A 72089-nucleotide genomic window follows, 5' to 3' on the forward strand; every position below is an offset into this window, starting at 1 on the left:
AAAATGTGAAGCTAGACATCTGGTACATGAAAATGTGAAGCTAGACATCTATATATCAAAATGTGAAGCTAGACATCTGGTACATCAAAATGTGAAGCTAGACATCTATATATCAAATGTGAGGCTAGATACAACACCATATGTGTTTACTTAACGACTTATCAGCACGCGATAAAGCCAGTGGTCAGTTTTCTTGATACATTTTTGTAGATTTGTCGATTATCGATACTCTCGGATTTGATTTGCTGGTTATCGATACTTTCGGACTTGCTTTGCCCAGCTTATGCCGCCCACCATTACCCTTAATTCGACCAGTAAAAAAACAATATATATAAACCCCCATAAAACATATTTCTTATGCTTTAATTCTAGAATATTAATTATTCCTTTCAATCGGCCCTGCAAACGGTTTCAGTAATTTTACACGTGTAGTATCGCATACAATATGTCTCTGTTGTTACCGAGTAAACAATCTGTTAGAAAATCTATTATGTAGCATATACCATCTATAAACCAAGCTAAAAAGTATTAAGTAGGCCTACACCAAAAATATTTTTAAAATATTAATTGAGCTAACCTAAATAGTTAGACCGGAGTTGTAAAGCGGATACCTGGTGCTTAGCCACCACAAAAACCTGACAACGCCACCATTAAGAAATTCCCCCCCCCTCATATTCCCCCCCCCCCCCATTATGTTTGTATGGGATTAACCTGCAGGTTTAGTTAAATTTTTTGTTTTTCAAATTTGTCGTAATGTCTACATATGAGGGGAGGTAACAGGACCAAAGACAGATTTTACATTTTATTCTCCCCTGTGACCCTTAAATCTAGATTTTAGTTATGACTTACAAAAAAAACACATATTTTTCTCCACGGAAAACTGTTTTCTGAGAATCAGTTAATTTATGCGCAGTGTTTCACCAACATTTACTACACTTTGAGCGGCTATACACGAGCAATATCAAAAGCACGTGAAGTCGGCGTGTGAGTCGAATTTAGCCCATCGTTTATTATATATATATATATATATATATATATATATATATATATATATATATATATATATATATATATATATATATATATATATATATATATATATATATATACTGACTAGGCATACTGCCTAACTTCGCATAGGTATTCGAAAAAACCAAAGCCGAATATATAGCCCTATAAATAACCCCTATACTAATACTAACCTATTCTAAATGTAACACTATTTCTAATTAAAAGCGAACGTTTCAATTGAAGATTGTCATTCCACTTGTTTGCTTACTTTGTTTTCCTAACCGATGTGTACTATTTTAAGTGCAAAGGCGTGGATCGGGAGGAGTGGAAGGGGTTAGCTGTCCCAAAAATATCGAGTTCGAATACCGAACCGAGACCTGTAGGATGTACCTCAACCCATTCAGCCGTGACGGGTTTATATCGTTAGGGAAAGCAAAGGTGGCTGAGCATGGATCTTAACAGACTATATCTTATATGCCGAGGACAATATAGAAAGATGAGATCTACTTCACCTACCACGTGAATTGCAAGTTCTGAAATCCAACAAAAACATATTATAATTTAAATAACCACTTAGAAGAAAATTGTTTTCTGATGGGAAAGGCTGATTATTTTGTTTCTCTTTGCTAGTAACTGAATGAATTGGTCGGAAAATTGTTACTTAAATCACCAATGTTGAAAGATTTGTTTAATCACTCATCTAAATGATACATAACTAAATAAGTAAGTTTTACACCTCCCTGATAAATTATAACAAATCGTCCCCAACCAACTGCGCAATTATTTCGTCTGAATCGCATCCTGAAATCAATAATTTCCCGGAACTAAAGCCTGATGAAATGAAACAGCAAAGCCTGAAAAAGCCAGTATAGTTCGAAGTCGTGGCTACGAGCATCTCCCAATGTAGCACTGTTTTTAGTGTTTATATCTTATTGGATAACGCAACTTACATCTTGTTTACACGCGGTAAGCTACATTTTTTTAAACAAAATTTAAACACAAGCTAAAAATAGAATATGTCGATGTGGTCAATATTGTAAAGGCGCCAGCACGCCGCTGGTGTGCGGATGAGCGCGCCATGGCACGTTTAAACAAAACAGTAAACAGGTAACAAACACAACACTAACACCAAGGCTCGTCTATTGTAACAACGATTAGGTTAGGTTTGCCTGTCGTACCTACCGGGACATAGGCCGCTAACAACGTTTACGATCTTTAATAAGCAATTTACACTTCACAGAACAGAGAAACACAGTCTGTTGTAACTAGCACACACCTTGACACACCGTGATTCCTTTACACTAGGATGTCTCCTACTGGTGTTTAGTCTACCTACTAAAATTCAGTGGCGTCGACTAGATAACCTATTATCTAGCATAAATCTAGGGTGGGTTTAACAGGCTCCAACAGTGGAGTGAGGCCCCGACTCAAACACTTTCACCCATCCTCCTAAACTTGAACTGTCTACCTGAACAAACTGGGGGACAATATGACGACTGACATCTCATAGCAAGGGAAGTGAACAGTAGTGATAGCGAGGTTAACCAGTTCACATTAACCCAATCACACTTAGTCTATCTTTCTCTACAGAATGTTTTTAAGTGACTGGTATCTTATGAAAAACAATGTGAACAAAAAATCTCTGCAAGAAATTAAAACATTTTGACCACACATAAAAAACCACAACAAAATAATAAAACAAACAAACAAACAAACAAAAAAGAACTTTTGAATTTTTGAATATAATATATTTAAAAAAATAAAACTTTTAATATTTCTTGGTAAACAATACGCAAAGCTCACACTATTCTTATTGGTTTCAGGTCTTTTAACACCCACAAGTTGTCTCTGTTTTGTTAGCCACATCGCCATGAATGGGCTTATTCTACCCGGCACTGTGATAGCTGTAGACGTCTTCACCATAAAAGCACGGAGAGAAAACTTCGTCCATTTTTTGACTCATCTTCACGGCGACCACACCGTCGGGCTGACCTCCACGTGGAGTAAAACCATCTACTGTTCTGAAATCACCGCTCTACTCCTGGTCAACAAATTCCATCTTCCATCTCACCTGATATCAGTTCTCTACCTGAACCAGGAGACCACGGTCCAGCTTGGTCGCCATGGCAACATGACTGTCACAGCACTAGACGCTAACCACTGTCCAGGAGCTGTCATGTTTTACTTTCAGGGCAGCTTCGGCCGTATCTTGTACACAGGAGACTTCAGAGTCTCCGAACATCTTCTCCAAGACTGTGGCTATTTGTCTGGAAAGATAGACCGGCTCTATATTGACAATACGTTTTGCAATCCAAAGTGTAATTTCCCAAGCCGGGAAGAGAGCATGGATGAAATGGTTCGGATAATCAAAGAACACCCCAGTCATCATGTTTACATTGGTGTATATAACTTGGGGAAAGAAGACATGTTGGCCAAACTTTCTGATATTTTCTCAGAGCGGATACACGTTTTACCCGAGAGGTATAAAATCTGTGAGATACTTTTCCCCAGAGATTATCTGTCGCAAACTTTCACAACAAGCAACATGTCCCTGTGGTCTCGAATATTTGCAGTACCCAGATATCAAATCAATACTAAAATGATAAGAGAACGAAATACCTATTCGCCAACAATTGCAATAATTCCGACTGCCATTTTTACAGGTAAAATTGAAGAGTAACTTCTTTGAATACACAAATCTAATATATAAAGTTGAAAATTCTGTATGTATGTAATTATGTTTGTCGTGGATTAAAAAGGAAAATAAGAAAATACGATACTTCAATGGATTCAAAAGTTAGATAATTAAAGTATTCATGGTCTAAATGCATGGTTTAAAAAAATAATACTGAAAGTGTTGTGAAATAATTTCATTTTTCAAACTGATAGTAATTATTGTCGACATGTTCATTTAACAACATTTAAAAAAAATATCATCTTTTACAAAAATTCTAATTATGTCTGAAAATTATTTATATTTAGTCCTTTAGCACTTATTTCCCTTTGATCAATTAGGAAAACACAATTACTTCCCTTTAAAAGCATTAAATCGGGTGGAAAAGAATTTACTTTTTATTACTTTGGTTTGGTGTTGGGGAAAAAAAATTACATAATTAGCACAGATTAATCAAGTGCATATGGTAGGTATTTTTAATTCTGCATTTTATTTATTTCATACACTGAACGTAATGTTTACTAATTATTTTTTTAATCAAAGACATTTGACGTAAAAAAAGACATCTTTATTCGGGAACAGGAATTTGTGCTTTTTTGCGCTTCGTTTTTGTCTGTCTTTTTTTGCGCACGAAGGGGAATTCGTTTTGGTCGGTCGCACCAGAAAGCTCTTTTATAGAGACCTGCTCCAAACTACAAGAAGATATACACTTTTATATAATAACTAGGCATGCTGCCCAGCTTCGCTTAGGCTTTCGAAAACATTGAGAATTTGAATGCTTAATTAATTCGCCCGAAGGTCGGTCTACGACCTCAAGAGTTATGAAGAGGTTCCTCCGTGGACATTTTTTTTCGATTTATAGCTCATATAAGGTACCGGTCAGTCGAGGTCAGTTTTGACCCCCACATCGTAGACTTTTCGGCCAACCGGCCCCCGTGTTCTGTCGCACCAAGGCAAGATCATGCCAAATTTGAAGTGCCTGCGGCGCCGGGAAGTGCCCTATCGGACACCCGACAATCTAGAATCTAGATCTAGATCTAGATTCCTAAAAGAATTTTTTTTTTAAGTTTAGCCCGAGCATAATAAAAAAGAATACATTAACCAAGTTGACTTGCTGTGTCTCGAACCCGCACCACCTGCGTGGTTTAATGTACACTAACATCTCCGCTATTTAGGCACCTTATAAAATACGGAGAATGAAACACGTATTTTAAAATCTTAACTTACACGAATATGCCTATTCTTTCAAATTATTTTTTTATCCCAAATTAGCCAGTTCATAACAAAGATTTTGTATAAAATAAATAAGTCTTGAAATAGTTTAGTCCTAATATAGAAATTTATTTTTGGAATAGATTTTAGAGAAGTTAGAGTCTAAATCTAGATCTTAGCGTCTACGTCTAGATTATAGATCTAGTTATTGCGTAGATTTAGATTTAGTCTAGATCTAGAATCTCTAGATCTAGAATCCAAATAAATAAAATAAATTTTATGAGTTTAGGCCGGAAAAACTGTATTGTATACATTTCATAGTGTACGTAGATCTAAATCAAATTTGAATGAAATAGTTCATTTCTTTTTATTCAAAACACAGCAGATGACGTCATTAGTTAATGTATAAGCAATAGCGACGTCACAGTTTTATGCGTTCTTTTTCACATGTATTAATGCTTTTCCGGTTGCATAAATAATACTGTTTCTCTACATTCGAATACGCCTTTAATTTTTATTTTTCTTCTTTAAGTAAAATTGTGGTTATACATTTAAAACATCTAACATATTATTTTCAACAAAAGTCCGTAAAAAGTTCTCGATATATCGCTGCCGATTCTGACGTGATGTCCGGCGAAAATTTTTTGCGGACAGAGAAAGAGAGAGAGAGAGAGAAGAGCGCACATGGCCTTTTATAAATTAGGATAGCCATTAAGGTTTCTGTTGTGTTGTGTTTATGTTGTGTTTGTGTTGTGTTTAAGTTGTGTTTGTTTTGTGTTGTGTTTGTGTTGTGTTGTGTTGGTATTGTGATGGTGTTATGTTTGTGTTGTGTTTGTGCTGTGTTGTGTTGTGTTTATGTTGTGTTTGTGTTGTGTTTAAGTTGTGTTTGTTTTGTGTTGTGTTTGTGTTGTGTTGTGTTGGTGTTGTGTTGGTGTTGTGATGGTGTTATGTTTGTGTTGTGTTAGTGTTGTGCTGTGTTGTGTTGTGTTTGTGTTATGTTTGTGTTGTGTTTGTGTTGTGTTTGTGTTGTGTTTGTGTTGTGGTTGGGTTTGCGTTTGGAATTGGTTTGTTTTCGTTTGCTTTTTTTTTTTTTTTTCTTGGTATTTATGTTTGTGGTTGTGGTTGGGTTTGTTGTTAGGTTTTTGTTTTCGTTTGTGTTTGTATTTGTAATTGTGTTTGCGTTATGTTTGCGTTTTTTTTTTTTTTTGGTTGGTTGTGGTTAGGATGGGCAATGCCGGGTATATGATGATTACTAAACACACAGGTTATGGTCCTTAACAGATAGGTTTTTCACAGAGGCCAGAGCAGGGCCTGGCCCGGACGGCTAGTCTAATATATAAAGATCAATTCTGTATGAATGATGTATGTATGTAGCGGACAGCGGATTCCAAAGAAATATGAGAAAATAATAGAATTCATCGTCATGGTGATATACGTCTAAAGTTCTCATCGTCTTAATTCATAATTTAAAAAAATAATATTGAAGGTGTTGTAAAACTATTTTCATTTTTCAAACTTAGAGGGATAATTGTCGGCATGTCTATTAAACAAAATAAAAAAAAAAACTGTATCACCTTTCACAAAATTTCGAATTGTTTCTGAAAATTGTTTACTTCTAGTTCTTTAGCACTCCTTGCAATGTTGTAGGTATTTTAAATACTGCCTTTTAATTATTCTATACACTAAACGTGCTGTTTACTAATTAATTTTTAAAATCAATAACAGTTAGGAAGCCAGCCCCTAAATGTTCTCTATGTTTACTTCTTTCCATTGTCGGATAAGCTTGTGGTTTTATAATTGATGACTAAATTAAAATAGGCGCGTACACCGGCGCCCCGCCACTGTTAATTTGGCGCCCTGAGCTATCCTGTGAGCGTTGTGCTGCATAATTTCACTTTAAATAGTGCGATAGAATATGGATAAGAAAGGTTACTATAGTCTTTAAGTGAATCACATCCGGGCGTCCCCCCGGTTCCCTGACAGGGTGCTATTTGGCGCCACGGGCCTTCTCGTGTTCGCTATGGCGCCTAAGTTCGTTAAGTTGCGTGCAAAAGACTATGAATAAGTTGGGGTACTATAATCCTTTACTGAGCTGAAACAGGCGGTTCCGCCGGCGCCCCAGCATGGTGCGATTTGGCGCACCGGGCTAGACTGTGAGCACTTTGCGTTTATGTTTATGTTAATGTTTGAGTTTGGGTTGGGTTTGCATCTGTGGTTGGGTTTGTGTTTGCGATTGGATTTTGTTTGCTTTTTTTTGCGTTTGTGTTTTCTTTGTGTTTGTGTTTACGTTTGTCGTTGGGTTTGTGTTTGCGTTTGTTTTTGTGTTTTCGTTTGTGTCTGTATTTTTGCTATCGTTTGTGTTATGTTTGCGTTTTTTGTGTGTGTTTTGGTTTGGGTTGGTTGTGGTTAGGGTGGGCAATGACGGGTATATGCTGATTATTAAACACACATGTCATGGTCCTTTACAGATAGGTTTTTCACAGAGGCCAGTGCATGGCCTGGCCGGGACGGCTAGTAATTCTTATTTTGTAAAACTTAAGAAACAAAAATTGAAATAATCTTTTATTTTCAGGCTGTTCCATGCGCAATGCACACAAAAACCTAATCTACGTAGTCCCATACTCTGACCACTCCTCCTACCCAGAACTGATGAAGTTTGTTGCCATGCTAAGGCCTGTCGTGGTATATCCTATTGTTAACACACGTCGAGGTCCAAATGGGGAAGATTTTTCTGATAGGATTGATATGCAATGTTTTAACAAATTTCTCTCCCCCAAGCCTGTAAACAGTGTGGCCATCACAGGTTGGGACCCTAGCACGGTATGTGGTGTACAATACCCAGCTCCTAACAATGTTGTGACTTCTGGATTGTCACTAGACTACATTGTATGGAAAAATGCAAGACGTCGTCGTAAGTTAAGGTATCAAGAACTCGGAAGAAAAAGGAGAAAGAAAGGAATATATTATACTGACGAGATATTGTCAGATAATGCACGCAGCGACAATGGCCAAAGTATGCAACAGATGGCCCATATAATCAACACTGGTAGTGGCCAAAGTATGCAACAGATGGCCCATATAATCAACACTGGTAGTGGCCAAAGTATGCAACAGATGGCCCATATAATCAACACCGGTAGTGGCCAAAGTATGCAACAGATGGCCCATATAATCAACACTGGTAGTGGCCAAAGTATGCAACAGATGGCCTGTACAGACTACATTGTGATTGACTAAAGATTCATTTACCATGAGATGAAGTTTGTCTTTAGAATTTTTAGTAATAATTCAAAAGATGGCCCTCCGTCTGCTCAACGCTGCCGTCTTTACTAGCCCTGATACAATAAAAGTAATGGTAGTGATAAACAATCTAATTAATCTAATTTAATTGTACCCTACCTTGATTGAAAGATAAAACCCATTTTGCGGTTAGATGAAGAAGTAAGTGTTTTCCTATACGCACACCAGACTTACAGACAACCAGGAACAAAAGAACAACTAAGTAAGCAGTCTTTAACACTTACATTCGACCATATCATTTTATTATTTTTGATAATCGGAGCAATTAAGCGCAAGTGGGCGTCTTCATAATTTATGACAAGGCTATATATATATATATATATATATATATATATATATATATATATATATATATATATATATATATATATATATATATATATATATATATATAGTTTTTTTTTTTACACACGTACGTTTTTTTAAATATTTTTTTTTCAACTTATTGTTTAAAACACCGGCATTAACATATATGTCACGGCATTTTATAACATGTTATAACTTTACATAATAATAATAAAACATAATTTTATAAGCAAACTGCAATTTGTTGGTTGTTCATTAGCTTTATCACTTATAACTTTTAAAATAGGTGTATGCTAATGGTAGGCCTACATTTGAATGACTGATACGTGTGCATATGAGTGTCTGTACACGTGTGTCTGAATACGTGCAGGAGGTGACACCCATCCTTACTGTACTCGGCGACACTGGACCTAGTGACGCCACTGCCTTTAGGCATCTTTCTGTTGGTGTGGAAAAGCTTGAGCTGCGATCAGCTTGGGTGAGTTTGTGTTTCTGTGTATTTATTTAGTAGCTCTATGTAACTTCGTCGGTGTGTCTCTGCATGGTGTGTATCTGAGTAGGTGTGTATCTGTCTCCAACATATACTCAATTTACTCAACTTTAAGGTGTAACCACCGACTTCTCGACCTGGAGATAACCTCATGAGGTAAACAGACGTGATGTAGGTCACGTGTTGCTATACCAATGTCAACTCACACATCCAGTATATCAAAATGTGAAGCTAGACATCTAGTATATCAAAAAGTGTAGCTAGACATCTGGTATATCAAAATGTGAAGCTAGACGTCTGGTATATCAAAATGTGAAGCTAGACATCTAGTATATCAAAAAGTGTAGCTAGACATCTGGTATATCAAAAAGTGTAGCTAGACATCTAGTATATCAAAATGTGAAGCTAGACATCTAGTATATCAAAAAGTGTAGCTAGACATCTGGTATATCAAAAAGTGTAGCTAGACATCTAGTATATCAAAATGTGAAGCTAGACATCTAGTATATCAAAAAGTGTAGCTAGACATCTAGTATATCAAAAAGTGTAGCTAGACATCTAGTATATCAAAAAGTGTAGCTAGACATCTGGTATATCAAAATGTGAAGCTAGACATCTGGTATATCAATATGTGAAGCTAGACATCTAGTATATCAAAATGTGAAGCTAGACATCTGGTATATCAATATGTGAAGCTAGACATCTATATATAAAAAAAAGTGAAGCTAGACATCTGGTATATCAATATGTGAAGCTAGACATCTGGTATATCAAAATGTGAAGCTAGACATCTATATATCAAAATGTGAAGCTAGACATCTATATATCAAAATGTGAGGCTAGACATCTGGTATATCAATATGTGAAGCTAGACATCTATATATCAAAATGTGAAGCTAGACATCTGGTACATGAAAATGTGAAGCTAGACATCTGGTACATCAAAATGTGAAGCTAGACATCTATATATCAAAATGTGGGGTTAGATACAACACCAAATGTGTTTACTTAACGACTTATCAGCACGCGATAAAGCCAGTGGCCATTTTCTTGATACATTTTTGTTGATTTGTCGATTATCGATACTTTCGGGTGTGATTTGCTGGGTACTAATACTTTAAAATATAATTTGCCGTGTATCGATACTTTCGGACTTGCTTTGCCCAACTTATGCCGCCCACCATTACCCTGAATGCCAAAAATAAAATAAACCGGGAGTGATCTCCCCTAAACTTTCTCGAATATTTTTATATAAAATAACAGGGGATGGGAACTCGGGCTATAGACATGATTTTTAATCCACTTTAAATACTTAAAGTTTTAAAAATAGAATAAAATCTCGTAGACAAAAGAATTGCACTCCAAGTGAACGCTAAATAAAAAAGCGCATAATAGTGCGCAATATTATTAGTACTTTAAAAATTTACATTAGTTTTTTGAGAAATCGGAAGTAGCGTAAATTACTACTTCCGTTCAACGGAAATGACTCAAAATTTAACAGAAGGTAGAGAATTAGATCTTTTACTTACATGTGAAATTTTGTTTATCTATCTGAAATAGTACTCAAGTTATAGGCTTTTGAAAATTTCAAAGTAGGAAAAGTACCACTTCCGGTTATCAGAAATCGCTCAAAAGTTGATACGGATTTACGATTTTGATAAAATACTTATATATGAAATTTCATCAACCTAGCTGTAACGGTACTCAAGTTATCGTGTTTACACACGGACAGACAGACAGACACACAGACAGACACACAGACAGACACACAGACATACGGACAAGATTGCAAAATTATGTTTTTCCGTATCAGTGAGATGTAAAACGTCGAGATTTGTAAAAATCTCGATTTTTGTTTTTTGCACGATTACAATACTTTCTCTATACTTCGTATATACGAGAAAGTAAATATAAAAACAAATTTATTATGCTTTGATTCTAGAATATTAATGATTCCTTTCAATCGCCCTTGCAAACGGTTTCAGTAATTTTACACGTGTAGTATCGCAATATGTCTCTGCTGTTATCGAGTAAAGAATCAATTAGAAAAATCTATTATGTAGCATATACCATCTATAAACCAAGCTAAAAAGTATTAAGTAGGCCAAAAATATTTTTAAAATATTAATTGAGCTAACCAAAAACAGACCGAAGTTGTAAAGCGGACAACTGGTGCTCAGCCACCACAAAAAACCTGACAACGCCACCATAAAGATATCCCCTCATATTCCCCTCCCCCCCCCCCATTATGTTTGTATGGGATTAACCTGCAGGTTTAGTAAAATATTCGTTATTCAACTTTGTCTTAATGTCGTTGGTCTACATAAGAGGGGAGGTAACAGGGCCATTGACAGATTTTACATTTTATTCTCCCCTGTGACCCTCCAGTGTAGATTCTAGTTACGACTTACAAAGTAAACACATATTTTTCCCCACGGAAAACTGTTTTCTGAGAATCAGTTAAGTTATGCGCGGTGTTTGACCTACATTTACCACACTTTGAGCAGCTATACACGAGCATTATCAACAGCACGTGAGGTTGGCGTGTGAGTCGAATTTAGCCCATCGTTTATTGTATATATATAAATATATATATATATATATATATATATATATATATATATATATATATATATATATATATATATATATATATATATATATATATATATACTGACTAGGCATACTGCCTAACTTCGCATAGGTATTCGAAAAAACCAAAACCGAATATGTAGCCCTATAAATAACCCCTATACTAATACTAACCTATTCTTAATGTAACACTATTTCTAATTAAAAGCGAACGGTTCAATTTAAGATTGTCATCCCACTTGTTTGCTTACTTTGTTTTCCTAACCGATGTGTACTATTTTAAGAACAAAGGCGTGGATCGGGAGGAGGGGAAGGGGTTAGCTGTTCCAAAAATATCGAGTTCGAATACCGAACCGAGACCTGTAGGATGTACCTCAACCCATTCAGCCGTGACGGGTTTATATTGTTAGGGAAAGCAAGGGTGGCTGAGCATGGATCTTAACACACTAAATCTCATATGCCGAGGACAATATAAAAAGATGAGCTCTACTTCACCTACCACGTGAATTGCCAGTTTTGAAATCCAATAAAAACATATTATAATTTAAATAACAACTTAGAAGAAAAAATTATTTTCTGCTGGGAAAGGCTGCTTATTTTGTTTCTCGTTGCTAATAACTTATGAATTGGTCGGAAAATTGTTACTTAAATCACCGATGTTGAAAGATTTGTTTAATCACTCATCTAAATGATACATAACTAAATAAGTAAGTTTTACACCTCCCTGATAAATTATAACAAATCGTCCCCAAACCAACTGCGCAATTATTTCGTCTGAATCACACGCATCCTGAAATCAATAATTTCCCGGAACTAAAGCCTGATGAAATGAAACAGCTCAACTAGAAAAAGCCACTATAGTTCGAAGTCGTGGCTACAAGCATCTCCCAATGTAGCACTGTTTTAGGCTGTTTATATCTTATTGGATAACGCAACTTACATCTTGTTTACACGCGGTAAGCTACATTTTTACTTTCTCGTATATACGTAGTATAGAGAAAGTATTGTAATCGTGCAAAAAAAAAAAATCGAGATTTTTACAAATCTCGACGTTTTACACCTCACTGATACGGAAAAACATAATTTTGCAATCTTGTCCGTATGTCTGTGTGTGTGTGTGTCTGTCTGTCTGTCTGTCTGTCCGTGTGTAAACACGATAACTTGAGTACCGTTACAGCTAGGTTGATGAAATTTCATATATAAGTATTTTATCAAAATCGTAGATCCGTATCAACTTTTGAGCGATTTCCGATAACCGGAAGTGGTACTTTTCCTACTTTGAATTTTTCAAAAGCCTATAACTTGAGTACTATTTCAGATAGATAAATGAAATTTCACATGTAAGTAAAAGATCTAATTCTCTACCTTCTGTTAAATTTTGAGTAATTTCCGTTGACTGGAAGTAGTAATTTACGCTACTTCCGATTTCTCAAAAAACTAATGTAAATTTTTAAAGTACTAATAATATTGCGCACTATTATACGCGTTTTTATTCGGCGTTTGCTTGGTGCGCAATGTTTTTTTTATGAGATTCTATTCTATTTTTAAAAGTTTAAGTATTTAAAATGGATTAAAAATCACAACTATATCCCCAGTTACCACCCCCTGTTGTTTTATATAAGAATATTCGAGAAAGTTTAGGGGAGATCACTACCGGTTTATTTTAAACAAAATTTAAACACAAGCTAAAAATAGAATATGTCGATGTGGTCAATGTTGTGAAGGCGCCAGCACGCAAGTGGTGTGCGGATGAGCGCGCCATGGGATGTTTAAACACAACAGTAAACAGGTTACAAACACAACACTAACACCAAGGCTTGTCTATTGTATGAACGATTACTATCTTTAATAAACAATCTACACTTCACAGAACAGAGAAACACAGTCTGTTGTAACTAGCACACCTTGACACACTAGCACCGTGGTTCCCTTACACTAGGATGTCTTCTACTGATGAGGAGCCCCCCCCCCCCCTACTCCCCTCGATCCTTATTGTTATTGACAGGGATAAGAAACGTGTTTTTATAATTTTTGCCTTCATATCGACAGTAGAAAAACCTAAACCTGAAACAAATTTATTATTTTAAGAATCAATGTTATAAAGTATACAACAACATAATACTTGGACATATTTTTTTGTTCATTTAAAGCTACATTTCTTTTTAAATCAACCCAACATTCTCACCTTGAAATTTCACTTTTAGTAATAAAAATTTTAATTGGCTATATTATTGGTCCGTGGATTTCATGTCAGCAGAAAATAAGAAAAAACTTTAATAAAAATTTCTACCTTTTTAAAATAAAATGAAATGTGCTCATTTAGTAATCTGGTATCATCAAAGCGAAAAATTTCAGCCCTAAAAATATTAGAATCTTTAGTTTTTGAAACAACAATATTTAAAAAAGATGTGCTTGGGTTGTTTGAAGAAATCTGTTTAGCCTACCTACTAAAATTCAGTGGCGTCGACTAGATAACCTATTGTCCAGCACAAATCTAGGGTGGGTTTAACAGGCTACAATAGTGGAGTGAGGCCCCGACTCAAACACTTTCACCCATCCTCCTAAACTTGAACTGATTACCTGAACAAACTGGGGGACAACATGAGAACTGATATCTCATAGCAAGGGGAGTGAACAGTAGTGATAGCGAGGTTAACCAGTTCACATTAACCCAATCACACTTAGTCTACCTTTCTCTACAGAATGTTTTAAGTGACTGGTATCTTATGAAAAACAATGTGAACAAAAAATCTCTGCAAGAAATTAAAACATTTTGACCACACATAAAAAAATCACAACCAAATAATAAAAAAAAAAAAAAAACAATCAAACAAAAAAGAACTTTTGAATTTTTGAATATACGATATTTAAAAAAATATGTTTTTAAATATTTCTTGGTAAACAATAAGCAAAGCTCACACTATTCTTATTGGTTTCAGGTCTTTTAAAACCCACAAGTAGACTCTGTTTTGTTAGCCACATCGCCATGAATGGGCTTATTCTACCCGGCACTGTGATAGCTGTAGACGTCTTCACCATAAAAGCAAGGAGAGAAAACTTCGTCCATTTTTTGACTCATCTTCACGGCGACCATACAGTCGGGCTGACATCGACTTGGAGTAAAACCATCTACTGCTCTGAAATCACCGCTCTGCTCCTGGTCAACAAATTCCAGCTTCCATCCCACCTGATATCAGTTCTCTACCTGAACCAGGAGACCACGGTCCAGCTTGGTCGCCATGGCAACATGACTGTTACAGCACTAGACGCTAACCACTGTCCAGGAGCTGTCATGTTTTACTTCCAGGGCAGCTTCGGCCGTATCTTGTACACAGGAGACTTCAGAGTCTCCGAACATCTTCTCCAAGACTGTGGCTATTTGTCTGGAAAGATAGACCGGCTCTATATTGACAACACGTTTTGCAATCCAAAGTGTAATTTCCCAAGCCGGGAAGAGAGCATGAATGAAATGGTTCGGATAATCAAAGACCACCCCAATCATGATGTTTACATTGGTGTGTATAACTTGGGGAAAGAAGACATGTTGGCCAAACTTTCTGATATTTTCTCGGAGCGGATCAACGTTTTACCCCAGAGGTATAAAATCTGTGAGATACTTTTCCCCAGAGATTATCTTTGGGAAACTTTCACAACAAGCAACATGTCCCTTTGGTCTCGAATATTTGCAGTACCCAGATATCAAATCAATACTAAAATGATAAGAGAACGAAATACCTATTCGCCAACAATTGCAATAATTCCAACTGCTATTTTTACAGGTAAAATTAAACAATAACTTCTTCTTTGAATACACAAAAAAATTCTTGTTTTGTAAAATTTAAAAAACGAAAATTAAAATAATCTTTTAATTTCAGGTTGTTCCAAGCCCTATGCACACAAAAACCTAATCTACGTAGTCCCATACTCTGACCACTCCTCCTACCCAGAACTGATGAAGTTTGTTGCCATGCTAAGGCCTGTCGTGGTATATCCCATTGTTAACACAAGTGGAGGTCCAAGCGGTGAAGATTTTTCTGATAGGATTGATATGCAATGTTTTACCAAATTTCTCTCCCCCAAGCCTGTAAACAGTGTAGCCATCACAGGTTGGGACCCTAGCATGGCGTGTGGTGTAACATACCAAGCACCTAACAATGTTGTCACCGCTAGAATGTCAGTAAACTACATTGTAAGGAGAAACGCAAGGCTTCGTTGTAAGTTAAGGTATCAAGAACTCGAAAGAAAAAGGAGAAAGAAAGGAATATATTATACTGACGAAATGTCAGATGATGAAAGCAGTGACAGTGGCCAAAGTATGCAGCAGATGGCCCCTAGTGACCACCCTAGTTGTGGCCAAAGTATGCAACAGATGGACCCTAGTGACCACCCTAGTTGTGGCCAAAGTATGCAGCAGATGGCCCCTAGTGACCACCCTAGTTGTGGCCAAAGTATGCAACAGATGGCCCCTAGTGACCACACTAGTTGTGGCCAAAGTATGCAGCAGATGGCCCCTAGTGACCACACTAGTTATGGCCAAAGTATGCAGCAGATGGCCCCTAGTGACCACACTAGTTATGGCCAAAGTATGCAGCAGATGGCCCCTAGTGACCACACTAGTTATGGCCAAAGTATTCAGCAGATGGCCCCTAGTGACCACCCTAGTTGTGGCCAAAGTATGCAACAGATGGCACCTAGTGACCACCCTAGTTGTGGCCAAAGTATGCAACAGATGGACCCTAGTGACCACCCTAGTTGTGGCCAAAGTATGCAACAGATGGCCCCTAGTGACCACCCTAGTTATGGCCAAAGTATGCAGCAGATGGCCCCTACTGACCACCCTAGTTGTGGCCAAAGTATGCAGCAGATGGACCCTAGTGACCACCCTAGTTGTGGTCAAAGTATGCAGCAGATGGCCCCTAGTGAGCACACTGGCCAAATTATGCAGCAGTTGGACCCTAGTGACCACACTAGTTGTAGCCAAAGTATTCAGCAGATAGCCCCTAGTGACCACACTGGCCAAATTATGGAGCAGATGGCCCTTATAATCCATACCAATGTTGGCCAAAATATTCAACAGATGGCCTGTACAGATTACATTGTGATTGACTAAAGATTCATACACCATGAGATGAAGTTTGTCTTGAAAATTATAGGGGCAATTCAGCGCCAGTAGGCGCTTTTATAATTTATGACAACGCTATACATTTAAGGCATTTTTACTTTCTCGTATATACGAAGTATAGAGAAAGCATTGTAATCGTGCACAAAAATCACTTGAAATTTTAACAATTTTCACCGTATTACCCCTCAGTCCTTCATCACATCCGAAGTATAGAGGACTTATTTTAATCGGGCAAATATTATCAATCCAGATTTATCCAAATGAAGAGGTTTTGTGGGTAATCCAGTCTGAAAAACGCGGCCTTGCAATTCTGTCCGTATGTCTGTGTGTCTGTCTGTGTGTGTGTGTGTGTCTGTCTGTGTGTAAACACGATCACTTGAGTACTGTTACAGCTAGGTTGATGAAATTTCATATATGAGTATTTTATCAAAATCGTAGATCCGTATCAACTTTTGAGCGATTTCCGATAACCGGAAGTGGTACTTTTTCTACTTTGAAATTTTCAAAAGCCTATAACTTGAGTACTATTTCAGATAGATAAACGAAATTTCACATGTAAGTAAAAGATCTAATTCTCTACCTTCTGTTAAATTTTGAGTAATTTCCGTTGACAGAAAGTAGTAATTTACGTTACTTCCGATTTCTCAAAAAACAAATGTAAATTTTTAAAGTACTAATAATATTGCGCACTATTATGCACTTTTTTATTTAGCGTTCACTTGGTGTGCAATTCTTTTGTCTACGAGATTTTATTCAATTTTTAAAACTTTAAGTATTTAAAATGGATTAAAAATCATGACTATAGCCCGAGTTCCCATCCCCTGTTGTTTTATATAAGAATATTCGAGAAAGTTTAGGGGAGATCACTCCCGGTTTATTTTTACACACAGCACGTAATTTTAGAAGAGTATTTTTAAAAAAATATTATTACGTAAAACACTGGCATTAACATATTTATCATGGCATTTTGTAACATATTATAACTTTATATAATAATAATACATAATTTTATAATCAAACTGCAATTTGTTGGTTGTTCATTAGCTTTATCAATTAAAACATTTTTAAAAAGGTGAATGCTAATGGTACATATTTTGAATGACTGATACGTGTGTATACGTGTGTCTGTATGTATCTGCGTGCAGGGGGTGACACCCTCACTTACTGTACTGGGTGATACTGGACCTAGTGACGCCACTGCCTGTAGGCATCTTAATTTTTGTGTGCAGTTTGATAAGTATGAGCTGCAGTGAGTTTGGGTGCATTTGTATATCTGTGTGTTTATTTACTAGTTGTATGTAACTGCGTCGGTGTCTCTGCTTGGTGTGTATTTTTATGCATGTATCTGTGTAGGTGTGTATTAGTACCTGTATCTATCATATACTCAAGTTACTCTACATCAAAGTGTAACCACCGACTGCTTTGACCTGGAGATGACCTCATGAGGTAAGCAGACGTGATGCAGGTCACGTAATGTCATAGCAAAGTCAACTCATACATCTGGTATATCAAAATGTGAAGCTAGACATCTATATATCAAAATGTGAAGCTAGACATCTATATATCAAAATGTGAAGCTTGACATCTATATATCAAAATGTGAAGCTAAGCATCTATATATCAAAATGTGAAGCTAGACATCTATATATCACAATGTAAAGCTAGACATCTATATATCACAATGAGAAGCTAGACATCTATGTATCACAATGTGAAGCTAGACATCTATATATAAAAATGTGAAGCTAGACATCTATATATAAAAATGTGAGGTTAGATACAACACCATATGCGTTTACTTAACGACTTATCAGCACGCGATAAAGCCAGTGGCCAGTTTTCTTGTTACATTTTTGTTGATTTGTCGATTATCGATACTCTCGGATGTGATTTGCAGGTTATCGATACATTTTGGACTTGCTTTGCCCAGCTTATGCCGCCCACCATTACCCTTAATTCAACCAGTAAAACAAAAAAAATATAAACCCCCATAAAGCATATTTCTTATGCTTTAAATCTAGAATATTAATTATTCCATTCAATCGGCCCTACAAACGGTTTCAGTAATTTTACACGTGTAGTATCGCATACAATATGTCTCTGCTGTTATCGAGTAAATCAGTTAGAAATTCGATTATGTAGCATGTACCATCTATAAACCAAGCTAAAAAGTATTAAGTAGGCCAAAAATATTTTAAAAATATGAATTGAGCTAACCAAAAACAGACCGGAGTTGTAAAGTGGATACCTGGTGCTCAGCCACCACAAAAACCTGACAACGCCACCATAAAGATATCCCCTCATATTCACACCCCCCCCCTTATGTTTGTATGGGATTAACCTGCAGGTTTAGTTAAATATTTTGTTTTTCAAATCTGTCGTAACGTCGTTGGTCTACATAAGAGGGGAGTAACAGGACCATTGACAGATTTTACATAATATTCTCCCATGTAACCCTTAAGTTAAATCTAGATTCTAGTTCCGACTTACAAAACAAATATTTTTCCCCACGGAAAACTGTTTTCTGAGAATCAGTTAATTGATGCGCTGTGTTTGACCTACATTTACCTTACAGTAGTGAGCGGCTATATGTGAGCATTATCAACAGCACGTGAGGGAGACGTGTGAGTAAAATTTGGACGATCGATATCTGTATATATATATATATATATATATATATATATATATATATATATATATATATGTTAGGGGTTCGTCGAGAAATAGATATCTTATCTCTTACTTCTGACACCAAATGTTAGGGGGGTTTAAACCGAAGAGGTGTTCTTATTCACTCATCCGTGCACCTTTGTGTGGTGGCAAAGGGGTCTAATAAGACCTGAGCAAAACTAATTAACATCTATACAACACCAATATTAAACTAAAAATAAAACATAGTAAACACACATAATATGCATTTATTTATCTTTGTTTGACGTCACAAAGATTTATATCTTAAAAGCAAAGACACAATACAAATAAGACCTGGCCAGTCTTTCTTATTCAAGAAAACATCACTTGAATTTCTAATACAAGTCAAAAAGACAAAAATAATCAAACTTACATTTCAATGCAGAATTAGTCACCGTGGTAACTGACATTAATTCATAGAAAACACATATATAAGTGTGAATAGCAAATCTACATTTACACAACTCAGAATTCACACATGTCATATCCTCTAGTCCTAACTTAAATACTTGCACTGCTTATGTAATCTCAGAATCACACTTGTCAAAGTTATTCTTTCTAGTCCTAATTTCACTGGTACTGCTATGTAATCTCAAAATCAAAAACGTAAAAGACATCGTCTCTAGTTCTAACTTTACTACTTGCACTGTTATGTAATCCCAGAATCACACGGGTAAATGTTATCATCACTAATTCTGATTCCACTAATCAAACACGGTTAAAGTTCATCTATGAATACTCATCAGTACTCACAACAATCTAGCTCGACACTAAAGCGGCAGGAAGTTTTCCAGCCACTGGAATACAACATTGGGCCACAAAGATAATGGCCACTGGACGAAGAACATATTTACACGGCAGGAAGATTTCCAGCCACTGGAATAGAACATTTGGCCACTGGTACAAACATCGGGCCACAAAGATAATGGCCACTGGAACGAAGAACATATCTACACGGCAGACGTTTGGCCACTGGTACAACATAGGCCACATGTATAAACATAGGTCACATATGTAAATATCTGGAACGAAACACATATGTACAGCAACAAAACATCGGCTGGGCCAATAATCCAGCCTTAGTGGCCAGCCATAAGGCTGCCACCATCCGAGGCCTAGACCATCGTGTCTAGCCTATGTGTCTGTCAGAGAAAGAGACCTCAACATAGTTGCCCTTCCTCATATATAGGTTAGTCTCACCCCCCTTATCATCTCCCTAGAGCTATAGAACCCGAGTTGGGCTCCGTCCCATCTCTCGACGTTCGAGATAACACCGGTCACTATGCACCCATGCGTTGAACACCCGATAACTGACCGCTATAGATCTTCCCGTAGTCTCAGGGCTAACTATCGTGTCATACACCGCTCGAGCTAACGTATGGCCACACGGCACTCCCGCCGCGTTTCACACCTAACAACTGACCACAACAGAGATCATGAGTAATGATTCTACCGGGACGTCCAGCGGCATGCCCGGACTCAACTTTAGACATAAATCACCTCGGGTGTCTTCCCATCATTACGTGCCACTCATGCACCTGCATAGAGCTCGTAGCCCTTAACGATCAGAGTGAGCCGATAACATTTTAATTAAAATTTAGATTTCCCTGGCCTGCTCATCCCCAATATCTTAGATTAACCCCTTGGGTTTCCGTAACTAGTCCTAGTCACCTTAGCCCCTTTAATAAGCACCCAAGTTACCATTTTACTTAAAAATAAACAATATAGTACCAGCCAACATGCTTACTTAAGAATCAACAATTTGGTACCAGCCAACATGCTTCCCCCGCAAAAATGATTGCGTCCCCGCAATCAACTTAACAAGGACAACTAATTGAGATAAACATTCTACTTTACTGTTCACCTACTGACACAACACACACCTCTAATTTACAGTAAAGGCCACTGAAGGCAAAAACATTAATGAGCATACTGAAATGTCTCAAAAATGAACATCTACTGAAACCAGGCATAAACACATACTTATCTTTAAAGGGTAGTTAACCAAAATGGACAAATCACGCCTTTAGGCTACAAATAAATGGCCATCAATAAAGATAAATACCAGTCAGTCACACATAATTTTATACCACAAGGCCTGATAATGTACGTCCAGTACCAATATCAGCCAAGTCTTCCCAGTCATAAAATTACGTAACAGCATGTTTCATCTACAATAATTACTATTCAACGAATACCATAGTTGCCAGTAATACGTTCAACACCATTAAAACTTACAAAGGTTGCATGTCAACTGGCTACCCAAATTCTTATAAAAAATGGTCTAAAAATAATTCCGTAAGTGCTAATAAAATGTGTTACATTAGCACAATGTGTTCATCAGGAACACACAAAAATTAACAGTCATCACACAAAAATTATTACAGTAAATTAAACGTATTCTACACGTTCCAAAAGTTAACACTGCAAATAAAAAAGGCAATAATATAAAAAATTATGCTGAGGTAAACCATTATATACTCAACATATTTAAAAACCAATTTAAAAATTTTTAATTTAGTTTGCTCAAGCACGGATCCCACTCGTTGCTACCAAATGTTAGGGGTTCGTCGAGAAATAGATATCTTATCTCTTACTTCTGACACCAAATGTTAGGGGGGTTTAAACCGAAGAGGTGTTCTTATTCACTCATCCGTGCACCTTTGTGTGGTGGCAAAGGGGTCTAATAAGACCTGAGCAAAACTAATTAACATCTATACAACACCAATATTAAACTAAAAATAAAACATAGTAAACACACATAATATGCATTTATTTATCTTTGTTTGACGTCACAAAGATTTATATCTTAAAAGCAAAGACACAATACAAATAAGACCTGGCCAGTCTTTCTTATTCAAGAAAACATCACTTGAATTTCTAATACAAGTCAAAAAGACAAAAATAATCAAACTTACATTTCAATGCAGAATTAGTCACCGTGGTAACTGACATTAATTCATAGAAAACACATATATAAGTGTGAATAGCAAATCTACATTTACACAACTCAGAATTCACACATGTCATATCCTCTAGTCCTAACTTAAATACTTGCACTGCTTATGTAATCTCAGAATCACACTTGTCAAAGTTATTCTTTCTAGTCCTAATTTCACTTGTACTGCTATGTAATCTCAAAATCAAAAACGTAAAAGACATCGTCTCTAGTTCTAACTTTACTACTTGCACTGTTATGTAATCCCAGAATCACACGGGTAAATGTTATCATCACTAATTCTGATTCCACTAATCAAACACGGTTAAAGTTCATCTATGAATACTCATCAGTACTCACAACAATCTAGCTCGACACTAAAGCGGCAGGAAGTTTTCCAGCCACTGGAATACAACATTGGGCCACAAAGATAATGGCCACTGGACGAAGAACATATTTACACGGCAGGAAGATTTCCAGCCACTGGAATAGAACATTTGGCCACTGGTACAAACATCGGGCCACAAAGATAATGGCCACTGGAACGAAGAACATATCTACACGGCAGACGTTTGGCCACTGGTACAACATAGGCCACATGTATGAACATAGGTCACATATGTAAATATCTGGAACGAAACACATATGTACAGCAACAAAACATCGGCTGGGCCAATAATCCAGCCTTAGTGGCCAGCCATAAGGCTGCCACCATCCGAGGCCTAGACCATCGTGTCTAGCCTATGTGTCTGTCAGAGAAAGAGACCTCAACATAGTTGCCCTTCCTCATATATAGGTTAGTCTCACCCCCCTTATCATCTCCCTAGAGCTATAGAACCCGAGTTGGGCTCCGTCCCATCTCTCGACGTTCGAGATAACACCGGTCACTATGCACCCATGCGTTGAACACCCGATAACTGACCGCTATAGATCTTCCCGTAGTCTCAGGGCTAACTATCGTGTCATACACCGCTCGAGCTAACGTATGGCCACACGGCACTCCCGCCGCGTTTCACACCTAACAACTGACCACAACAGAGATCATGAGTAATGATTCTACCGGGACGTCCAGCGGCATGCCCGGACTCAACTTTAGACATAAATCACCTCGGGTGTCTTCCCATCATTACGTGCCACTCATGCACCTGCATAGAGCTCGTAGCCCTTAACGATCAGAGTGAGCCGATAACATTTTAATTAAAATTTAGATTTCCCTGGCCTGCTCATCCCCAATATCTTAGATTAACCCCTTGGGTTTCCGTAACTAGTCCTAGTCACCTTAGCCCCTTTAATAAGCACCCAAGTTACCATTTTACTTAAAAATAAACAATATAGTACCAGCCAACATGCTTACTTAAGAATCAACAATTTGGTACCAGCCAACATGCTTCCCCCGCAAAAATGATTGCGTCCCCGCAATCAACTTAACAAGGACAACTAATTGAGATAAACATTCTACTTTACTGTTCACCTACTGACACAACACACACCTCTAATTTACAGTAAAGGCCACTGAAGGCAAAAACATTAATGAGCATACTGAAATGTCTCAAAAATGAACATCTACTGAAACCAGGTATAAACACATACTTATCTTTAAAGGGTAGTTAACCAAAATGGACAAATCACGCCTTTAGGCTACAAATAAATGGCCATCAATAAAGATAAATACCAGTCAGTCACACATAATTTTATACCACAAGGCCTGATAATGTACGTCCAGTACCAATATCAGCCAAGTCTTCCCAGTCATAAAATTACGTAACAGCATGTTTCATCTACAATAATTACTATTCAACGAATACCATAGTTGCCAGTAATACGTTCAACACCATTAAAACTTACAAAGGTTGCATGTCAACTGGCTACCCAAATTCTTATAAAAAATGGTCTAAAAATAATTCCGTAAGTGCTAATAAAATGTGTTACATTAGCACAATGTGTTCATCAGGAACACACAAAAATTAACAGTCATCACACAAAAATTATTACAGTAAATTAAACGTATTCTACACGTTCCAAAAGTTAACACTGCAAATAAAAAAGGCAATAATATAAAAAATTATGCTGAGGTAAACCATTATATACTCAACATATTTAAAAACCAATTTAAAATTTTTTAATTTAGTTTGCTCAAGCACGGATCCCACTCGTTGCTACCAAATGTTAGGGGTTCGTCGAGAAATAGATATCTTATCTCTTACTTCTGACACCAAATGTTAGGGGGGTTTAAACCGAAGAGGTGTTCTTATTCACTCATCCGTGCACCTTTGTGTGGTGGCAAAGGGGTCTAATAAGACCTGAGCAAAACTAATTAACATCTATACAACACCAATATTAAACTAAAAATAAAACATAGTAAACACACATAATATGCATTTATTTATCTTTGTTTGACGTCACAAAGATTTATATCTTAAAAGCAAAGACACAATACAAATAAGACCTGGCCAGTCTTTCTTATTCAAGAAAACATCACTTGAATTTCTAATACAAGTCAAAAAGACAAAAATAATCAAACTTACATTTCAATGCAGAATTAGTCACCGTGGTAACTGACATTAATTCATAGAAAACACATATATAAGTGTGAATAGCAAATCTACATTTACACAACTCAGAATTCACACATGTCATATCCTCTAGTCCTAACTTAAATACTTGCACTGCTTATGTAATCTCAGAATCACACTTGTCAAAGTTATTCTTTCTAGTCCTAATTTCACTTGTACTGCTATGTAATCTCAAAATCAAAAACGTAAAAGACATCGTCTCTAGTTCTAACTTTACTACTTGCACTGTTATGTAATCCCAGAATCACACGGGTAAATGTTATCATCACTAATTCTGATTCCACTAATCAAACACGGTTAAAGTTCATCTATGAATACTCATCAGTACTCACAACAATCTAGCTCGACACTAAAGCGGCAGGAAGTTTTCCAGCCACTGGAATACAACATTGGGCCACAAAGATAATGGCCACTGGACGAAGAACATATTTACACGGCAGGAAGATTTCCAGCCACTGGAATAGAACATTTGGCCACTGGTACAAACATCGGGCCACAAAGATAATGGCCACTGGAACGAAGAACATATCTACACGGCAGACGTTTGGCCACTGGTACAACATAGGCCACATGTATAAACATAGGTCACATATGTAAATATCTGGAACGAAACACATATGTACAGCAACAAAACATCGGCTGGGCCAATAATCCAGCCTTAGTGGCCAGCCATAAGGCTGCCACCATCCGAGGCCTAGACCATCGTGTCTAGCCTATGTGTCTGTCAGAGAAAGAGACCTCAACATAGTTGCCCTTCCTCATATATAGGTTAGTCTCACCCCCCTTATCATCTCCCTAGAGCTATAGAACCCGAGTTGGGCTCCGTCCCATCTCTCGACGTTCGAGATAACACCGGTCACTATGCACCCATGCGTTGAACACCCGATAACTGACCGCTATAGATCTTCCCGTAGTCTCAGGGCTAACTATCGTGTCATACACCGCTCGAGCTAACGTATGGCCACACGGCACTCCCGCCGCGTTTCACACCTAACAACTGACCACAACAGAGATCATGAGTAATGATTCTACCGGGACGTCCAGCGGCATGCCCGGACTCAACTTTAGACATAAATCACCTCGGGTGTCTTCCCATCATTACGTGCCACTCATGCACCTGCATAGAGCTCGTAGCCCTTAACGATCAGAGTGAGCCGATAACATTTTAATTAAAATTTAGATTTCCCTGGCCTGCTCATCCCCAATATCTTAGATTAACCCCTTGGGTTTCCGTAACTAGTCCTAGTCACCTTAGCCCCTTTAATAAGCACCCAAGTTACCATTTTACTTAAAAATAAACAATATAGTACCAGCCAACATGCTTACTTAAGAATCAACAATTTGGTACCAGCCAACATATATATATATATATATATATATATATATATATATATATATATATATATACATATAGGCCTATATATATTTATATGTTTCTTAATGCATATATATGTATATATATATGTATTTATAAATTATCTATCTGTCTGTCTACCTGTCTGGACCGAATGGACACTTGCCTGATTGCGACAAATGCGCGAAAGCCACTTCCACCTTACTGAAATAAAAATGTAAATACATTTCTTTGAACTAGATTTTGTGTGGCATTTTAACTCGAGCTGTCTTTGTTTTTGTGTGTATCTGTATCTGCGTGTATCTGTAGCCTGAATTGTCTGTGTTTTACTGGATATGTGCGTGTCACTGACTATCAGTATGGATGCGCTGGTGTATCTGTTTAACTACATAAGTACGTGTAACTACACGAACAATATGTATCTCTGCTTGTGTGTACCTCTGCATATTTATCTATTGTACACTTATGTTTTATGTATATCCCTGCATATGTAGGCTTATCTGTCGTATACTTATGTTTCATGTTAATATTGTTTATCTCTGCTTGCGTCTATAAGCATATAGTGTATTAAAAAAAAATAATTTTATTTACAAAAAAGAAAATTAATGTAGCTATCCTGAAGAATGTTGTCTAATCAAATATGTTAATATGATGAATGTTTAAAAGTCTTAAAACACCAGTCGCTTAGTCAGCTGAAAAACACGACAAGGTCCCTGCTAAATATCCCCCCCCCCCCTCCCTGTGTTTTATCGCGTCATCCTACAGTTTACTGTAAATTTTGGATACTGGTCGTGGAATACAGTCAATCTTTTAACATTAGTTTTCTCTCCCGTGTACTATTGATACATTGATAAATTCATCAATCTACAAGCATTTTCTCTTAAGCTATATTTAGTTCTACTTAATGCCTGTACAGTTTAAAAACAAACAAAAAATGTTTCCGCGGAAAACAGTTTTCTGAGAATCTGCTAATTTATCCGCGGTGTTTGACCTAGATTAGTCACACCGTGAGCGGCTACTGGTGAGCACTATCAACAGCCCGTGATCCCAGACCGTGAGTCAAGTTTGGGCCATCGATTTCTGTCTGGCTGTCTCTCCCTAGCTCAGGATATAACTGCATGACTAAACCGTACTCAATAAACTAAACCATAATGCCACACAAGAAAAACAAAAAGGGTGAGCAATTCTTATATTATAAAATATTTTACACTTCAAGAGCTTGACACATATAGATTTATCTAGTTAAAGCTGTTTTTTAAATAACCTGACTATCTCATAAAAAAAAAATACTTTTTTTTTGCCCACTCCTTGTAATCAAACGTACATTCACATTGTTTTTTCATCGGACCGATAGATATGTGATAAGTGTTATTGTTCACATTGACTTTTCTACAGTATCTGAGTGAACAGAGCTTTAAGTATAGAATCTGAATCTTCCACAATAAAATGCCGAGCTATCAAATTTCGATTTTAGACTGCTGGCACTGTCGGCAGCACGTCCGCCATTTTGTCCTCCATATAAAAACAATGCATACCTTGACCCAGTGACCTACTTTGCCGCTGTTTAGTTCCAAGAAAATGTGAGAAAAGTGGAACCGCACCGGGTGACACCATTTAGGGGGGTGATACCAAGGCAAACAAATAGCAAAATATATAGAGAAAAACTTGAGGGGAGGGGGGGGGTGCAAATCGAAAATGTGAAAGTTTGTCCCAGGGAAGGGTCGCTACGCCTCTGGGAGGGGGGGTGGGTGACACCGGGTGACACCCGACCTCGCTACGCCACTGGGTTATACACATCGGTTTTAAAACTAAAGAGGGTTATACACATCGGTTTTAAAACTAAAGAGGGTTATATACATCGGTTTTAAATTCGTGTCGTCATGTATGGATGACACCTAGTGAAAAAAAAACTTTTTAAAAACATACTAATTATTGCTTCTCTTGGGGTAATTTTTAAAGCGATCAATCATTGAGTAAACGGAAATATTGACAAATGTGTGTGGAGCGTCAATATGAAACTGATCTGTGCCATAATTCAAGGAAAACTGTATGTAAAAGGTCAAGATGAAGTTTAGCTATACCATGATTCGGGGCATATGGTTTCACATAATGAGAACCCTTGATTTTAAATTACAAATTACGTAATTAATGTGTTTTGGTTGAATAAAAAGTCGTTACAACATTTATAATTTTTTTAGATTTTTTCAGTTAAAATTTTTCTTTTGAAAAAAAAAAACTCAATAAGAAAAGAAGGAGGAAATAAAACCAAAATTTCCCCAAAGTTTGTCGCGGACTTCCTGTTACCAGTGTTACTGCTTTGTCAGGTAGAGGAGGATTTGGGGTGGGGAGGGAGGGATATATGACCAGGTCTCCGATTTATCTGTGTTAGAGATTGTGGTGCAAGCCCACGATTAAGAAAGAGACCATAAATTTGACGCAAGTTTTAACTGACAACTGCACCATTCCAGTTGTGGTTCAGGTTAGGCTTAGGTAGGTCCCAGATAAACAGTTAATCAAGTTGTTTGTTTCATAATTCGTTTCAGGTAATTTTAGTTATTAAGTCAATCTGGATTTGTATAAATAATGTATATCAATAATGACGTAACTCAAACACACCTATCCGTCTGCAGGATCGGTAATGTCGCCATTAATTAATATTGGATAAATTATCATAACCGCGTGCTTAGTGACTCATCCCTTATTAATAAATCAATACATCAACACACGTTTTTAAATAACGCTTTAAATACTGCACACTTCTTGAATTCACAATTTAGGCATCTTTTCTATCATTTATTTATGCGCTTACTACTGATTATGTCACCTTTAATTTAATGCACCACGGAAATATTTCTGAGTTTTTATTAATGTAGCCTCCAGCATTAAATTGTACCCCCTTCAACGTGTACCTCTCCCAAAGCTGATTAATCCCCATTCATTAATTTAGTTTATTAGCATGTTCTCGCCCAGTTGATGACAGCTGTGTAGCATATCACGTGACATCTGCTGACATTTTCCTGTCCTCAGGCTAGGGTGCAGTTGTGTAGGCAACTGAACAAAGTCTTATGTTAGGCGAAAATTCTATGAAACCAGGTGTTGGCTGTTGTTTTCATTGAATAGGTTAGAGAAAGAGTAGTTTCTTGTTAAAAAAGAGTCAGGGAGAAAATCGATTCGTTCATAAAAAAGGTAGAATCGATCCTACCAGGCTCGCGAAAAAAAGCTGCAGGAGTTGAGTGAATGTAGGTCGATTGTTTAACCTGACGGGGAGGGCTGGGGTGGAGCGCTTCTGGGAAACAGCATTCTTTCTTGTGAAACTCACAGAGTGCTGCACTTTCTGTTTAGCTGAGATATTAGCTGTGTAGGTCTGCAGAGGAGAATGTCAGGAGTTTACATGACAAGTAAGTGTTGATGCTGTTGTTTTATCTAGTTGTAAGAAGTTTAAAATGTAGTGACATTACACGTGAATACTACTCTGGCGGTTATGTTACTTTTATTAAATACGTGACTACTATACTTACAGTCAACATTGTCTATGGTCAATATGTTGTCTGGACAGTCCAGCGCATGATCTGGATCTAACCCCCTACCCCACCCCCCGTACATGTCAGGGATGTGGGATGTTATTCACCTGTTATTTAGTGTACATTTTAGTTGCTGTGCATTTTGTGATGTGTAGTGTGTGATGTGGAAAGGGGGGGGGGGGTGATTCAGCTAATTAATGGAGGATGACATGTCACTCTCGGTTTTGATATAGAGACTGTTAAGTTCTAACCAGTTCAAGGTTGAACAAACCAGCAGATGTTGTAAGGTTGAACTTACCAGCAAATGTTGTGAGGTTGAACAAACCAGCACATGTGAGGTTGAACTTACCAGCAGATGTTGTGAGGTTGAACTTACCAGCAGATGTGAGGTTGAACTTACCAGCAGATGTTGTGAGGTTGAACTTACCAGCAGGTTGTAAGCCACCAAACACGAGGCAGATCATCTGCTGCTCACCTGGTAAAGTTGACACTGTTGGTGAAACACACTAACCAAAACTATAAGCATTAAAGAAGAGATGTGTGGTGGTTGTGGAGATGGAGAGAAGTTGTACTATAGATTTGTTGTAGTAAAACTAAGTTTCACCTTATAACAACGTCTTTTTTTCTGGCAACCTGTAACGTTCTGGGTAAAAACCAAGACCCATATGGGCCGTATCGTATTCAGTCCAATATCGATTAAAAGGAATGGCCGGCCACGGCAAAGTGAAAGAAACCCGGAACTTAAAAGTGTCAGGTTAAAGAATTCCCCTTGTTTTTCTACATTAAGGGCCTACTCCACCTGACAATGTACCACTGTTTCACCTGTCAGACCTATTCCTACATCAACACACCACCTCAACACACCAACATCAACACACCACACCAGCATCAACACACCACACCACCACACCCCACCAAAACAACATCAACAGACCACCACACTACTCGAACATCGACACACCACCACAACACAACACACCAACATCAACACACCACCAACATCAACACACCACAACACCAACATCGACACACCACCACAACACACCAACATCAACACACCACCAATATCAACACACCACAACACCAACATCGACACACCACCACAACACACCAACATCAACACAACACCAACATCGACACACCACCACACCAACATCGACACACCACCACAACACACCAACATCAACACAACACCAACATCGACACACCACCACAACACACCAACATCAACACACCACCAACATCAACACAACACCAACATCAACACACCACAACACCAACATCGACACACCACCACAACACACCAACATCAACACACCACCAACATCAATACACCACCACACCAACCTTGACACACCACCACAACACACCAACATCAACACACCACCACACCAACATCGACACACCACCACAACACACCAACATCAACACACCACCACACCAACATCAACACACCACCACATTAACATCGACACACCACCACAACACACCAACATCAACACAACACCAACATCAACACACCACCACACCAACATCGACACACCACCAATCAGACCTATTGCTACATCAACACACCAACACACCACACCAACATACCACACATCAACACACTACCACCCGACACCAACATCAACACACTACCACACGACACCAACGTCGACACATTACAATTCAGACCTATTGCTACACCAATACACCACAACACCACACCAAGCCCATAGCTTTGTATGTTGGGCTTCGTATTGTAGCTTTAACTAGACCATTAACCCATAGCTTGACTTGCTAACTCGAAACGTATTATGTTTAGTTAATACCACGTATCTTTAAATGTACGACGTCATAAAATCCACTATCCCTATCAGAGGGTACATAGCCTACACAGTGCACGGGATTCTTCACCAACTGTAGGTCAGGGAGCCTAGACTTAATGGGGCTGAATGACGCCAGTATCCTGTGTTTCAGCGAGATACTTGATACGTCTGTCATTGTTATAGGGACGCTTGTTTTGCCTGAATTATCTTCTATCAGGATATACAAGATAGACGGGCAATGTCTGAAACACATCGTCAAGTTTAAACAAAGTGCAGTCACGTCTGTGAAAGATTTAAAATGTTCAGTTGATAAGGCTCTATTAATTAAAATGCCAATGTGTAATTACTGTGTACAATTGTTATGTCAATTTTGATAAGTACACGTGTTTGTGGGTACTAATGTATGTAGGTGACAGAGTCCCCGTATACATGAAACATGCATGTGGTGCTGTCTGTGTGTGTTGTTGTCTGTGTGTGGTGCTGTCTGTGTATGTTGCTGTCTGTGTGTGTTGTTGTCTGTGTGTGTTGCTGTCTGTGTGTGTTGCTGTCGTGTGTGTTGCTGTCTGTGTGTGTTGCTGTCTGTGTGTGTTGCTGTCGTGTGTGTTGCTGTCTGTGTGTGTTGCTGTTGTGTGTGTTGTTGTCCGTGTGTGTTGCTGTCTGTGTGTGTTGCTGTCCGTGTGTGTTGCTGTCTGTGTGTGTTGCTGTCTGTGTGTGTTGCTGTCTGTGTGTGTTGCTGTCTCTGTGTTGCTGTCTGTGTGTGTTGCTGTCTGTGTGTGTTGCTGTCTGTGTTGCTGTCTGTGTGTGTTGCTGTCTGTGTGTGTTGCTGTCTGTGTATGTTGCTGTCTGTGTGTGTTGCTGTCTGTGTTGCTGTCTGTGTGTGTTGCTGTCTGTGTGTGTTGCTGTCCGTGTGTGTTGCTGTCTGTGTGTGTTGCTGTCTGTGTGTGTTGCTGTCTGTGTGTGTTGCTGTCTCTGTGTTGCTGTCTGTGTGTGTTGCTGTCTGTGTGTGTTGCTGTCTGTGTTGCTGTCTGTGTGTGTTGCTGTCTGTGTGTGTTGCTGTCTGTGTATGTTGCTGTCTGTGTGTGTTGCTGTCTGTGTTGCTGTCTGTGTATGTTGCTGTCTGTGTGTGTTGCTGTCTGTGTTGCTGTCTGTGTGTGTTGCTGTCTGTGTGTGTTGCTGTCTCTGTGTTGCTGTCTGTGTGTGTTGCTGTCTGTGTGTGTTGCTGTCTGTGTTGCTGTCTGTGTGTGTTGCTGTCTGTGTGTGTTGCTGTCTGTGTATGTTGCTGTCTGTGTGTGTTGCTGTCTGTGTGTGTTGCTGTCGTGTGTGTTGCTGTCTGTGTGTGGTGCTGTCTGTGTATGTTGCTGTCTGTGTGTGTTGCTGTCTGTGTTGCTGTCTGTGTGTGTTGCTGTCTGTGTGTGTTGCTGTCTGTGTTGCTGTCTGTGTGTGTTGCTGTCTGTGTGTGTTGCTGTCTGTGTATGTTGCTGTATGTGTGTGTTGCTGTCTCTGTGTGTTGCTGTCCGTGTGTGTTGCTGTCTGTGTGTGTTGCTGTCTGTGTGTGTTGCTGTCTGTGTGTGTTGCTGTCGTGTGTGTTGCTGTCTGTGTGTGTTGCTGTCTGTGTGTGTTGCTGTCTGTGTATGTTGCTGTCTGTGTGTGTTGCTGTCTGTGTTGCTGTCTGTGTGTGTTGCTGTCTGTGTGTGTTGCTGTCTGTGTATGTTGCTGTCTGTGTGTGTTGCTGTCTGTGTTGCTGTCTGTGTGTGTTGCTGTCTGTGTGTGGTGCTGTCTGTGTATGTTGCTGTCTGTGTGTGTTGCTGTCTGTGTTGCTGTCTGTGTGTGTTGCTGTCTGTGTGTGTTGCTGTCTGTGTTGCTGTCTGTGTGTGTTGCTGTCTGTGTGTGTTGCTGTCTGTGTATGTTGCTGTCTGTGTGTGTTGCTGTCTGTGTTGCTGTCTGTGTGTGTTGCTGTCTGTGTGTGTTCCTGTCTGTGTGTTGCTGTCCGTGTGTGTTGCTGTCCGTGTGTGTTGCTGTCTGTGTATGTTGCTGTATGTGTGTGTTGCTGTCTCTGTGTGTTGCTGTCTCTGTGTGTTGATAGCCCTATGACCATCAGCACGTCCTTGCTTAAGACTTATATTTATAGATTTCTACATCTAGTTAGGTAATGGTGCCACAACCTAGGGTGCAGCAGTATATGGTAGCCAATCACGCGATCAAGCTACGGTGACACCATCCGTTGTGTGTGGTGTTAAGGGGGGGGGGGGAGATTACAACTTCCTGTGTGTTGCTCCCTGAGATAGCAGTCAGTGTTTCTTCCAGGCACCTCTTCATGGGGGGGGGGGGGAAGAGAGGGAGTCTACCGCCCACCCTCCCCCGTACGAAATGGATTTTATACAGAAAATATATACTTTTAAAATGTCAAGTGCACCCCCACCCCCGGAGAAAAAATCTGGAAGAAACACTGATAGTACTTCCGGTGTCGCCCTACCCACTGACGCTAATGTAAATAAAACTATTGTATAAGATCATGGAAGTATAGCAGTGAAATACTGATGAGTGGACTCTAGCGTTAGACAATATTAGGGATTAGGGTCTGTGGCAGGGGTTTTTGTAGACATAAATGGAAATGATAAATGTTCTAGCCCCCTTCCACAAATTCAGCTCTTTCGTAATTGTTTTCTCCAATCCCATCCCATTGTTATCCCATCTTTATAATCCACCGTCGCATGATAACACAACATGGACATTGCCCAACAGTGTTGTGACTAGATTGCTAAAAATAGCTCACATAGTTGCCGATGAGTGTATAAATGTAATACGACTAGCTTTAATTAAAGGTCAAAGTTCACAGACACTTAAAAGATAAATAATAGAAGATCCTGTTTGTTGAGATCATTCATTACAGAGAAAACATTCGTGAATGTAAGTAGGATATTTTGTAAAGTTTAAACTGGTCAACACATTTAGAACTTTATTTAACATTAAATTTCTGTGCGACATTCAATCGTGTGATTATCAGTAGGGCCTACGCTAAAACATGGGTTCAACGGTTAAAACAATTAAAATTAAATCACGCGTTTAACAGCTAAACTATTTATTCACGTGTTTAACAGTTAAAACTTTATAGTCGTTTAATGACCAAAACAATCAGAGGTAAGTCATAAGTCAACAAGACATAAGTCACAGATAAAACAGCAGAGGGGCTAGGCCCTAACTCTAAAAACAATAGGAACGTGTGTACGGCGATGTAGGTCAAGGGTTGTGTCAACACAGTGCACACATGTGTGTTCTTTGCGGACATTTTTGGCTCGCTCTGACATCCCGACACGGTTAATTATGGTTGATTTTATTCTCAGAGTTAATAAGTTATAGACCTAAACTGAAATGGATTTAGGTCTTTATGCCTACATCCATCAAAACACTAAAAAGTAATTGTTGTAGCAATTTTGTGTTTTAGATGGTGTCTGCTCTAACTCATACATAAACCTGTATGCCTGTATGGCAGTGTCTGATCTATCTATTTATCATTAAAGTGAGGCTGGAATAGTTTGATATTTTGTCAGTGTTGAGTAACCAAAATGTATTATTTTTAGACTTTGTCCGCCCACCGGTTGTTAGATTGGTAAGAGATAACGTTGTCATGGAGACTCAAGCACACTAACACACTAATTCACGAACACAGCAAACATTTTACACGTTTATATCATCTTATCTCTAAGTCAATAATCAAAACACACTACCGTTTATTGTTACCCTATCTTATTTTTAGTGAAGGGCTAGTAGTACTAGTATGATTGTTTTAACTGTAACCTCGTTTTTTTTTCCATTTGGAAGGATACTTTCAATTCATTGAACTACGTTATATATCACAACCACTTATGTTATCTACAGCCTGATAACATATAGATCTACGTTATCTAAAAACATTTTGTAAGACAGTCTCTAATCTTATTCGTCAACAGCTCTGGTACAGAAGGGTCCGGGACTGTATGAAGCTATGGGTAACAACGTAAGTAGAGAAAATATTTTAACTCTAAGATGCAAAAAGTCTGGCATTTTTGATCTGCTATTTGGTGCGGTATTTAGAGAAAAAAAAAGTGCTAACTAACATACTAACAGAAACAAAAATCACTTTACTAAAAAAGTAATATACTAAAGTATTTGACGTTAGTAATAATTAGATCTAGATATATAGATCTAATACCTAGATCTAAATATTATTTAGTAGGCCCCCTAATATTTAAATGGACACCAGCGAGTTGACGAGATTCCTTCCGTAATGTTGTTGACATGGAATAAAAATGTGCTTTTTTAGATTTATGACCATAAAACTAATAAAAGATAAAATTTTATTAAAAACTAAAGCCTAAAATTAATTCAGAAATATAATATTTTTAGAATTTAGAATCAAGTTGCAGATCCAGAGAACTTGAAAATAATTTGTTGAGTTTAAGGCTACATTTCTATTTATTTTCATCAAGCCTAAGTTATAACCCGATGTTTCACTTTCGTAAGACAAACATTGATTGGCTGTAAAGGAACTCCGTGATCGATTTCTGACAGCCCCACTTTATAGTTATTTTGTTTACAAAACTTTGCAGATCAAGTTTTTAAATAACTATGCAAATTTAAACACCATGACCTATTTTTTCTATTTTTAGCTTACATGTGTACAATAAAATTTATGGCGGCCATTGTTTATGTCGTCATTACACGTGAAAACCATCAAATTGTTTTTGCTTTTTTTTTTAAATTTTTATTTAGTTACCGAAAATATTAAAAACATCAAATACATCCAATCTTTAGTAAAGTCCGAAAAAAACCAGACAGACAGGATTTGGTAATCCCTTAGTTTAGCGTCGGAAATTATTGGGTAATGTTTGTTGAGTTTCGGTAATTAGAGTTACGGTAAACCATGGTTTATTTGACCATTGAAATATAAATAAATTGAAAGTCGATTGTAGTAAATTAATGTTTTAATTTTTTAAGTTTAATCGACAAAAGGAAACAAGAATAAATATAATACTAGATTTAAATTAGTAGATCTAAAAATAAAAACATATATAAATATAAATAATGTATCAAATGTAATAATTTAATGTTTTTGGCTTGCAGCGGATTTGCGACCATTAATTATTTAAATCTAGATCAAGCTAGATATCTAGCTGCTAGGCCAAGTAAAAAAATCTAGATTACGAAAATAGTAAAAATGATTACAAAATGTAAAAATGATTACAAAAATAAATCTATCCAAATTTTAAACATTCTGTTTAAAAATAAAAGAAGACGCCAAATAAAGTATGGTTTACGGTACTTCCGGTGAATTCCGGAAGTGTGTGACAGACTTTGTTATTGTTTCACTGTTTTTTACTGCTATACGATTCCGGAATAATAACCGACGCTAAACTAAGGGATTACCCAGGATTTTATAACCATTTTAATTGTAACTACGCCGTGCAAGATTTTTAAATGAATTTAGATCTAGAATCTAGATCTAGATCTAGATCTAGATTTCTAGATCTAGATCCTAGAACTAGATTAGATCTAGATCTATACACTGACACCTCTCAAATACATTTGAGACGTTTCTCGCTGGTGTCCATTAGATCTAGATCTAGTAAACATGTAAGCAAAGTAACCTTTGGAATAATTGCTGGTGTATGAATCTAGATTCTAGATAGATCTATCTAGACTCTAGATTAGATGGATCTAGATCTAGTTAAAAAATCAAAAATTTTAAAAATAAAAAATCTAAAACAATTTAATTAGAATCTAGTCTAGATCTAGATCTAGAACTAGAGTCTAGTCTACTTTGTCAATGGCCAATGTCATTCATGGTAACCAAAACATAAAAAGCAAAATTTTGTGTGTGATCTGTTTCTTGTTTTATAATGAAAATCTGTTTTCCATTTATTAATTAAATAAGGTTTGTAGGCCCCTAGAGTTTAAACTGTATTCAAATTGTGATTTGTTAGTTAAAAGAATTTTTAATAAAATCTTATAAAACAATTAGAATCTAGATATCTAGATCTAGAGTCTAGTCTACTTTGTCAATGACCAATGTCATTCATGGTAACCAAAACATAAAAAGCAAAATTTTGTGTGTGATCTGTTTCTTGTTTTATAATGAAAATCTAGATCTATATTCATATTACTATTCTGTATGTAGCCAAAATATGATTGACAGATTAAATATAATTGACATATTAAATATAATTGACAGATTAAATATAATCGACAGATTAAATATGGTTGACAGATTAAATATAATTGACAGATTAAATATAATTGACAGATTAAATATGATTGACAGATTAAATATAATTGACAGATTAAATATGATTGACAGATTAAATATAATTGACAGATTATCCTCCCTTACTCTGGGCACATTCCTGGCGGCATCCATGTTGGAACGGATGTTGTGATAGCTGGCAGGACTCACCCAAACTTTGACAGGTATGGACATTGCAGTTCAGCATTATATTTTAACAGGACATTTTTAACAGGACATTTTAAGCAGTTTAATTTAATCCATAATTAATTAGATCTAGAATCTAGTAATTAAAATTACAAAAAAATTAAAATTCTTTGAACAAATTGTATCAGTATCAGAAATCAGTTTGTGGAAATATTTTTAGATTCAGCATCAACTTGTGTGTTGGCCCCAACTTGGACCAAGATTGTGCTCTTCACTTCAACCCGAGGTTCAACGATGGAAAGGTTGTCAGGAATCACAAGCAGGCTGGGAACTGGGGCAGTGAGGAAACTTCTGGAGGGATGCCATTCAGACGTGGACATAATTTTGAAATGCATGTTAAAGTAACACACCAGGGTTATGAAGTAAGAATATAGTCATAACAGTTTTTTTATGGTCCAAAATATTTGTTTTTGTTGCTAAATGTCCTGAGCTTAGACCTCTAGCCAGAGGAGGTTCAATGGGCCAGCAACCGATCTAGGAGAGAAAGTTCTAAAATAAAAAAAAATGCTGCCTTGTAGTTTGTTCTTGGTTTAACAAAACCTACATATTACATAAGGCAAATCCAGAAAGAAAAGCAGGCTGAAATCAGAGTCTGCAGCTTATAACAAGTTGTCATGTAATGTTAATTGTGTTGGAAGAAATCTCTTCCAATTTTACAATTAAGAATGAGGAAGAAGAATGAAGTTAAATCAATTGACTAAGTATTTTAAAAAATTTCATGTTAATCACATTGTTTGCAAATCTATGAGACAAATCTAAAGAAATGATGTTTTAATTAATTAGTGAGAAAATCATTTGTCTCTGTTTAAGACACATCCCCATTTTTCTCCAGATAAAAGTCAACCACCACCACTTTTGTACATTTTTCCACCGACTACCCAAAGAGAGTGTACAGTATGTCCACATTGCAGGTGACTGCAACATTACATTTATTCAGTTCCGTGGAGCACCATCTTCTGTAAGTATTTGCTTGTGTTCTACATTATAACCTTTACAACAGCCTCTATCTGACTTTAAGCTGCCAAATTGATTGAAGATTTTATAAATCTGTTAATTTTGTTTAGTTAAACTAATGCATTTTTATTGCCTATTTTATTTTATGGTAATAACAAAATTTCAGACTTTTATGTAAATAATTTAATGGTAGCCTGCATTTTTAAAAATAATTTATGATTATATAACCTTATTGACATATTTCTTACATTTGTATACTTTTCTTCAAAAAAGTCTTTAACAATTTTGAATTTTGCCTGTTATCAAAGGGGAAATACTCTAAAATTAAACAAACTGCAAATCATGCTTAGTTGCCTCAATATTAAGGTGTTTGAGTTTTTCTACAAATTTATTACTAATTGAACAAATTCTCTGTGAGTCTAATTTAAAAACAAACCCCATTAACATTTATTATGTATTTTCATGTTGTTTATATATTTAAATATTATCCCCACAAATGTTCATTCAATAATTACATAATATTGTTTCAGTTCCCGGCGGTACCCAGCTATGTTCCTCCTTCAGTAAGTTTCATTTTAAATTCTTACAACATTCTTGTTATATGTTCATTTAAAGCAGTGTCATTAAAAATGATTATAATAGCTTGTATAAATATGTTTGGTTTTTGTTTTTTTTAATTTAATTCTCATTAATAAATGTTTTTGTTTTAATAAATTTAATAATGATCAATATATTTTTGTTTTAGTTCCCAGCTGCCCCAAGCTACCCAGCTGCTCCATCAGTAAGTAGCCAACATGAAGATTACTTAAGTATGAAGTCAGAAATTAAGTTAATTGCACTTCACCTTAGAAAAATTGTCCTTTTTTTTTGCTTTCAGTTACAGTGTTATCAGTTTTTAGACAAATTTAGACTAGTGTTAATTAATGGTAACAAGATTAAAATTTTTTTTCTTCTAACAGTATCCAACTGGCCAAAGCTATCCCCCTGCTCCAGCAGTAAGTCAATGTCTTATACACATATTAAAGTAATGTAGACACTTTAAAGTAATTTAGATATTTTAAAATAAATTGTTTGTAGATATTTAAAAGTAGACAATTTTAAATATATGGCTTAAAGATATTTCAAAGTAAATTACTTGTGTATAGTTTGAAGTAATAGAGACATTTTAAAGTAACTTCAGTAGTTTAAAATTTATTCCAATTAAGTGAATAAATAGTTATACAGGAAAACAAAAGCTGATCATTACAAAACCAAGTGATTGATTAACTAAGTAATGAGTTTGTTTTAATGGAGTCATGATTGATTTTAAAAAATTCAACTTTTGTTAAATCTTCTTGTAACAGTATCCTGCCACAGGAGGTCCTATCTACAACCCAGTGAGTTTTTTTTTTTCTACTGTCTTTTAGTTTTTACTTCTAAGTGTTTCTTGTGTTCATTATCTTTTAAACAAATTATATTAATTAACTTCCTTATATTTCTATTTTTTTTACTGTCTTTTAGTTTCTACTTCTAAGTGTTTCTTGTGTTCATTATCTTTTTAAAAAATTATATTAGTTAACTTCCTTATATTTTTATTTATTTTAGTGTCCATGTCTCTAAAGTTTATTCTGTTTTACCTCATATTTCAAAACTATTTAAAATCATGTTACCAAAGTTTTTGTTTTAGTTTAGTCATCCTGTTTTAGGCACTTATGTTTGGAATTTTCTGTCAACTGGTGAACCTACTTAAACTAACACAACCTTATATCTCCTACAGCCAGTACCTTTTACAACTCCCATCCCAGGGGGACTGTATCCAGGAAAAATAATCTACATCACAGGAGTTCCTTTCCCTAACCCAAGCAGGTACATCAGTAATTTCTGTTACAGCAGTTTTAAATTTATGCCATAGTTACTTATCTATTGCTATAATATAGTTAGTATTTGTCGACTGTAAAAAATTATATATTTCTTGTTTGTTTTTTTTAAATAGAAAATAACAAACTTTCAGTTTCAGGTTACTCTAGTTGTTTCTGAAGAACTGAACACATTTTAGCAATGTTTTAGTTAATTTAGTTTTTGATGTATTTATTTCATCTCCATCAGAAGTTTAACCAAATGTAAATTATGTCTCCAGATTTACCATCAACCTGTCTTGTGGCCCCTTTGATTCAGCAGACTTCGTCCTTCACTTTGATGCCAGATTTAACTTCGGTAGTGACAGGAACCAGGTGATCAGGACACACAAACAGTCTGGTACCTATGGGTCAGAGGAAAGGCACATGAGTTACTTCCCCTTCTTCCCTAACACCAACTTTGAGCTGATGATCCTGACAGAACAAAGTGGCTTTAAGGTCGGCTTCTCATCTTTTTTACCAGCTTCAAATAAAATTTCTCCTCATGCTTTGTCTTGTCTTGGTGAAATCTTGCCAATAAAACATTACTATTTCCAACTAAACCAATTTATTTCAAACTTGATACAGGTTTAGTTCCACTGATTATGACATGGGCTTTGATGTAATTAAATCTATTTTTAAAAGAATTATTAAAGATTGCTTTACACAGTTTTAATAGTGTTGCATATTTCAACACATTTGTTTTCAACCAGTGCTGTGAAGTTTTTTAGGAATGAGGTTTTGTTTAAATAATTGTAAATATATAAAAATCGCTCATGATAATTGGTTTTTATATATGTACTAAAATAAAGAAAGTTAAAGTCTTTTCTTTGAATATAATAATCCACAACTATTAAAATAACTATTACTAAAAACATAGTTTGCTCATCAAATCCTAGTTATAGTATTCACTTGCAAAAATATCACGAAGGCCTGTTTATATGTGGCAATGGCCCTACACACATATTCTAAACGTAATCAATACATCGCAAAGCAATCCATTTATAGCTATATAAAAATCATGCATTATTATATTTAAGGAAAATCATGTTAATTTATTATTTTTGAGACATGTTTAAAGCTTGTTACTAAAAACATGCTGAAATATTTTTTTGCTATTTTTTTTAATTTGCGGCTCTGAATTTGTGAATGTTTACAAAAATTAATTAAAATCTATGATTAACAAATGAATTAACCTTACAGATCGCAGTGAACAACCAACATTTCACAGAGTTTTACCATAGGATTCAACCATTTCAAAGAGCAGACCATGTGATAGTGACTGGGGATGTGAGACTGACGCAAGTCCGCTTTCAGTAAACCACATTTGTTGTTAAACGGAGAGGCACTGTGCATTGTTGACTGGTACTTTTGTCAGATTTATGTTGGGATATTTCAATTTATGTTTCATATTTTCCTGTTATACACATGAATAAAGTATACTTATTTTATCTTTAAACAAACTCTTTAAGTGTTAGAACATTTTTACTTTGCTTTGTAAACTAAAAACGAAATACATTTTTATACATGTGTTAATTTCTATCTTTATAACTTGTCACAAATTTACATGACTACCCACAGGATTAGTTTGACAAATATATAAGTACATATAAAATATGTATACCTGTACACATTTTTATTGTTAGCTTGTAATAGCCTATATTCATGTGACATAATTGAATCTATTTAAAATGTTTTTAAAATAATTTCTAGACATTGTTTTGCAATTTTTAATACTAGATCTTATGTAATCAAAACATTGTGTAACCTTGCTATGTGAATGTGCAGTGACCAACTGCAGTAGCTTGTTAATATTGTAAAATGAAAGACACCCATGACCCAACACAATAAATCAACATCCTTGTTTTATAACCAAGAAAAAAGTTTGAATTCAAGTGATTGTACTTTAAAACAAACATTGTAAATCTTAATTTGTTTTAAGTTTTATTATTTTAATAAAAAGGGAAACAACTCAGATTTTCTTGTGTGTTGTAACATCATTATCACCATCACTCTCAAGGACCCTGTGAGTGGTGAAGGGTGCAAACACACCTCTCCATGATAGTCGATTTAGTATGATTCCTCCAAGTTGGAACCATAATATTCTGGCTCCCTGTGCTTCACTGACAACTGATCTTTTCCAAGTTTGTTTTGGCCTACCCTTTTTCTTATTTACTTGGAGATTCCAACGTAATTCACGTATTGCAGTTCTTGTATGAATTGTTTTTTAACTAATAGTATTTTGCCAGTTTTTCCCCACAATTACGTGTTCTCTGATTTTCTCATATATCTTAACAGTGTTCACATATTTTCTTGTTGACTACATCAAGGAACAGAACACCAGTACGTAGTTGGACATGCTAAAGCTTAGTTACTTCCCCTACCCCTGGCGTCGATTACTAAAACCTAACTATTTAAAAATGAGAAAATGTTTTATTTTTTTAATTTTAAAAAATTTAATTAACTTTAAAATACTTTAATTAATCATTATAAAAATTAATTTGTCGCAGAGCATCATACATTTTTAGAGAAAATTAAACTCAAAGTGAACAATTTTCAGATTTTAGTAGAATTGCAATACTTCAAAACCGGCTCCTCAAGGCAGGCATTGGTAAGAAAATGTGTAGGCTACATGACTAGCATACATTGTAATAGATAAAATGTCAGAAGATAATGTTGATATCTTACACAATCAACTTTATAGTGAAATTAGAAATAGAATATATTTTTATCATGATTTTCTTTGAAAAGTTTTGAAACAACTTCCACCTTGTTTATCTGAATCAAGGCACAGTAAAACTAATCTGAAAGATGAAAGTTTAAGATACATATGTTATGAACCCACATTGTAAAGTGGAAGTAATTCTGGAAGACATCTTTTGATTTAGAAAGATTCTCTTGACACGTCTATCTTAAAATTGACAAAAAAAAAACCCCAATAAAAAACAACTTAAATTGCGATTCCAACATGTTTTATTATGTACATATATCTATTAGTAAAATAATGTGTCACCATTATAGGTAATTCAATTGTCAATAATATGATTGGGGGGGGGGGGGGTGGGGAGAAGCTTACACAAAACCTCCATAAACTACCTTCCACACCACACAACAAAGGTGGTTTATGCTCATGTTATCTATTATGTAGACTTGTAGACTGAAGAGTTCTCTGGTATCTTGTGATACATAGAGCTAGGACAGAATCAGCTGTCGCGTGATCACAAGCGTGTCTACAGAATCAACGAACCATTGAGTTGTACATGTTTAGCCTGCAGCAAGTAGAGCTTGCGTTATGCTGGCAATATTTATCGCCCACACTGAACTACACTATGTCATGACCTTTGGTATGTCTCGAGTTCGGATCTCGGTCCGTACTTGGGACAGTAGAACGTCTCTAGGTCCAGCCAGCTCCGGTGGGCACCTGCCTCACGTTGTGGAAAGTAGAGGCGGCCGTGCATGGTGCTCACCACACCATCCATTCATATACCGAGGTCTATACTTTATTTTTTTAAAGCTACACTCATTTGTTTAACACATGCTACAAATTCTCGGCAAAACTTGAATCTGTTGAATGGCTTTGTATTTTGATTATTTCTTGAATTCATCTGCATATAATTTATATTATAAATAGAGAACACCGAAATTATATGTAAATAAAACGGATTTTTAAAACATTAATTTTACGATAGGGTTTTTATATTTTAAATTACTTTTGACACTCAATTAAATTAAAACGAAAATGCTTCACTGACTAGCTCAGGTCTCACTGACTAGCTAAGGTCTCACTGACTAGCTCACGTCTCACTGACTAGATCAGGTCTCACTGACTAGCTAAGGTCTCACTGTCTATATCACGTCTCACTGACTAGCTAAGGTCTCACTGACTAGCTAAGGTCTCACTGTCTAGATCAGGTCTCTCTAACTAGCTCACGTCTCACTGACTAGCTCAGGTCTCAGTGACTAGCTAAGGTCTCACTGACTATATCAGGTCTCACTGACTAATACAGGTCTCACTGACTAGCTCAGGTCTCACTGACTATCTTAGGTCTAACTGACTAGCTCAGGTCTCACTGACTATCTTAGGTCTAACTGACTAGCTCAGGTCTCATTGACTAGCTCAGGTCTCACTGACTATATCAGGTCTCACTGACTAGCTAAGGTCTCACTGACTAGCTCAGGTCTCACTGACTAGCTCAGGTCTCACTGACTAACTCAGGTCTCACTGACTAGCTCAGGTCTCACTGACTTGCTCAAGTCTCACTGACTAGCTCAGGTCTCACTGACTAGCTCAGGTCTCACTGACTAACTCAGGTCTCACTGACTAGCTCAGGTCTCACTGACTAACTCAGGTCTCACTGACTAACTCAGGTCTCACTGACTAACGCATGTCTCACGAACGTAATTTTAAAATATAACTGTGGCCTTGCTAACGCCTTTTAAATATTTTTTTTTCTCATGAGAATAGCTTTCGTGGAAAAGAAACATAACCCCCGAATGAAATGTGTTCTTGTTCGCAGACATCCGGCGTGCAATCCGATGAAGGTCCATTACCAGTGGCGTAGGCAGGGGGGGGGGGGGGGTCAAATCGAAAGTTTGAGGGGGGGGGGGTGCAAATCGAAAGTTTGTCCCCGGGTAAAAATTGGAGCCCGCCCCCCCCCCCCCCCCCCCCTTGAGACGATCCTGGCTACGCCACTGTCCATTACCATGTTAATATTTTATGCCATAAAAATTTTGTTATGATAAAATGGTTTTTTAGTTTATAATACATATATAAGCAAGATTATTCGCCTTATGGTTTTTTGTTGTTGCTTTTACTTATTCTTTAGAGGACATCCAAGAAAAGCATATTACTTTATCAATCCTTATTAGGAATAGCGTATCGTCTGGTTTTGTATAGTGTTCTGAGAAGATGGGTTGTTTTGTTTTGACCTTAAAAGGAGGTGTTGGTAAATTGAGGTGGGCGTGTGTTGGGGAAAGGCGTTTATCACCTTATATATATATATATATATATATATATATATATATATATATATATATATATATATATATATATATATATATATATATGTATGTATGTATGTATGTATGTATGTATGTATGTATGTATGTATGTATGTATGTATGTATGTATGTATGTATGTATGTATGTATGTATGTATGTATGTATATCTTCTCATTTTAGTTCTGCCACCGTTCTTATTGTGTCGTATTTGATTCGTAGTCAATAGCGTAGCTAGGTCGGGTATCACCCGGTGCGGAACATCATGGTGTCAACCCGCCCCCACAAAATAAAAAAAATGTAGGCTATATACATATATATATAGATAAATATATATATAGATAAATATATATATATATATATATATATATATATATATATATATATATATATATATAAATATATATATAGATAAATATATATATATATATATATATATATATATATATATATATATATATATATATATATATATATATATATATATATATATATATACAGTGGCGGAACTAGAAAAAAAGGCCCCCCCGCAGAATTTTTTTTGGGCCCCTATATATATATATATATATATATATATATATATATATATATATATATATATATATATATATATATATATATATATATATATATATATTTATATATATATTTATATATATATTTATATATATATATGGAAAACAAGGGTCGCTCAAGTTTTTTTTTTAAATTTCCATCTGGTACACGAATAAATCAGAGGTTTTCCAACACACGAGCTGGCCCCTTTCAGTTTTCCAAGTGAGAAGCACGGACTCTCTAAATCTAGTCAAACACACCAAACTGACGCCGATTTTTATGAGGCTTTCATCAAAACGTTACCAACCGTGTGCCCTGTTTTCCAGAAGTTTAATTAAATGTTAACAATGTCGGCAGTTCATTTCTTGGATCTTAGGGCGCGGGTTTGTCCACACTACCAACTAGGCACGCCAAGGCATGCTGTAAGTCCCTCGGCGACGGCCCAGGTGTCAGGGGAGTCACGGGGCTTTTGAGAGCTACCGGTTACATTACTGCACGGGTGATGGGTGCGACACATTGTTTCTTCCGGCAGAGCTCTCCCCCCCCCCCTCCCCCGAAAACAATCTATCCTGGAAGAAACATTGGTGCGACACCTAATTAGATTTAGTCATCGAGTGTTGTAGCGAGACTTATTCCTAGTGTTGTGGGAACTTTTAAACGACTGTCTGTGGGGGCCAACTTGCTCATATGTGATGCGCTCTGGATGACACTACCGCCGGTTGTTTTCAAGTAGTAACCTCATCCGCTTATGCAGGATCACGGGGCGCTAAATCACATGTTTCCGTTAGGAGTCCCCACTCCAATATGTACAAATGTTAGGCCTATGACAGAAACCTTTGCGGGGCTGTACTTAACAGCTTCCCAAGTTTTCATGGCGATTGGGTGAATGATGCAGTAATGCATAATAGACAGAAAAATGTTTTTCACATGTACAACTGTATGTGGCCAGGTCACGCGTTGGATAACCTTCTGATTTAGGAGAGGGGGGGGGGACTAACAAAAAGCCAGACCCTCACACACCCCCACCTCAATGACGTCATTTACAAATTGTAATTGACTATTAATAATGTTCAATTAATTATAAACGTTCTAATTAATTTCTAAATTATATAAAAAAAATAATCTTTCCTGCCCTGTTTTGTGAATTAGATGTGCCTAATACTATGCAAGTAAACTAATATCTGTTGACTAGATCTAGTGCTGTCTATTGTCTGACAAAATGTGCTGAAGTGGTGAATCGTACGGTTAGGAAGTAGTTCATAAACGATACATTTATCTCCTCGATACTTGTGAGGTTGAGAAAGAGGGATGGGATAGGGGTCGGCTCGGGAAAAAAACTTGAAAGAAACAACAAAACGCCTTGATCTATGTACGTCAGCATCGCCCATTGGAAAACTTACTCAGGGGAGATAATTCCAAGTATAGGCCTTAAAAGTTTACTATGATATTTCTTGTAAAAGCAAAAACAAGTAAAGGTATATAAAACTGAAGTTTCTAGTATTATATTATTTTTTTATTATTTGTAGGATACAAGATAGTACAGGATACAAATTCAACCACTATCACAAACACATTAACATTGAAAAATGTACAATGGATTTCAGTTCCCTTACCAATGCCGCAAAGAAGAACCGCGCATCATGAAAGCCCAATTCATATGTAGCGGCTTTTCGTGCTATGGACTTTGTTGTTTTTTAAAAAGAATTTTGCCGGCGACAGCGTGTGTTTGATTGTAGGGAAATATAACTCGGCCTTGACGATGGTTAAAAAATACAACCATAAATAACTGTTTTAAATATGTAAAAAAATTTGTCGACAATTTTTTAACCCCCTTTTTGGTCCCCATCCCCTGCCCCATCCGCCATAGTACACTTTGGAGGATCGGTCAAACAGTTACGTGTCCTCTATTTAGCTATCAAAGGGGGGGGGCAACGAGTCAAAGAAGTCATTCAAATTTGAAGAGTTACCTATATTTTACACTGTAGTTTGTGTAATGGATTTTATCTTTTGCGGAAGAGCGTGGTATAATGACTGTAAAATAAAGATAATCGTACCGCAGCTACAGTGTTTTTCTTTTACAAACCAAATATTAAGGCAAAAATGCACGAAAATTAAATTCAAAATTTTTAAAAATATTAATTTTGTTCAGCCGTGGGCCCCTAAACAGCCTGCCCCCCCACCCCCCCCCCGCGCATTGCGGGGTCTGGCCGGACTGTAGTTCCGCCCCTGTTCATCAGGTAAATGAACAACTACTGACTAGTGTCTATAACAAAATGTGCAGAAGTGGTCAGTTTCCAGTACAGTAGTTCGTTAATCTATGCATTACATCTTATTGTAAGAGTAAGGGTGTGGTGAGGGGTAGAGGTGAGGGGTAGGGGTGAGAGGGGGGAGGGGAGAGAGTTGGGAAGGTTCATTGGAAGGGGACAAGAAAGCGCCGATAAACATCTACATAAATAGTGCCGACTTTTTCTGGTCGCCTAGAAGACCAGGATAGTCGCCGCAACATTTCCCCAGCCCGATTTCAAAGCGTGCCGGCAGTCAAATTTCAGATGCTTCGCTGAAGGGAGATAACTTAAACTTTTACAAAGTTTATTGATACAGTTGTTAAAGTAAAAATTAACGCAATTATAAATGTATGAGATTGAAATAAATAATTATATTTTTTGTAGAACTTAGGCCAGTAGTTTAAACACACAATCATAGATATGTATTTTAATAATGTAAACAATATAACAATGCTTTTTTTGTTCTCCTAATCGTCGCCACAAAAAAGAACGGTAGGCTACGTCTTAGAAGTTGTCTATATGTCTGGCGGTCTCTCGAGCTATAGTATGTGCATTTTTCTCAAAGGCGTTTGCCGACTATCGTGTTTATTTGTAACCGTAGAAGAAAGATAACTCGACCTCCACCTAATTTTTTTTATTTATTTTTTAAATAATTTAGCCAGGATTTTTGGGCCCCCAATCGGTCTGGGCCCCCCCGCATTGCGGGGTCTGGCGGCACTGTAGTTCCGCCCCTGTATATATATATATATATATATATATATATATATATATATATATATATATATATATATATATATATATATATATATATATATCGAGGGTATAGAGGACAAACGCAGTATGTCCACCTTTTTTGTGAAATTGATGTAGATTTATACTTATATTGTAAACTAGCCGTCCCGGCCAGGCCCTGCTCTGGCTTCTGTGAAAAACCTTTCCGTTAAAGACCATTACCTGTGTGTTTAGTAATCATCATAAACCCGGCATTGCCCACCCAAACCACAACCAACCAAAACAACAAAACGCAAACATAACGCTAACACAATTAGAAATACAAACGAAAACAAAAACCTAACAACAAACCCAACCACAACCACAAACACCAATACAAACACAAAGAAAAAACAAACGAAAACAAAAACCTAACAACAAACCCAACCACAAACACCAATACCAAAAAAAAAACAACGAAAAAGCAAACGAAAACAAACCAAATCCAAACGCAAAACCAACCAAAAACACAAATACAAACCCAAACAAAAAAAAAACAAAAACGAAAAAAGAAAGAACAAAAACGAACCAAATCAAAACGCAACCACTAACGCAAACCCACCTAAACACAAAGAAAACACTAACGCGAACATAAACGCCCGGGGCAGAATCGCCTGTTTTAGCTTAATAAACGACTATAGTACCCCAACTTATTCATAGTTTTTGCACTCACTTAAACGAACGCGCCTGTTTCAATTTAATGAACAATTATAATACTCCAAGCTTATCCGTAAAATACCTAAAACATTTGCACTTGATCAATCCCCGCTAATTATGTAATTATTTTTTTCCCAACACCAAAACAAAGTAATTAAAAAGTAAATGCTTTTCAACTAATGCAATGGGTTTCATAAAGGGAAGTAATTGTGTTTTGCCTAATTTATCAAAGGGAAGTAAGCGCTATAGGACTAAATAAAAACATAATTAGAATTTTTGTAAAAGATGATATTTTTTTTAAAATTTGTGTTTAATGAACATGCCGGCAATTATTACTACAATTTGAAAAATGAAAATGATTTCCCAACACTTTTAATAGTAATTTTTTAACTCATAAATTTAGACAAACGCGCACGATAATTGATCTAACACTTAAATCCGTAGAAATGCCAACGACAAACATATGCGTTACAGAATTGAGCTTTATATATTAGATAATACAAGCTACAACACTCATGTACAATTTCAGAAAAGTAGAATGCCAATATTTTATGAATTTTTAAACATAATACTATTTTAGTATTGAAACGAGATTTATAAACTCGTTTTTCTCGAAATGTTTAGATATGGTGACAGCACCACCCTGGTCGTTGATTGTCTTTAATTACCAGTAACTGACAATATTAAACTGAACATCTTTTTCTATGTAAATTTTACAGTTGATGTCACCCCTGGGTAATAGCTTTATAATGTGTACAGTTAACAGCAACAATGTTCATCTTTAGTAGCTTATCAATACAGTTGGATGTCGCATTGTTTTCTCTATAGTTAGCAGGTTTACGTCATGGTGTCACCTCCCCCACCCTTGTCGGGATTTGTCAATTTGTATTTAAAAGACTTTTTCACTCTAATTAAGCATTAATTGAACTAGCAAAAACAAATTTTTCATGTATATATTTTGCATTTTTTTTTCTTGGTGTCACCCCCATAATGGTATCACCCGGTGCGGTCCGCAACCCCCGCCCCCACCTCGCGACGCCTCTGGTCGGAGTTAACCAGAGTGTCTAGCTGTTTATTGTGTCGCATGGCTTTGTCTAACATTGTAGAGTGTTGTGTTGTATTGCTCAGTTTGTTGTTAGTCATATGTGCTGAATTGTATGGTATTTTGTTGTGAGGAGGAGTGAGTGCTTGATACAGCTGGGATGGAGTTTGTGGTCGGAAAAGTGGGATGCAGACCTTTGGGTGGGATTATCTAGCAGTGGGCTTATAAGCTGGCAGAGGTGTGTATAAAAAAAAAATGCCAACGCTATTAGCAATTAATGTGTTTAAAATATATGCCCGATTACTAGAATATATTTAAACTGTTTGTAAAAATCGCTGAAGTAATCCAGAGATGGAAATTATGTGTGCTCTTAGTCAGAACGGCTCTGCTAGCTAAAACGGTCAGGACAGGTAGAACGTTAACATGTTAAAACGGTTAAACAACTAGAACGTTAACAAGTTAAAACGGTTAAACAACTAGAACGTTAACAAGTTAAAACGGTTAAACAACTAGAACGTTAACAAGTTAAAACGGTTAACCAACTAGAACGTTAACAAGTTAAAACTGTTAAACAACTAGAACGTTAACAAGTTAAAACGGTTAACCAACTAGAACGTTAACAAGTTAAAACGGTTAAACAACTAGAACGTTAACAAGTTAAAACGGTTAACCAACTAGAACGTTAACAAGTTAAAACGGTTAACCAACTAGAACGTTAACAAGTTAAAACGGTTAACCAACTAGAACGTTAACAAGTTAAAACGGTTAACCAACTAGAACGTTAACAAGTTAAAACTGTTAAACAACAAGAACGTTAACAAGTTAAAACGGTTAACCAACTAGAACGTTAACAAGTTAAAACTGTTAAACAACTAGAACGTTAACAAGTTAAAACGGTTAACCAACTAGAACGTTAACAAGTTAAAACGGTTAACCAACTAGAACGTTAACAAGTTAAAACGGTTAAACAACTAGAACGTTAACAAGTTAAAACGGTTAAACAACTAGAACGTTAACAAGTTAAAACGGTTAAACAACTAGAACGTTAACAAGTTAAAACGGTTAAACAACTAGAACGTTAACAAGTTAAAACGGTTAACCAAATAGAACGTTAACAAGTTAAAACGGTTAAACAACTAGAACGTTAACAAGTTAAAACGGTTAAACAACTAGAACGTTAACAAGTTAAAACAGTTAACCAACTAGAAGGTTAACAAGTTAAAACGGTTAAACAACTAGAACGTTAACAAGTTAAAACGGTTAAACAACTAGAACGTTAACAAGTTAAAACTGTTAAACAACTAGAACGTTAACAAGTTAAAACGGTTAACCAACTAGAACGTTAACAAGTTAAAACGGTTAAACAACTAGAACGTTAACAAGTTAAAACGGTTAACCAACTAGAACGTTAACAAGTTAAAACGGTTAACCAACTAGAACGTTAACAAGTTAAAACGGTTAACCAACTAGAACGTTAACAAGTTAAAACGGTTAACTAACTAGAACGTTAACAAGTTAAAACTGTTAAACAACAAGAACGTTAACAAGTTAAAACGGTTAACCAACTAGAACGTTAACAAGTTAAAACTGTTAAACAACTAGAACGTTAACAAGTTAAAACGGTTAACCAACTAGAACGTTAACAAGTTAAAACGGTTAACCAACTAGAACGTTAACAAGTTAAAACGGTTAAACAACTAGAACGTTAACAAGTTAAAACGGTTAAACAACTAGAACGTTAACAAGTTAAAACGGTTAAACAACTAGAACGTTAACAAGTTAAAACGGTTAAACAACTAGAACGTTAACAAGTTAAAACGGTTAACCAAATAGAACGTTAACAAGTTAAAACGGTTAAACAACTAGAACGTTAACAAGTTAAAACGGTTAAACAACTAGAACGTTAACAAGTTAAAACAGTTAACCAACTAGAAGGTTAACAAGTTAAAACGGTTAAACAACTAGAACGTTAACAAGTTAAAACGGTTAAACAACTAGAACGTTAACAAGTTAAAACTGTTAAACAACTAGAACGTTAACAAGTTAAAACGGTTAACCAACTAGAACGTTAACAAGTTAAAACGGTTAACCAACTAGAACGTTAACAAGTTAAAACGGTTAACCAACTAGAACGTTAACAAGTTTAAACGGTTAAACAACTAGAACGTTAACAAGTTAAAACTGTTAACCAACTAGAACGTTAACAAGTTAAAACGGTTAAACAACTAGAACGTTAACAAGTTAAAACGGTTAAACAACTAGAACGTTAACAAGTTAAAACGGTTAAACAACTAGAACGTTAACAAGTTAAAACGGTTAACCAACTAGAACGTTAACAAGTTAAAACGGTTAACCAACTAGAACGTTAACAAGTTAAAACGGTTAAACAACTAGAACGTTAACAAGTTAAAACTGTTAACCAACTAGAACGTTAACAAGTTAAAACGGTTGACCAACTAGAAAGTTAACAAGTTAAAACGGTTAACCAACTAGAACGTTAACAAGTTAAAACGGTTAAACAACTAGAACGTTAACAAGTTAAAACGGTTAAACAACTAGAACGTTAACAAGTTAAAACTGTTAACCAACTAGAACGTTAACAAGTTAAAACGGTTAAACAACTAGAACGTTAACAAGTTAAAACGGTTAAACAACTAGAACGTTAACAAGTTAAAACTGTTAAACAACTAGAACGTTAACAAGTTAAAACGGTTAACCAACTAGAACGTTAACAAGTTAAAACGGTTAACCAACTAGAACGTTAACAAGTTAAAACGGCTAAACAACTAGAACGTTAACAAGTTAAAACGGTTAAACAACTAGAACGTTAACAAGTTAAAACGGTTAACCAACTAGAACGTTAACAAGTTAAAACGGTTAACCAGGTAGAACCTATAACGCCGACTTATACTAAGGTCTAGTGGTTTAATAGGTCGTATACAATGTAATCTCGATATGTTTCTAGATGGTGGTGTGGATGTAGCAAGACATTTGTATGCAAGCCATAAGTAAATTGGTGCAGTTTTTTTTACGACCGTTGAAGCGCTAAGGTAATATTAATTCTAAATATCTAAGAAGTCGAAAGGGGAGGGTTTAGGATTTGGTTGGGTGGGTGGGAAAGTTATTTTATTTTATAAGTGTTGAAATTGTATCAGGGGCGGAACTACAGTTTCACCAGACTCCGCAATGCGGGGGGGGGGGGGGGGGGCATCCATTTAAGGGCCCATAGCCGACCAAAATAATTTTTTTATAGTTAAATACATAATGTTCTTGCATATTTGACTTGACGGTAAAAGTTTTTGTAAATAACAAACAGATCTACTACAGTAGTGATGTTATACAGTAGCTAACACATGCTGTTGCGTAAAAAATATATATGCCTGAGCTGTAGTGTGAAAGATAAGCAAACGTTCAAAACACTTCCATGACTTATTTCCCTTTTTTAAATGGTTAAATAAGGGTGCTCATAAGCTCCTTTTAATATATTTGTACTAAATAAATTAAAAAGTAATTATTCTCTTAATTATTATTAAAAAAATATATATACTTAAGATTGACATAGCATAGCATAAAAAGGAAATATATTTAAAACAAATAATACAAATACAAAAAACATAAAAATAAACATAACACGAGAAACCATTACACATAAACAAAGCTTTCACGTTTTATATTCTTTTGACCGGCCAAGACTAGAGGGTAGGCAGTATTACAGCAAACATATTGAATAAACAAGTTCTTAATCTAAATAAACCGGGAGTGATCTCCCCTAAACTTTCTCGAATATTCTTATATAAAACAACAGGGGATGGGAACTCGGGATATAGTTATGATTTTTAATCCATTTTAAATACTTAAACTTTTAAAAATAGAATAGAATCTCATAGAAAAAAGAATTGCGCACCAAGCGAACGCCGAATAAAGATGTGTATAATAGTGCGGAATATTATTAGTACTTTATAAATTCAACGGAAATTACTCAAAATTTGGCAGAAGGCAGAAAATTAGATCTTTTACTTACATGAGAAATTTCATTTATCTATCTGAAATAGTACTCAACTTATAGGCTTTTGAAAAATTCAAAGTAGAAAAAGTTCCACTTCCGGTTATCGGAAATCGCTCAAAAGTTGATACGGATCTACGATTTTGATATTATACTTATATATGAAATTTCATCAACCTAGCTGTAACGGTACTCAAGTTATCGTGTTTGCACACACACAAACACACAGACTTACGGACAAGATTGCAAAATTATGTTTTTCCGTATCAGTGAGGTGTAAAACGTCGAGATTTGTAAAAATCTCTATTTTTTTGCACGATCACAAGACTTTCTCTATAGGCCTACTTCGTATATACGAGAAAGTAAAAAGCCTTAGCATTTTTAAAAGTACCGACAAATTCAAAATGGCGGTGTTTTTGGGTTTCCATGACAACCAATCATTGTTTTTAACCCTTTTTTGTTGTTTAATACTTACTTTATGTGCCAAACATAATAAAATTATTCAATAGGCTTTAATATAACTTAAATTGTAAAAAATAGAAGAAAGAAACGCGCATATCCCCTTAATAAAAGCTTATGTCACTAAAATATGTAAAGATCTCACGGGCGACCAATTCTTTTATTAAAGAAAGTAAATTAGTTTTATTTTCTCATTTTCAAATGCCTTCATTAGATTGTAAACATTCTCGTGAGCCACGGCTTAGCAGACCTTTAAGGTGACCGTATCTAGCTAATTATCTCCTCTTTTGTTATTGAATATAGTAGTTTATCGACTGATTTAATTTTTTTTATCTCCCCTTAATTTCGAAATCGTTTAATTAATTTTTAATGATCAATTAAACATCTAATGAAATTTTAAAAAATAGATAGACTTGTATTGTCGTCGAAGTGGAACATATCCTGAAAGTTTGAACAAAATTGCTGCATTAAAAGTTGATCACAATTGAGTTGCAAGATTTGCCACAAACCCACAAACAAACGTTGTGAACTACATAAAAGCTTGTAATAAAACAAGTATATGAGCGACCAAAGCTTTTATGATAGAAAGCACATTCGTTTTATTTTCTTATTTTCAGGTGCATTTAAAAGTTTGTTGCAATAAAGTTTTTTTTTATATTTGTTTTGTTTTCTACTTTTTTAAAATGATTCCTTATTAATGACGTCGTGAGAGCAGCCGTCCGTGACCATATTTTACAGACTATAACAAGTTCTAAATCTTGTAACAAGTTTCAAATAGTTTACAAACTTTATTATCTGTCCCTTCTAGCCTTAACTAGACCGACAAGGTCTACGATTGTAAACATTCGCGCGAACCACAGCTCGCCAGACTGGTCGGGTAATGTCACGGACAGGGAAAAGTATCTCTATGTATAATTGTCTTCATGGAGACCATAGAAAACACCACGAAGCTTTGCCACCACCCTCATCCCCACCTGTCAGGTGAGCTGTGTTTCACCCCGAATGTTTACAATCGTAGAGCCGGGTTAGTGACGGCTATTAGGGGCAGATAATTTAGTATTAAACGATTTGAAACGAAGGGGAGGTAACAATTTCTGATTGATCTTTTCTTTGTCTATAAACGGCTGCTTTCACTGGGCGAGAGGGGAAGGGGGGGGGGGAGGGAGGGGGGTAGTGTTGAATTCACAAATTATGAATTGCTGATAAGCAGAAAATAAAACAACTAGATGACGGCGTATACTACGTCACGGGTCAGCTCGTTAATAATGTTTCAGTAGCTATCGCAGTAACAATAATAAGTAAACTTAATGGAAGCAAACTGAATGTCTGATGACTACGCTACAACTCAATGTGCGCAGTTTACAGCCTATAAAAATTATAACCGGGTCCAATGACCACTTGACTCTCTCATGTGCTTACGGGTGGTAAATAAAACTGATAAGTTACATATACACATAGTTAACTGAAAGCGTACAATTTAATAATTTTACTTTTAAAAGCTTATACATATATCATATATTAATCGTACCCCTTATTTATGAGTTACAAACGGTACAGCAATTTAAAAATGAACTAAGTAAATAATACAAAACCATGAACGTAGTAGTAGGGCCTACAACACCTCGGCGTGCGAATCCCCGTAAGAAGAGTAAGAGCCCCTTCATTGCAAGAATTAATTTTGTAAAACCTTTTTGAGAAAAAAAATTCAAGTGCCCCCCCCCCCCCCCCCGCTTTCGGGGAAAAAATTCTGGAAGAAACACTTCTAGCACCTTTTACAAACTACGCTCTAAAGCAAGGGTCTCCAAACTTTTCAGTCCGAGGGCCGCATTAACTATCAAATTTCAGTTCGGGGGCCAGTTAGTTCCAGGCATGTCTTTGATTTTTCTGGGCAAAGTTCCTCAGCCATCACCAACAAACGATTTTTCCTTGGACAAAAAGATCTCCGCGGGCCGGATGAGAGGACCTCGCGGGCCTCATCCGGCCCGGGGGCCGTAGTTTGGAGACCCCTGTTCTAAAGCATTGGTTCTTAAAACCTTTTAGAAAATAAAACAACTAAATAGAGGCGTACGCTACGCTGCGGGTCGGCTCGTATATATGTATTTAAATACACACATACACACACACACACACACACATATATATATAAATATATATATATATATATATATATATATATATATATATATATATATATATATATATATATATATATATATATACGGGGGGGGGGGCGCCAAATTAAATGTTCGTCCCGGGCGACGGGAGGGGTCGCTACGCCTCTGATTATAGTTAGGGATTGGTATTAGATTGGGTGGAAAAATAGTTATATTTGATGAATGTTGAAATTGTATAATGATATAACTTTAATAAAGGCTCGCTGTCCTTCCAAACATTTGTTTTTTAAAGAAAAAATGGAAGCACTGGCATTCCGCCAGATAAAAAACCCAACTTCTGAAAAATGTTATGTAAATCACTTTAACGCACCAAAGCAGAAAAAAAATTATTGCGCTATAGAGAAAAATATTTTTTTATCTTTGTGATATCAAGTACTAAAACACTTTCTCAGAAACATGATAGATAAATTTTGTTAACAATAATCATCTCTAACTGTTTGATCTGACGTCATTAAATAAGTTGCGGAGTAGATATGTGGCTGTAAACTTACAGTATTTGTCCAACCAAGAATAAACTGCAAAGCAGGGGCGGAACTACAGTGCCGCCAGATCCCGCAACGCTGGGGGCGGGGGGGGGGGGGGGGGGAAGGCACGCCGTTTAGGGGCCCACAGCCGACCATAATCAATTTTTTTTTTATATTTAAAAAAACTAATTTTCTTTAATTTTGGACTTGATGGTTGTTTTGTTAAAAAGAATACTGTAGCTGCGGTTGGAATATCTTTATTCTATAGACACCATCCCACGCTCTTGTATAATTATTCTTTTTCCCCTTTGTTTTTAAACCATTGTGAAAGATAGGCAAATGTTTAAACCACTTCCATGACTTATTTTTAATTAGTCAAATACGGGTGATCATAAGCTCCTTTTAATAGATTTACACTAAACAATTGAAAAGCAATTACTTCTCTTAATTATTATTTTTTAAATACATGCTAAAGAATGACATATTAATAAGAGGAAAAGTATTTCAAATTAATGATATAAATACAAAAAGACATAAAAATAAACACAGCACGAGAAACCATTACATATACAAAGCTTTGATGTTTTATATTCTTTTGATCGACTTAGAGTTTAAGAAAATTTCGGCAGACATAAAATAAAACAGATTTTCAAAACAGACTAATGCACTCACACACATGAGATGTAATTTGTTTTAATATATAGGGGGGAGGGGGCCAAAAAATATTTTTTTCGGAGTGGCTCTTTTTTTTTTCTAGTTCCGCCACTGCGCAACGCAAAAGTTGTTTGATTTTTTAATTTTTTATACTAAGGGGTCATCTATTTATAACGTCCACAAACATTTGGAATTTTAGATCCCCTCCCCCCCCCCCCACTTTTGAAGACGCCCTAACATTATGGTAGACCTCTCAAAACATGCTGCAAACTTACTAATTCATTTACATGCAATGTGTACATTAATTAATAATATAATATAGGGATTTGATATTTTCGGTAACATCTATTACTAGGTCTAAATAATAATTTGGAATTAAACTTTTCCAAGATTTCCGTAAGTCTACGGCATGTAAACTTACCGTGGAATGTGCTAAGAATATCTAAAATCGTTCTTTATTGAAAGAGTGATCGCACATGTTCGCTGTGTACCCTGCCTCTCGATTTTAAAGGCTTTTTGTTTACCCACTATTCTTCATAAAGAGACAGAGATAGCAGGCAGTCATTATTTTTTTAATGAAGATGCTGTAGACCAAACGTTTTACTGTCATTTGTGGCTGTCTAGCTATCAACGGCTATATGGGTTCGGGTAAATTCAGCTAATCAACGTGACGTCATTATATTACTTTAACTCAACTTTACGCTGCATGTGTTTCCATAACAAATCGCCTCTCCCCCTTTTTTGAGGTCGCGCTGATCGTTAGCCCTACACACCTGACCAAGCTAGCACATTATACACGCGCTGATATTTAAATATCTAAGTGTATAATGTGGTTACCTTGAGTTTTTTACTTGAAAAAAAAATGCCTGGATTATCATCATCGTAGGCTTTGACACAAAATAATGATGTAGGCTTACTATGATTTGGTTACAATTATTTGAAATGTTTAAAAATAAACTTGAAATACAATGAATTGTTTTAGAAAATTGTTGCGGTCACTGCCCCATCCCCTCACGCTTACAAAAAATTCCCTTTTTTTTTCTTAGGCGGGCGGTACACAGCTACATTTCTGATTCATTTACAGCGAGAACTGCCGTTTTAGTCTATATTTTACATGCATTTTTTAAATTTATTTTTAAAATTATCAAATGTAAGTATCTTGTGGTTTCATTTCGCATGTGGACGTACACATTGTAAGTAAAAGATCTAATTCTCTACCTTCTGTTAAATTTTGAGTAATTTCCGTTGACTGGAAGTAGTAATTTACGCTACTTCCGATTTCTCAAAAAACTAATGTAAATTTTTAAAGTACTAATAATATTGCGCACTGTTATGCACATCTTTATTTAGCGTTCACTTGATGTGCAATTCTTTTTTCTTCGAGATTATATTCTATTTTAAAAAGTTTGAGTATTTAAAATGGATTAAAAATCATAACTATATCCCCAGTTACCATCCCCTGTTGTTTTATATAAGAATATTCGAGAAAGTTTGTGTGTGTATATATATATATATATATTGTTCGGGCGAGAGGTGCGGTAGACGTACCCCTTTCCTTCCCCGCTCTGGTAACTATCGCCTGTTAAACATATTCACGTTCAAAAAGCATTCATAAAACGCATGACAAGGCGTGGATATATTGCGAAATAAGCTAAAGAAAAGGAAAGCTTGATGCAGTGAAAATATATCAGCATTTCGCAATGTTCTCATAAACATTTCCGTCAGAGGGTAGCTAAAATTCTCGTATCTCTCTAGCCCACGCATCTACTCAGTGGTTCTTAAAAAATTGCTGAAAATCTAATATATTTCTTTATTTTTTTAAAGCTTTCATTTAACTTGCTTTTTCTGTCGTACTTAATGATGTTGTCTGTCGCTCCTCATGAGGCGAAATAGGAAACTTCTGCCACATCTACCGGACCGATTTCTTTTAAATACACGAATTTTAAATAAAATAGAGTCGCGTAAAAAAAGAATTGCGCGCCAAATAAACAGCAAACAATGTGTGTATAATAGTGCGGAACATTATAACGAAAACCTTGATTAATTTTCAAAGAGTTAATTAATCATCTAATTAAGTAGCATTTTATGCCACAATACATTGTCTTCGAGTCTTGACATACATGAAAAGTTTGAAATAAATAGGCAGAGGAATCAAGTTAAAAATAATTTCTTATCTGTTTTTGAGAAATCGGAAATAGAGTAAAGTACCACTTCCGGTAATCGGAAATTACTCAACTTTTGACAGAAACAAATGTATTTTACGTATACATAACCGAAACAGCACTCAAGGTATAGGTTTTTGAAAAACCGAAAGTATAATCAGTGCCACTTTCGGTTCCCGGAAATCGCTGAGAAGTTGATACAGAACTAAAAGTTTGTTTTATATATGAAATTTCGTCAACCTAGTTGTAACGGTACTTAAGTTATCGTGTTTACAGACACACAGATGCACAGCACACAGGCACAAATACACACAGAAACACAGACAGACATACAGACACACACAGACACACAAACACACACGGACACACGGACACAATTGCAAAACTAAGTTTGTAGACTCAGGGAGGTGTAAAACGTAAAAATTGGTGAAAATCTCAATTTCGATTGTGTGCACGATTACAATACTTTCTATATTCACTATGTACGAGAAAGAAAAAAAATAAATATTTGGCCTAAATTAGCCTCTATGTATTTTTTGACATTGTGTTATGAGGCTAATATAAAAAGCAACTACTCCTAATTTGAATATATCCTTACGTCAATATTATCGACATGAACATCTTTGTTACGCTGTATCATAATGTTGTCAATGACAAATTACCCGTTCAAACCTTACGGTCCACGTACATGGTATAGTAGAGTTCATCTGTTTCTGTGAACTCAGCCTATTAAGGAATAGTGTGATGAGCACCACCCACAGCCGCCTTTACTTTCCTTCATCATCATTATTCCTTTGTGGCCTCTGGGGAGCAAAGGGCTGCAATCACACATCTCTAGCAGACTCGGTTTTGGGCTGCTCCCTTAATCTGTGCCCATGTGAGCCCAGCTGTTTTCGCCTCTTCTTCAACCGTTCTCTTCTTTTTTTTTCTCGGCCGGCCCACCCTCCTTTTTCCCTGGGGATTCCAGTCCATAGCTTGTTTTGCGATGTTTTCTTTTTCTTTTCTTAACGTGTGTCCGATCCATCCACATTTACGGGCCTTGGTATCTTTCTCTATTGGCTGTTGCTTTAAAATTTGCCACAGGTCTTTGTTTGATATTTTGTCTGGCCATCTTATTTTAAGTATATGTCGTAAGCATTTGTTTACGAATGCCTTTAGCCTATCAGTATTTGTCTTCGTAACCCTCCAAGTCTCCGAGTTATAGAGCAGCACTGCCTTGACATTTGTGTTGAAAATCCCCATTTTGCTCCGGAGTGAGTTGAAGGCACATCTAGCCTTGTTGATACGGCATTTTATGTCCTCGTCTGCTCCCCCGTCCTTATTGATCACGCTTCCCAGATATGTGAATGTGTTTGTTTCTCGTAAATCTTCTCCATTTAGCTGTATGGACAGGTCCTGGCTGTTATTGATTCTGATGACCTCTGTTTTATTTTTATTGATTTGTAGTCCAACTTTGGAGGCTTCTTCAGACAGCCGATTTAGTTTGGCTTGTTTACTTTCCTTAACGTGAGTAAAGTATCTGGCTGGACTCGGGCGTTCACGGGATCCGAACTCGAGACTTACGGGTAAACAGTCGAACGCTCTACCATTCGGCCAATTTTAATTAAAAGTGTTTTGTACTGTGATTAATTCACGGTCAGGTTAAATATCAAAATATGATAGTTTTAATAATAAAACTATACCGTAACTTTTGTCATCGTTTCAACGTGCCATCGTTTCAATCTTTTAATGATGCTATAACCTGGAACTGGACTGTTATAATTTATTGAAAGAAAAATTATAATCTATATTCAATAAGATTCCAAAAGTAAAAAAGTTAGTAGCACCAAACATTTGTAGTGAGCAACAAGAACTCACTTTATCTCCCCGCAGTGTTCTAGAAACGACAAAGTGGCAAATAAAATAGCGAATCTGCAAGTTATGAACAAAGTAATGCAGTTTCTAGCAAATTGCGACATTTTGTGTAGCAACCACAAAAGAAAAAATATACAAATAAAGTCGGAAGAAAACGCCGAACAAACAAAACAGAAGTCTCTAATAAACTAGGTTTAAACTAAAACATATTCTAAGCATTAGAAAAATCGGTTCACGCTTTTAGATGTAGGCCTATATTCTGATAGGCTACATACAGATAGTCCGATTTTAAATAACAAGATTACACCACAATTAATTCTACGAAGCATATTCTTTTGAAACAAGCGACCATTACATCACAGGAATATGTACATTCCCAAACCTACCCCCCCCCCCCCAACATTTCACAGGCCAAAACGTTGCTCTTTCCAAAGACGCCACCTTCAGCCCACCTCTAATAACCCACATTCGGCCCCGATGTCTCATCCTCTGACTCTTTAGATCCCAAATCTTCTCAAACCAAAACCAAATCATCTTCTTACGCTAAGACAAAATAAGAAACACTATTTTACACTATACCATCCCCCAACACAGACACTAGATGTAATGCACATTTTCCCCACAGCTTTCAGAGATAATAGAAGCAGGAAATTTATGAAGTAAGATTTTATAACTAAATGTTTCTAAAAATATTCATGTGACCTAATCTTTCGTTGTGCTAATGATGTATGCCAAACAAAACAGATTATGTTCCATTGTTAAGATTTTTATTCGTTACAAGTATAACGACTCTGGCTGGTAAAGATTTTATAGAAAGTCATGTCTACTGGAATACATTTAGCCCTGTCACGAGGGATATTATTATTAATATACACATTTTTAGCGCATGATCAAACAAAACATTGCGCAATTAAGAAAAAAAACACGAATTCTTAATAGCGGTGATACACAGTGTCAAAAATCTTTCTCAGAAACATTCTTAGCATAGATTGTTTACCAATGACTAGTCATGTGATCTTATGTTGTTATACCTCGTTGCACCGAGACAGTGGTTCTTAAAATTTTTTAAACCACAATACATGGACTTATATCCTATCAACTGTCCATTAATAGTAGTTGTTTACGCTTTAGAAGTATACCAACTAGTATTACTTATCGCAATCCTAATATATAATTCCCCATGTGCGCACTTCTCTCTCTCTCTCTCTCTCTCTCTCTCTCTCTCTCTCTCTCTCTCTCTCTCTCTCTCTCTCTGTCTGTCCGCAAAATATTTTCGCCGGACATCACGTCAGAAACGGCAGCGATATATGGAGAACTTTATACGGACTTTTGTTGAAAATAATATGTTAGATGTTTTAAATGTATAACCACAATTTTATTTAAAGAAGAAAAATAAAAATTAAAGGCTTATTCGAATGTAGAGAAACAGTATTATTTATGCAACCGGAAAAGCATTAATAAATGTGAAAAAGAACGCATAATACTGTGACGTCACTAATGCTTATACATTAACTAATGACGTCATCTGCCGTGTTTAGAATAAAAAGAAATGAACTATTTCATTCAAATTTGATTTAGATCTACGTACACTATGAAATGTATACAATAGAATTTTTCCGGCCTAAACTCATAAAATTTATTTTATTTATTTGGATTCTAGATCTAGATATTCTAGATTCATCTATTCAAATAATACATTTCTATACTAAAGTATTTCAGGCCTTAATTACTTTATTGAAATCTTTGTTTATATATGCAATTTGCTAATCTCTATAATATACTAGCCGTCCCGGCCAGGCCCTGCTCTGGCTTCTGTGAAAAACCTTTCTGTTAAAGACCATTACCTGTGTGTTTAGTAATCATCATAAACCCGGCATTGCACACCCAAACCAAAACCAAAACAACAAAACGCAAACATAACGCTAACACAATTACAAATACAAACGAAAACAAAAACCTAACAACTAACCCAACCACAACCACAAACACCAATACGAACACAAAGAAAAAAACAAACGAAAAAGCAAACGAAAACAAACCAAATCCAAATGCAAAACCAACCACAAACCCAAAGAAAAAAACACAAACGAAAAAACAAACGAAAACAAACCAAATACAAACGCAAAACCAACCACAAACACAAATACAAACACAAACGCAAAGAAAATAAAACACAAACGAAAACGAAAAAAGAAAGAACAAAAACGAACCAAATCAAAACGCAACCACTAACGCAAACCCAACCTAAACACAAAGAAAACACTAACGCGAACATGAACGCACAGTGCTCAGAGTCTAGCCCGGGGCGGAATCGCCTGTTTCAGCTTAATAAACGACTATAGTACCCCAACTTATTCATAGTCTTTTGCACTCACTTTAATGAACGTAGGCGCGAAACCGAACACGGGAGGCCCGGGACCCCAAATAGCACCCTGTCTGGGCGCCAGAGGACGCACCATGACGTCACCGCCTGATTGAACTTAGTAAACGACTATAGTACATAACTTATTCATAGTCTTTGGAACTCACGCGAACGTATATACCATAGCGTACACCGGAAGGCCCGGGGCGCCAAATAGCACCCTGTCGGGGTGCCGGAGGACGCCCGGATTTGATTCACTTAAAGACTATAGTAACCTTTCTTACCCATAGTCTATCGCACTGTTAAAAACAAAACTATGCAGCATAGCGCTCACATGATAGCCCAGGGTGCCAAATCGAACCGTGCAAGGGCGCCGGCGGACGCGCCTGTTTCAATTTAGTGAACAAAAATGATAATACTCCAAGCTTATCCGTAAATGGAAAGAAATAAACATATAGGATTTGTAGGACCTGGCTTATTAAATGTTATTGATTTAAAAAAAAAATATTGAACAGTATGTTCAGTGTATAGAATAAATAAAAGGCAGTGTTAAAAATACCTAACGACATTGCACTTAATCAATCCCCGCTAATTATGTAATTATTATTTTTTTCTTAACACCAAAAACAAAGTAATAAAATGTAAATTCTTTCTTCTTAAGAATTTTTTTTATTAAAGGGAAGTAACTGTGCAGTCAATACATTTCCGACACAATTTTAGAAATTTTATAAACGTCGATACACTTTTTAAAAATTTTATGTCGCGTTCATAATTGAAAATTATTCTTCTAAGTAAATAGAATGAAAATTGTTTTTAAAGACTTTCAATGGTAATTTTTTGACTCGTAAATTTAGACTGTGAGCACGATAAAAAATCTAACACTTAAATCCATAGAACTGTCAACGACAAACTTTTTTGCCACACGTTACAGAACTGAGCTTTATATATTAGATAAAGCAAAGTTGTCGGGTGCCCAATAGGGCACTTCCCGGCGCCGCAGGCGCTTCAAATTTGGCAGGATCTTGCCTAGGGGCGACAGAACACGGGGGCCGGTTGGCCGAAAAGTCTACGATGATGGGGTCAAAACTAACCTCGACTGACCGGCGCCTTATATGAGCTATAAATCGAAAAAAAATGTCCACGGAGGAACCTCTTTATAACTCCTGGGGTCGTAGACCGACCCTCGGGCGAATTAATTAAGCATTCAAATTCTCAATGTTTTCGAAAGCCTAAGCAAAGCTGGGCAGCATGCCTAGTAGGAATATAAATACACAAATATCTTTTTACTTTCTCGTATATACGAAGTAAAGAAAAAGTCTTGTAATCGTGCAAAAAATAAAAAATCGAGATTTTTAGAGATTTTTACAAATCTCGACGTTTTACACCTCACTAATACGGAAAAACATAATTTTGCATTATTGTCCGTATGTCTGTGTGTGTGTGTAGGTGTGTGTGTGTGTGTGTGTCTGTGTGTGTGTAAACATGATAACTTGAGTACCGTTACAGCTAGGTTGATGAAATTTTATATATAAGTATTTTATCAAAATCGTAGATCCGTATCAACTTTTGAGCGATTTCCGATAACCGGAAGTGATACATTTTCTACTTTGAATTTTTCAATAGCTTATAACTTGAGTACTATTTTAGATAGAAAAATGAAATTTCACATGTATGTAAAAGATCTATATCTCTACCTTCTGTCAAATGTTGAGTAATTTCCGTTGATTGGAAGTACTAATTTACGCTATTTCCGATTTCTCAAAAAACGCATGTGAATTTATAAAGTACTAATAATATTCCGCACTATTATACACATCTTTATTCGGCGTTCGCTTGGTACGCAATTCTTATTTTATGAGATTCTATTCTATTTTAAAAAGTTGAAATATTTAAAATGGATTAAAAATCATAACTATATCCCGAGTTACCATCCCCTGTTTTTTATATAAGAATATTCGAGAAAGTTTAGGGGAGATCACTCCCGGTTTATTTCTATATTTTTTTCAGTTTTTGTGTCTTTGTATCACCACCCCCTAAATGGTGTCACCCGGTGCGGTCCGCATTCCCCGCCCTCCACTTGCGACGCCTCTGTTCATTCGTTATAAAGAACGCCCAACATTAGGGGTACGATTGGCTACTAAATCAATGACTAAAATGAAACAGGGGCTATGCCTGATGCTCCTTTTGGTAGTTTAACAGGGCAATTAAAGTTTTTGCTTTACCACACCACTCATCCAATCGCCATGTAAAGTCGAGAAGCTGTTGAGTACACTGCTGCAAATCTGCCTGGCTAAACGTTTAAAGTGATCGTACAGGCGGTCCTGAGTTACATTTACTAGGGAAACGGTGGGCCACTACAATCCATGAGTAAATTGAAGCAGGGTGGCACGCAGCGCCCCTTTCGGAGGGTTATCAACGTACCCGCAATCTGGCGGTAGTAGACAAACTAGCGCCCGAAAAACTATAGTTCAAATTATTTAGTGCTGGCATTATTTATATACATAAAAAACTCAAATGCTAATTAGCCGAAAATCACACCTTTTCTAAGAATTCAACGCACGAGATGGTTCCAGTTACGCGGCCAATAGCATAGAGACTAAATTTTGATTGGTCAATACAAGCACATCCTGGGCAATTCTTTTCTATATAAGAGGTCGTGGATCTTTTCTCGCAGACATCTGCGACCACCGCCGTCTACTTACAACCGACCAAAGTTCTATAAACATCAACATGAGTCAGGTGAGTTTAGATGTTTGTTTTTTTATCAAATACGGTTCGGTTAGTTAATTTAAAAGGAAATATTGAAAGAAATATATTATTAAAATCGATTTTTTTTCCTCAAACAATACTTCAGCAAAATGGCAATGAAGGTGATTTTGTTAATATAAAAAAAAGTTCTGAAATTTCTTTCATCGCTACACCTGAAAAAGATCCTAATTGGTAAGTACCATTTTGAGTAGGTTGTCTACTGTGCATACAATACGAAACAATATGAATACAAAGAAATAAAGGTAAGCATACAGAACAAATATTTGTTCAATAAATTTTCTCAACAGTTTTAAACATTGCCTAGTGATACTATCAGTACATAATTACTAGCTGCATACCCGTGCTTCGCCACGGTTAAACTTTTTTAAATGTACAAATTTAGGAATAGAACAAAATTAAAATCATGTAACTAAACCGAAAAAAATATAACCTTATAGAACAATTGTTGGTTAACAGATTACCTTACAAAGTAACCATGATTCGCTAAGAAGTTGAAATGTATAGTTTTCTAATGAATAGAACAGTTCAAATGAGGATCAGCCGTAGCATGCTATGTTCCTACCCCCAGGCTGGTGGGAATATTTTTTTATGGAAGCGTTAGCTGAAAACAAAAAGTAAATAGTTTTCACCCAGGGCAAGGGACGTGGACCCCCTTCCATGTGCTGCCCCACGCATGCGTTCCTTGTTGGAATACATGGCCGTTTGTTTGATAAAGCCACGGCTGGCTATGAAGTTTAACTAATTGGCAAAAACTTCTTTATAGACCACATTTTTGGTGTAAATTCTGTGATCTTTCTTTAAATTGCCTTGCTGTTTAGTTCCTATTACTTTTACTTTGATTCTCTGAAATGACCTGGATCTTGAGAATGCTACATAGAGTTGCCCATGACTAAAAACTGGTGAAGGCAAATAAATGCCTACAGTATCCATTGTTTGTCCTTGGCTTTTATTTATCGTCATGGCAAAAGCAAGTCTCAATGGAAACTGTTTCCTTCTTAACGTGAAGGGAAGGTTGGAGTCACTGGGCGAAAGAATAACTCTTGGTATGAACACTCTCGTGCCTTTAAACGACCCGATCATTATTTCGCAGTCTATGACTTTTGACATTAGCTGCTTGACGACCATTCTGGTGCCATTGCAAAGGCCTCTGGTGGAATCAAGGTTTCGGAGCAACATAACAACTGACCCAACTTTCAAATTAAGTCTATGAGGTGGCATACCTCCAGGTGTTAGACTGTTCAAAAACTCCAATGGATAGTTTGCTGCCTCCTCTGCATTTGTACTGTCTTGCTGAATGGAATCGATACTCTGATAGCATTTTAATTCCGATTGAACTCTTGTTAGAATCATTTCATTTAGTTCGATAGATTCCTGGTTTTTTGGTGTTAGGATGGCCCGGTTAGCAATGCTTTCATCACCTGGTACGATGACCCCAGGAAAGACGGCATCTACAATACACCCGTTTTCGATGCAGACTGGTGGAACTTCAAAGATGTCTTCCTCTAGTCCCGGCTCTTGTAGTTTTCCATCACCAAGTTTTAAAAGCCATTCTGAAAAATCCCGGGTTTGTAACAGATCGTTCTGGTCATTAGCACGCATGTTTTGGTCTAACTTTAAGACCTGAATGTGATTCCAACATTTGCTGTTCTTCATGCATGAGGAAACTATTTCAGTTCTACTGCCATGTGGAACAACAGGGAGAATTTGTCGAAAATCGCCACCGAATAGAAAAACAGCACCCCCAAACGGTTTCCTAGAAGGAACGTGTGGGTTTTCAGCTAAAAGCTCTTTAAAAAGTGAGTCAACTGCATCAACTCCATGTGCTGGGACCATTGAAGCTTCATCCCAGATTATCACTTTGGCCTTTTTAAGCTCGTTCGCCGTATTTGTCCCGTGTCGCACATTACATGTGGATGTTTCATTTATTGGAATAGGCAGCTTAAAACGGCTGTGTGATGTTATGCCTCCCTCAAGTAAAGTTGCTGCTATGCCCGTAAATGCACATGGCAAGACCAATTCCTTTTTGCTGCGTACGTAGTGCATGATTGTGTTGTATAGGAACGTTTTACCACTTCCTCCTGGTCCATCAATAAAGAAGAGACGGTTGGGTAAGTCAGGGTTTTCAATGGCTGCCCTGATTATGTCGAAAGCCTTTCTTTGTCCAGAGTTAAGCATGCGAAACTTTTCTTCAAACAATGTCCCTTCAGTCACTGGATCAAATTTTTTCCCAGGATGAACAGGCTCTGCATATCTGTCGGCTGGGAGGTCTAGGCGAAAATCTGCCAATGACTTTCTATGAGTCAGAAAGACAGATTCAATATCTTTCAGTGTTAAAAATAAAGCTCGATCTCCATCAGGAAATTGTCTTTGAAAGTCTTCCATCAGTGATTTTGAATGTCTGTCAAATAATGCTGCTGCATCTGAAGGCTCACACATGAGACAAATAAAAGCAAACAACTGCCTCAGTTGCACTGGCATTTGATGGATTGCAGCTTCTGTTAGGCATGCATCCCATTCGGAGTCATCATCGGTCAAACCCCTTGCAATGCATGCTTCCTGAAAGGATGCAAATGGGGTAGAATTTCTTTCAACCTTTCTGAGGTCAGTGTAAGATGTGGCACCTTTAACATTAAGAAGAAGAATACGGAGAAACCATTTTTCTCTATCTGTGGGGCTTATTGAATACATTCTTCCAATTGTTGTTTCGTGTCCCCTAAGACGCGGTTTCCATTTGGAGTTTTTGTCATCCCATGTATAGTGTTCGGGGATTTCAATATATAAATAATCTCGGGCATTTGGATCTTCCTGATTGAGCTTAAACCAAGCCAGAAGCTTGGACTTTGTGGCTTTCTGTTGCACAGCTTCAGCCTCCTTGCCTGGAATAAAGCATATTGTTTGTTTGTCCTCAAGGTGGACATTTAACCTTTCCACATGATGAGTTTGGTGGTGCATTTTATATTCCCTGAGCCTCCAACATGCTTCAGGTGCACTTACATATCGAGTCTCCAAATAATGTTTAACCTCGTCCCATTCCACGACAGTTTCTTGCTCTGTGTTCACAGTGTGAAATGTTATATTTGCACAGTCATGTCCCTTGTAAACGTATTTAAACAAATACTTAACACTTTGAACTGAGCTGCATATCTCTACATTTATGTGGGCGTTATATTTTAGAGTCAGGTATGGGTTGTATGGCACCACCCATCTGTTGTCCAATTTGTTTCCACCACGTTCAACAAAATGTCCATTGTCACGGCGTTGATATTGCGGATACCCCCTGACATTGCTGTTGGTCTCTGCACAGAAAGCTTTTGGGTATTCTTTGCTGCATTTACCATTTTCCATGCATGTTGATTTTGGATTTAGCGGACCACATGGGCCGTGTATCATACAGGTTTCCACTATTTCATGTAGACGTGGGTGTGAAGCTTTATCTGGGATTTCTGCACAAACTATTTTATTTATTCTTTCATTTTCCCAGGCTTTGTCTTCCGGCACCATAAACATCAATATGTGCGCGTGTGGTAGACCCCGTTTCTGAAATTCGATAACGTAAAGCATTGCTCTAACACGTCCAAATCTATGGAATTTAGTCAAATCATTTAAGAGCAATTTCAGTTTCATTTCGAAAACTCTAGCTACCAAATCAGGCCTATCACATGGCTGCTGGCCTGCTAGTAAACTTTCCTTTATTTCTCTCCATTTGGGGTTGCAGGTTACTGTCACAAACAAATCAGGTTTACCATATTTTCTTACAATGGCCATAGCATCCTGATAGTTCTGGGTCATATTTCTGGGACTGCCTTGAAACGTTGAAGGCAAAATGATTCTTTTCCCTGGAAATCTGGTAACATCATCCTGGTTCTGGTTGTTGACAAATCGGTGAAGCACATCGTAGTCTTCAGCTCGGATTGAGTTTTGATTTTTACGAAACCAATTTAACCGATTTGCCTCTGTCTTACAATATGCGTCAACCATAAACTGGTGAGT

At 36.5% G+C, this 72089-nt stretch overlaps 4 protein-coding genes across 9 annotated transcripts in view; all 4 read left to right on the forward strand.

Annotated features, from left to right (window-relative positions):
- Positions 1–1924: 1924 nt before the first annotated feature.
- Positions 1925–16695, forward strand: LOC131947505 (uncharacterized). Its single transcript, XM_059308723.1, has 3 exons — positions 1925–1977; positions 2835–3674; positions 15461–16695. The coding sequence occupies exons 2-3, from the start codon at positions 2882–2884 to the stop codon at positions 16693–16695; spliced, it is 2028 nt and encodes a 675-aa protein (XP_059164706.1). The 5' UTR covers positions 1925–1977; positions 2835–2881.
- LOC131947524 (uncharacterized) lies at positions 7384–8503 on the forward strand. Its single transcript, XM_059308766.1, has one exon. The coding sequence runs from the start codon at positions 7478–7480 to the stop codon at positions 8132–8134; it is 657 nt and encodes a 218-aa protein (XP_059164749.1). The 5' UTR covers positions 7384–7477; the 3' UTR covers positions 8135–8503.
- A 10614-nt stretch (positions 16696–27309) lies between the features above and the next one.
- On the forward strand, positions 27310–42864 carry LOC131947522 (galectin-4). 6 transcript variants are annotated; one of them, XM_059308760.1, is made up of 12 exons: positions 27310–27439; positions 35543–35589; positions 37948–38039; positions 38222–38423; positions 38894–39019; positions 39546–39578; positions 39761–39796; positions 39975–40010; positions 40359–40391; positions 40772–40860; positions 41132–41348; positions 42093–42864. In XM_059308760.1, exons 1-12 carry the CDS (start codon positions 27415–27417, stop codon positions 42207–42209), a joined length of 1053 nt encoding a protein of 350 aa, XP_059164743.1. In that variant the 5' UTR covers positions 27310–27414; the 3' UTR covers positions 42210–42864. The 6 variants fall into 6 exon arrangements, with proteins under 6 accessions (XP_059164743.1, XP_059164747.1, XP_059164745.1 ...); XM_059308764.1 differs by lacking the exon at positions 27310–27439 and adding an exon at positions 28657–28753; XM_059308762.1 differs by lacking the exon at positions 27310–27439 and adding an exon at positions 29298–29661.
- A 25156-nt stretch (positions 42865–68020) lies between these two features.
- LOC131947507 (uncharacterized) overlaps positions 68021–72089 on the forward strand; it is an 8641-nt gene continuing 4572 nt past the window's right edge. The window contains exons 1-2 of the mRNA XM_059308724.1: positions 68021–68069; positions 68185–68270. Of these exons, the coding sequence (XP_059164707.1) occupies positions 68061–68069; positions 68185–68270 (95 nt within the window). The 5' untranslated portion in view covers positions 68021–68060. The remainder of the gene's footprint in view (positions 68070–68184; positions 68271–72089) is intronic.

Source organism: Physella acuta, unplaced genomic scaffold (assembly GCF_028476545.2).
Source record: "Physella acuta isolate Inbredline_101_S28 unplaced genomic scaffold, ASM2847654v3 ptg000596l, whole genome shotgun sequence".
Classification (NCBI taxonomy): domain Eukaryota; kingdom Metazoa; phylum Mollusca; class Gastropoda; family Physidae; genus Physella; species Physella acuta.

Excerpts from the sequence above, each read along its gene's own strand:
- LOC131947505 (XM_059308723.1), top strand. The coding sequence starts at position 2,882 with ATGAATGGGCTTATTCTACCCGGCACTGTGATAGCTGTAGACGTCTTC. Across the intron at positions 3,675-15,460 it reads TCCGACTGCCATTTTTACAG|GTTGTTCCAAGCCCTATGCA; the intron begins GTAAAATTGAAG and ends TTTTAATTTCAG.
- LOC131947524 (XM_059308766.1), top strand. The coding sequence starts at position 7,478 with ATGCGCAATGCACACAAAAACCTAATCTACGTAGTCCCATACTCTGAC.
- LOC131947522 (XM_059308759.1), top strand. The coding sequence starts at position 34,981 with ATGCCTACATCCATCAAAACACTAAAAA. Across the intron at positions 38,040-38,221 it reads ACTCACCCAAACTTTGACAG|ATTCAGCATCAACTTGTGTG; the intron begins GTATGGACATTG and ends AAATATTTTTAG. Across the intron at positions 39,797-39,974 it reads GCTACCCAGCTGCTCCATCA|TATCCAACTGGCCAAAGCTA; the intron begins GTAAGTAGCCAA and ends TTCTTCTAACAG.